The sequence below is a fragment of the Melozone crissalis genome, unplaced genomic scaffold, assembly GCF_028551555.1.
Source record: "Melozone crissalis strain CALT ecotype California unplaced genomic scaffold, PUWL_Pcris_2 ptg000093l_1, whole genome shotgun sequence".
Taxonomy (NCBI): domain Eukaryota; kingdom Metazoa; phylum Chordata; class Aves; order Passeriformes; family Passerellidae; genus Melozone; species Melozone crissalis.
This window is the reverse complement of record NW_026535870.1, coordinates 515,528-587,179: the sequence shown is the minus strand read 5'-3', so window position 1 is coordinate 587,179 and position 71,652 is coordinate 515,528.

The following is a 71,652-nucleotide window of genomic DNA, read 5'->3' as shown; positions in this document are numbered from 1 at the left end:
ACTGTCAGAGGCTGGATGAGATCAATGTCCTGAGACACCCTGGGATGAGCTGTCAATCAGTCACACAGTGGGTACAGTGCTAACCCAGCCCTGATTGCCTGTGTGATCAGAAATCCCACCTGAGGGAGGCTCACAAGGGCCCGGGGGCTTAAAAACATAGAGCACAAGGTGAGCCCCTGGTATGGACTCTGCCTTCTCCTGGGGTTTGTGTCTCACACACGCTGGAACCCTAGGAGCTGTTAGTCATATGTGTGTCTTTCTATAGAGCTTCTGTCTTTCTGTCTCTCTCTCTTTCTTCTCCTTCTAATGCTCTTTATATGGAACATTTTTGGATACCCTAACAGCTTGCATGTTTTAATGTTTCCAGGATAAATGGGCTAAGTTAATGAAGTTACTGCTATGGTAAGTGTTTTATGTGTAATTTGATGTTGCGTTAAATCCTCTTCCAAAGTTCTTGATTTTTTGCACTTTGCCAGTAGAATTTTGTGTCATTTTGACCTCTTACGAATATCTGCTTGGTGTTTTTCCTGTGCACCAAACTCGAGTAAAGGTGGCAGATGAATTGGTGAATTGGCACGCAAACTCCGAACGGAGCTCCGGGTGCGTGGAGGATCGGGGCAGTGTGAGTCACGCACAATCCCTGGAGTGCGGGGACACGGGTCCCTACCAGGGTTTGGGGTGCCCCGAGTACAGCAGCAGCACTGAGTAGAGCCAAGAGGGCCCCAGTGCCCAGGGTGGGATGGCAGTGCTGGGGATTCAGTGTGCCGCGGTTCAGGTAGAAACCGTAAACCCACTGGAGGCCCCTTGGGGTCACAGGGCAGGGAAGGGCTGTGCTTACAGGGCAGGGCAAGGCTGGACCTGCCCCTTCCTCCCCCCTACACACACAAAATGTTTAGAGCAGACGATCTCCTCCAGTCTGTCACAACAGGCAGTGTTGGAGGTGAAATCCCAATTGTGGCCATGGGCACCTGGCTGAGAAGGACAGTTCTTTTCCATGGGAAGGAAAGCACAGAGCCTCAAGGTTTGGAAGGCAAGTGAGAGCCTCAGCAGGCCAAGGCCAGCTAGACTTGTCAGTAATTGCAGAGTTTGGATTTAGGGAATTTTGGAGGTGGAAACCCAATCTCAGCCATGGGCACCTGGAGAAGCAGGACAGTTCTTTCCTTAGGAAGGAGAGCATGGAGCCTTTCCCAATGTTTTGGGGACGGATGAGAGGTGACCCTTGTGAAACCACTGCCTGCCAGACTTATCCTGGCAATATTCCTATTGGAAGAATCCCTGGATATAAGGACCTTTGGAGGTGAAATCCCAATTCTGGCCATGGGTGCCTGGAGCAGAAGGGCAGTTCTTTTCCATTGGGAAGGAAAGCACAGAGCCTCAGTGTTTCAGCAGCAGATGAGAAGTGACACTCAACATGCAAAGGTCAGTTGGACCAGTCAGGCAGTCTATGGGAGGCCAAAGCAGCCAGACCTGTTCTGTGTTTCCTTGGTTTTATGGGGCTCCATATTGTCACAATGGTTCCTTGGATCCATGGGGCCCCGCAGTGTCATAATGGTGACTTGATTCCATGGGTTCCAGCAGTGTCACAATGGCCCCTTGATTGCAAGAAGACCTGCAGTGTCACTGGCCCCCAGGTTCAATGGGGTCCCAAAATGTCACAGTGGCCCCTAGGTGTCATAAGGCCCCACAGTGTCACAATGGTCCCAAGGATTCCATGAGCCCTTGCAGTGTCACAATGGTCTCTGTGGCTCCCCAGGCCCCACAATGTCACTGGACTCCTCTGTTCCATGAGGTCTGGAATGTCACAATGGACCTTTGGACCCTGGGGTTTTGCTGTGTCACAATGGTCTCCTTTTGCTCCGCAGTGTCACTATGGACCACTGATGACAGGAGGCCACTCTGTGTCACCCTGGAGCTTTGGTTCCATGCAGCCCTGCAGTGTCACAATGGTCTCCTTTGGTTACCCAGTGTCACAATGGACCACTGATTGCAGGAGGCCCTGCAGTGTCACAATGGACCTTTGGTTCCATGCAGCCCTGCAGTGTCACAAAGGCCTCTTGGTTTCATGAGGCTCCACAATATCACAATGGTCCTCCCAGGATCACAATGGTCTCACTGATTCCATGAGGCTTCCCAGCGTCACAATGGTTTCCATGTTTTCATGAGTCCCCTGAGTGTCACAATGATCTCTGTGTTTCCATGGTGCCCCTCAGTGTCACCATGGCCCCTTGGTTCCATACCACCCCAAAGTGTCCGAATGGTCTCCATGGTTCCATGCAGCCCCACGCTGTCACAATGGCCCCTTGTTTTGATGAGGCCTCTCAGTGTCACAATGATCCCTACATTCCATGGAGCCACACAGCGTCAGTACAGTCCCCTTGGATCCATGAGGCCCAGCAATGTCACAGTGCTCTCCATGATTCCATGAGGCCCAGTGTCACAATGCTCCCTTGTTGTCACAGGGTCCCACAGTGTCACAATGGTCCCTTGGTGTCACAAGGCTCCACAGTGTCTCAATGGTCCCTTGGTTCCATGGGCCCTGTGCTGCTGCATTCCCCCCTCCCCTTCTCAGGCCGCCCTGCCAGCTGAGAAATGCTCCTTGGGCCTCGGCCTTGGCCAACAGCCCCTGGGCTCAGCTCCTCTGTAGCTCATCACAAACACTGCTCCAGCCACTGCTGCTGCCCAACCAGCTCCTGGTTCCTTTAGCAGCAGCCCTGGGAACTGTTTTTGTTCCCTCCGTGGCAAAACATCCCTGTTCTCAGCCTGCCAAAGAAAGCTGTTGATGCAAAGTACGTCCAGGATGAACCATTGCTGGGACTGAAGCCCCTCTCTTGGGGCCCTGCACACAGCGCTCCAAAAGGAGCCCTTGGAGCTCTCCTGGGCCAGCGACTCCCTCTGGGTGGGGCCTTTCCCAGCCAGGAACTCTCCTGTTTGCTGAACTTGGGGATCCTGAACAACCACAGAGCCTGGGCCGATCCCCCCACTCCTCCAGGCTTAGCACTCTGCTCACTGGGAAGATGCCAAAGCATCCTCACTGAGCATTCCGTGCCCTCATGGGAATTGCTCACAGGTGCCTTGCACTGAGTCTTTGTGTCAATGTGCCCACAGGAGTGCCTGTGCTGGGGAAATGTGGCAGAAATGCTGCTCTCTGAGGAGTTTGAGCGCCTTGGATAGCTGAGTCAGTCAGGCCTGTAGGAAAGGTTAAATCACAAGGCCTAAGTGAAGTTAATTGCTGCTAAGAGTTGTTCTTTTGCTAAGGTGTTCTTTTGCTAAGTTGCTACCTTTAGTGTAAGTTATAAACTAAGCAAAATATTGTAAAGTTTTATTCCTTTGTAAAATTGCAAAGTCAAAAGGTTTTATTTAGGTTGAATGCTGTTACGCTCTGCTCTTTTGCTAAATTGTGAAGTTGAAAGTATCAGTTAAGGTTAAGATATAAGTTAAGTCCTGTTAAGTTTGAGCTCTGTTAAGCTTTTAGGCCATATTCCTTTGATCCTTGCCCTCACTGTCCTTGTGTCACACACACACACAGAGGGACAGTTGTGGGTTAATTTCTGATTTGATTGCCTGATTTCTGTTTGGTTTTGTTGTTGCTTTGTTTCCCTGGTGTCCCTGAAGTGTCCAGTCAGGAGCAGAGTGACTCTTGCGAAGGAACTTTGTGCTGCTGTCCCTTAATATTAAATCTGGTTTTTGCTGCTCCCTTGCTGGAGATTTTTTCAGCGCTCTCAAGCCCTCGTTCGTAACAGGGTGAAGGAGCCCTGGCCCAGGCTCTGGTCCTGGGGGACACAGGGACACTGCCGGGGGGTCCCTGTCCCCCTGTGCCACCCCCAGGGCCCCGGCCCCCCGTCCCTGTGTCAGGCTCGGGGGTCGATCTCGTGGAACATCCTCTGGGGGAGGCTGCGGGGCCGGGGGCGGGGGGACCCGGGGGGACAGGGGACCCCGCTGTGCATGAGCAGGATTGGACTGCTCTGGGGGGAACTGTGAGGGGAGCCGGTGATGCCGAATTTTGCCCCAAAAAGGCGATAATAAGCTGCCCAGAGACTAGATTTGAGGTCTATAGGCAGGAGGTATTTATTGACAACGCGTTGGAGAAATCACCAAGTGGATTTCTAAATTAGGTACAGCAAAAGCAGGTTTTTATACAATTTTGAACAAGAATTACATCATTTATTACATGCATATTCATAGGCAGGTAGGAATATAGGCGGAGTCTTCCGGGAACTCTTGGTCTTCCTTGGTTAAATTTTAAGCTTCTCCTAATTTGGGCATTTTCCTGTCATCCTTGGCATGTTTTTCCATGACTTGGCAGAAATCACTGTTGCACTTGGCTTGATTCTGACGGCTTGGCAGGTCACCTTAACTTTTTGGCTTCTACTTTCGCTTCTTCAAATATTCTAATTCCAAAGTTTCTTTTGTGAGTGTATTTTAGATTATTTATTAACTTATCTAATCAAAGTTTTCCCAAACAATGTATTTTAGGTTATTTATTAACTTCTGTGTTTCCCTTGATAGAGTGTCTTTTAATTCTTTTATTCCTCAGGTCTTTTAATTCTTTTCTTTCTCAGAAACTACTGTTCATTGTAATGAATGGCTTCACCGGGGCAGAGTGACCTTCCCAGTGACCTCACACAGCTCCCGTGATGTCACACAGCCCCTGTGATGTCGCACTGACCCTGTGATGTCACACAGCCATCTGTGATGTCACACAGCCCTTGTGATGTCACACTGACCCTGTGATGTCACACTGACCCTGTGATGTCACAGAACCAACTCTATGTCCCCTTGTGATGTCATACAGCAGTGCTGTGATGCCACAGAAGTCTGATGTCACAAAGTCACCCTGTGATGTCACAATCTGTTCTGTGATGTCACAGCCTTCTCTGTGATGTTACACAGCTACCCGGTGATAGTGCATCCCAGTTTGTAACTAATTTGCTTAGCTGTTTTTGTTGTTATGTGTTCGGCGATAGGTTTATTAATGTTTTTGTTTCCCTCAAACTGTGCCTCCAGTCTTATCAGCAGTTCTTCCTCCTCTTTTGTCCAGCATCTTTTGTGGGCTCCTGGATTTGATGTTTCTTTCAGTTGGGAAGTAATGATCCTTTGGTTTCTTATCAATGGGTGTGCCAATCTTTTGTGTTGTCCCAGGCCAATTTTGGTTCTGAAGTCTCTGACGCATACTTCACATATCCACTCTCCAGCTGGAACCCTTTCAGTTTCTGGACCTCTGCATTTTGCAAAATGACAAATAACACTATGATAGTTAATATTTTCCTTTACACACTTGGCACACCGAAAGCAAACCCTCCTTTTCCAGTGCGACTCCTTTAGATGTTCAATCAGGCTTAACACAGAGTTTACCCGGGTACCACACAACAGGGACAAGGTGGATTTTTGTCAGGAACAGTCACCTTCACCATGTTATCCGGTGACTGCCCTCCGTGTTCCCCAGGCACTAGAGGCAATGCCTCTGGTGTGCCTTCACTCACCTTTTTGCCGCTTCCCTCACCAAGCACAAACAGTTCAGTGTCTCGTGGGAGGCTAGGATCTGAGTCTGAGTGCCCACCGATACCCTGCACAGGCGTACTGGCAGCCCCCAGACCACCCACCCACGCCCCCCTAAGGACAAAATCCGGATTTTGAGCCATCGAATTGGGGCCACATTTACGGCGAGAACGGAGTGGGTGGTCACTCCACTCCGGAGCTCTTTGCCCCGTCTGCAACCGGGGAGCCAGGTTTCAAGCAATAAGCCAGGCGGCCTTTACCAATAAATTTGTTTCACCGAATTTGGTAGGAGTTCATTGGTGACTTGCTTTGGAAAGACAGGAGTCTGCTAAGGAAGGCAGGAGCCTCCCCTGAAATGGAGAATGTAAACCCTCCCCACCCCTCCGAATTGCTATCAATTTTAAATTAAGGGGCTCTCAGACAAAAATATGGGAGCAGGAAATAACAGTTCTTTAAGGGGGAAAAGAAAAAAATTAAAGGATGAAATAAAACAATGCAGTACACCAGAACAATACTGACAGAGTCAGAACCCAACCTGACGCCCTGTGGGTCAGGGTGTTGGTGACAGTCCAATTGAAAATGTGGCTGCAGACTTCCTGAAGTATCATTTGTGGTTCTGTTGGAGCAAGGGGGATCTGTAGAGAAGGATGTATTCTTCCCCTGAAGACCCAGTGGTAGAAGAGACAGCTGCTGTTCCTCTGGGGAATCCCGTGGAGAAAGCCGTGCCTGTGTCTCAAAAACCTCTGGATTATATCTGGGTAGCAATGCTTGGCTCCTCCCTCTGGGCGGAACATCTCACAATGGGATGTTATCATTCTTACCAGTCATGCAGTGACATTCAATAGTCTGTTATCAGCAGATGTCCCCTCCCGAGGGAGGTGTGAATGTGGTCACTCAAAGAGAGATAAAGCAAACTGCCCACTTGACAAAGGTAATCTGCCATACAGATGGTAATGGAAAACATCTTGCATGCAATCTTCAACATTATCCACCCTTTTTTCTATTTCCATCTGCACCACAAAAAAAAAAAAAACCAAACAACAACAACAACAACAAAAATATTTCACACAGTTCTCACTTAAGACTAGGTCTCCCTGTTGTACACAATGGCTTTCTCCATCTTTCTGCATTACCCACCAAGTGTAAACAGGTCATTGAGCAAAAACAATTCCATGGATGGTTTTGTCTTTGCCTGAGATGGGATCAATCCAAACAGTCCTTCCTAAAATACCTTTCATGTGTACAACAGGGACTTTATTTCCATCCACTGTGTGCAGGGGTTCAGACTGGGCAGGACCAGCTCAATTTATGGAGCTTCTGGTGTTGACCGTCCAGCTGGCTTTTGCTGAGTTCATTTCCCAATTTCTAAAAGTCCCCCCCTGAGTGCCTTCAGGGTTGTTTTAAGTAGTCTGTTACACTGTTCAACTTTCCCGGCAGCTGGTGCATGATAAGGAATATGATATATTCAATACCATGTACCCTGGCCCAAGCATTGATAGGGCCATTCTTGAAATGGGTCTCATTTTCTGACTCAATTCACTCAGGGGTGACATGTCTCCACAGGATTTGCTTTTCCAGGCCCAGGATGGTGTTCCAGGCAGTGGCGTGAAGCACAGGGTGGGTTTCCAACCATCCAGTGGTGGCTTGCACCATGGTCAGCACGTAGCGCTTGCCCTGGCGTGTCTGGGGCAGTGTGATGGAGTCAATCTGCCAGGCCTCCCCATACTTGTACTTGGACCACCACCCACCTTACCAGAGCAGCTTCACTCGCTTGGCCTGCTTGATGGCAGCACACGTCTCAGTCATGGATAATCTGAGAAATACTGTCCATGGTTAGATCCACCCCTTGGTCTCGTGCCCACTTATAGGTGGCATCTCTACCCTGATGACCTGAGGCATCATGGGCCCATTGAGCAAAGAACAACTCCCCCTTATGTTGCCAATCTAAGTCTATCTTTGACACCTCTATCTTTGCTGCCTGATTTACCTGCTCGTTGTTTCGGTGTTCCTCATTAGCCCGACTCTTGGGAACATGAGCATTCACATGGTGGACTTTCACAGGTAGCTTCTCTAACCGAGCGGCAACGTCTCTCCACTCATCAGCAGCTCAGATGGGTTTTCCCCTAGGCTGCCAGTTGGCTTTTTTTCACCTTTCCAACCAGCCCCAAAGAGCATTGGCTACCATCCATGGATCAGTATAAAGGTAGAGCTTTGGCCATTTCTCTCTCTCAGCAATGTCCAGGGCCAGCTGAAGAGCTTTGAGTTCTGCAAGTTGACTTGATCCACCCTCTCCTTTGGTAGCTTGTGCAACCTGTCGGGTGGGGCTCCATACGGCTGCTTTCCACTTCTGGTTCATCCCTGTGATGAGACAGGAACCATCAGTGAAAAGAGCGTAGCGTGTTTCCTCTTGTGGCAGTTGGTTTTAGGGAGGAGCTTCTTCAGCACGTGTCACTGGTCCTTGTTCCTCTTCATCAGTCAGACAAAAGTTCTCACCTTTGGGCCAGTTTGTAATTATTTCCAGAATCCCAGGGCAATTCAGGTTTCCAACACAGGAGCACTCTGTGATAACAGCAATTCATTTACTCCATGTCATGTCAGTGGCATGGTGGGTGGAAGGAACCTCGCCTTTGAACATCCACCCCAGCCCCGGTAGTCAGGGTGCCAGGAGGAGTTGTGCTTCTGTACCAGTCACCTCTGAGGCAGCCTGGACTCCTTCATAGGCAGCCAAGATTTCCTTCTCTGTGGGAGTGGAGTTGGCTTCAGACCGTCTGTATCTTTGACTCCAAAATCCCAGTGGTTGGCCTCGAGTCTCCCCAGGCACCTTCTGCCAAAGGCACCAGGACAAGCCATGGTTCCCAGCTGCAGAGTAGAGCACATTCTTCACCTCTGCTCCTGTCCTGACTGGGCCAAGGGCAATCACATGAGCGATCTCCTGCTTGATCTGGGCAAAGGCTTGTTGCTGTTCAGGACCCCAGTGGAACTCGTTCCTCTTGCAGGTAAAGAAGGCTCACAATCTGACTGTATTCAGGAATGTGCATTCTCCAAAACCTATGGCACCCAGGAAAGCTTCTGTTTCCATCTTGCTAGTTGGTGGAGACATCGCGGTGATTTTGTTGATGACCTCAGTGGGAATCTGATGCAGTCCGTCTTGGCACTTTACTCCCAGGAACTGGGTCTCTCAGGCCCATCCCTTGACTTTGTCCTTCTTGATAGCAAAGCTGGCTTCTAGCAGAATCCTGATGATCCTCTCTCCTTTCTCAAATACTTCCATTGCCGTGTTCCCCCACACAATGATGTCATCGATGTACTGCAGGTGCTCTGGAGCCTCACCCTTTTCCAGTGCAGCCTGGATCAGTCCATGGCAGATGATGGGGCTGTGCTTCCACCCCTGGGGCAGTCGGTTCCAGGTATACTGCACTCCCCTCACGGTGAAAGCAAACTGAGGCCTGCATTCTGCTGCCAAAGGAATGGAGAAAAATGTGTTAGCAATGTCAATGGTGGCAAAGCACTTTGCTGCCTTGGACTCAAGCTTGTACTGGAGTTCCAGCATATCTGGCACAGCAGCGCTCAGTGGTGGAGTCACTTCATTCAAGCCACGATAGTCCACTGTCAATCTCCATTCTTTGTCAGACTTGTGCACAGGCCAAGTGGGGCTGTTGAAGGGTGAGTGGGTCTTGCTGACCACCCCTTGGCTCTCCAGCTCACGGATCATTTTGTGGATGGGGATCATGGCATCTTGATTCATCTGATACTGCCGGCGATGCACTGTCTAGGTGGCAATTGGTGGTCTTTGCTCTTCCACCTTCAGGAGTTCTACTGCAGATGGGTTTTCTGATAGTCCAGGCAAAGTGTTCAACTGCTTGGTGTTTTCTGCCTCCACAGCAGCTATGCCAAAAGCCCATCTGAGTCCCTTTGGTCTTTGTAATAGCCGTTCAGGAGGAAACCTATGCCCAGAATACACGAGGCCTCTGGGCCAGTCACAATAGGATGTTTTATCCACTCTTTCCCAGTCAGGCTCACCTCAGCTTCTAACAGGGTCAATTGCTGTGATCCCCCCGTCACCCAGGCAATGGAAATAGGTTCTGCCCCCACATGTCCCAATGGTATTAGGGTACACTGTGCACCAGTATCAACTAAAGCATTGTACTTTTGTGGTTCTGATGTGCCCGGCCATCAGATCCACACCACGCAGAAAATCCGGTTTTCCCGTGCCTCTCACTGGCTGGAGGCAGGACCCCTCTAACCCTGGGTATTCATGGTAGAGGTACCTTCCAGGGGATCTGACAGATCATACTCAGCAGCTCGGTCATGGGAGGTTGAGGCTACCTTCACTTTACTGGAGTTCCCTTGATTTGTGTTTCCCTCCTTGAGCTGACGCACCCGTGCTGCCAGGACAGAAGTGCATTTTCCATCCCACCTTCCCATGTCTTCCCCATGGTCACGCAGAAAAAACCACAGGTCAGCCCGTGGGGTGTACCCCCCCTCTCTCTAGCTGGGGAATGTTGGGCTCTGACTCTGGGGCCTGTGACTCACAGCGGTGCAATGTGGGAATTGCTCCTCCTCACCTCTTCCCTCACCACCTCCCTCATCTCCTCTTTGATATCCTTAATCACAGCAGAGACATGAGCCTGCATCAGTCCATTGATCATATTTTCATAATTCTTAAGCTTGTTAGCTACAGAACCCACTGTCTCTTGGTTGTTATCAGCATTAATTGTTGCAATAAAGGTGGTGTATTGGGATGGTCCCAGGTTTGCCAGTCTCCACAACATTTGCCCTGTGCACCTGACTTTGTCGAGGTCATTATCATGCTGTCCATCCCTCCCAAAGTGTCCCTCCAATACTGCCACTTCTCTCAGCTGTTGAATCCCTTCCTCAAGGGTCTTCCAGTACATTCTATGGTGCTGGTCCTGCATTCTCTCCCTGTGGACAAACCTCTCTCTGACACTCATTAAAAGCTGCTCCCAGAGGGAAAGAGACCATGGCTCCTTTACAACAATCTGATTGATACCTGAGTCGTGGGTCAAGGGTCCCAAATTCCTTGCCTCACCATCATCCAGCTGGACGCTTGTACTCATAAGATCTCAGATGCGAAGTAGCCAGGTTGTATAAGCCTCACGTCCCTGTCATACAATGTCTTTGCACAGATTACGGAGACTTTTGTACGTCAGGGACTCAGTGATGATCGCAACCTCTGGCTCCCCTGTGGGTTGTGAGGGCCTTCTTTTATCTGGGTGCTCTGCTTTTGTCTTAGATCTCTTTGTTTCTAGAGGGGCAACTGCTGCTGGCTGTGTCTGCCTTTGCAATTCAGCCGGAACCTGGACAGTTGTAACATCTGTGGGTTCTGCTGCCGCACTATTAGACTTTCCCTCTTCAAGGCAGAGGAAGGGCTTCTCACCAGCTGGGGAAGTGTATTCCTTCAGCATCCGGCCCATCTCACGTATCTCCTTCACCAGACCCCCCAGCCAATCTGGGTAGTTCACATCTGGGGTGGGATGTGGGGCAGGGTCAGGATCTGGGGCAGCAGCATCCCTAGACTCTGATGGCGTATTAGATTCTGGGGTTGGTGTCAGGGTGCTTATCCAGGTTAGTCACCCCTTCTCTTTAAATGTTAAATAGAGCAGGCCTATCAGCAACACCAGCCACTGTATGATATCATTAATATTTAGAGTGGATCTGAACCCTTCAAAAACTGGTGGGGCAGACCCAAAGAGATGGCTGAAGGGTTGGGAGAAGATTTCACCTGGTGTCATTTCCTTATAGCAGGTGCCATTATTAAAGAAACCTCAAAAACATACTGTTAGTGTGTGACAGCTGTGAATCTGTGTGCCTGCTTTCCAGAGGAAGTTAAAAATCCATTAATTCCTCACCTTTTTCACCCATAAAACAAACCGGATAACAGACACAGTAGCCTTGGTTATAAGACCAATGTTTAGATAAGGGCCTATAAATGGGAGAAATACAGCCATGATCACGTGCCACCCAAACCAGGGCCAGCTGGACCACATGGCGTCTCATAATGAGGTTTCTATAGCTACACACAAAAATTAGATTATTCAAGAACTGTTATTCCTTTTTTGTTTCTGTGCCCTCCAGCCGCACGTTAGGCGCCAAAATCTGTCTTGGTTTGGAAAGACAGGAGTCTGCTAAGGAAGGCAAGAGCTTCCCCTGAAATGGAGAATGTAAACCCTCCCCACTCCTCCGAATTGCTATCAATTTTAAATTAAGGGGCTCTCAGGCAAAAATATGGGAGCAGGAAATAACAGTTCTTTAATAGGAAAAAAAAAAAGATAAAATAAACAATGCAGTACACTAGAACATCACTGACAGAGTCAGAACCCAACCTGACACCCTGTGGGTCAGGGTGTTGGTGGCAGTCCAATTGGAAATGTGGCTGACGCCCTCCTGAAGCGTCAGATGTGGTTCTGCTGGAGCGGGGGGGATCTGTAGAGAAGGATGTATTCTTCCTCTGAAGACCCAGTGGTAGAAGAGACAGCTGCTGTTCCTCTGGGGAATCCCGTGGAGAAAGCCGTGCCGGTGTCTCAAAAACCTCTGGATTATATCTGGGTAGCAATGCTTGGCTCCTCCCTCTGGGCGGAACATCTCACAATGTGATGTTATCGTTCTTATCAGTCATGCAGTGACATTCAATAGTCTGTTATCAGCAGATGTCCCCTCCCAGGGAGGTGTGAATGTGGTCACTCAAAGAGAGAGATAAAGCAAACTGCCTACTTGACAAAGGTAATCTGCCATACAGATGGTAATGGAAAACATCTTGCATTGCAATCTTCAACACCAGCGCACACCAGATCTTGGAAGGGAATGTGCTGACACTGAGAAATTGTCAAATGTTAACTTTCTGTGCCAGCAAACTGCTGGAATTATGCTGTGCAGGCATCTGAAAAATTCCAGATCTGGGCACTGGTGGTGTTTGCAAACACAAGATTGGGCTGGTGTAGGCACCAGGTATTTGCCTGGTTTGGCTTTCTTTGCCAGCAAATTGCTGCACTTGGGCTGTGGTGGCACAGGGAAATGTCCAGATCTGGGCATGGGCAGTGCCATCAAATACCAGGTCTGGGTGGTGACAGACTTGGCACCAGGAAATTGCTGTGTTTTGTCTTCTTTTTCCAAAAAATTGCTGCTCCCCTATTGGTGCATCCTGTGTCACCCCACCTTATCTCCAGCCCTGGCTCCCTTCTCCATTGGATCATTTGTACCCTGACCCCTCCTGCCTTCCTCCAGTTATATACCCTGGCCCCAGTCCTGCTCCTGGCTCTTCGCCTCTGGTTCCCTTCAGCAGATGTTGTGTTCCTGCTTGCTCCTGTTTCCCTCTGCACCCTCACTTCCCCTGGACCCTTGGATTTTCCCTTAGTAAACCCAGCTGGATCTGCTCTGCGAGGAGTCCTCTCGTCCCTCTGCTGAGGCTTTGATTGCACCATCCGGGCTCAGGATCTGCTGGGCTGGGGGAGTTGTCAAGGCAGTCCCAAGTGGAGACGCTTTCAGTGCTGCAGGCACCTGACAGCACCTGCCTGGGGAAGCTGCTCTGGCCACCCGCAGCAACCAATTCCTTTTTCCAAGCAGCAGCTCCCAGCGTCCTCCTCCGAAGCCCAGAGAGAGAGGGAGCAGCTGCCCTCAGCCCTGTCCTTTACTGCATCCCAATTCTCATGGAATGTCCCCCCTCGGAGAGAAACTCCCAGACAAGAGAAGTGCGACCAGATCCCCTCCTCCCCTGAGCTTGATCACTTCTTTTGTTTCTTAATGATCCAGTCCATCAGAGCGGTGGTATTGCACTGAGAGCTGGGACACCAGCAGGGGATCACCCCACACTGCCCAGTGTGCACCAGGCTCAACAAGGTCTGCTTCCCCCCTGATTCCACCAGGCCTCTTCCCTTGGATGTGGTTTTGCTGGATAGTGGGTCAGGACAGTGAGAATCTCCTTCATCCATTCATTCACTATTTAGGGCCCTGCAGACACTTCCTCAATTTCTCTCCAAGGTGACCCCACCCACCAATGATGTCACAGCTCTTGTCCATCTGGTCAAGAATCCCCCATGAGGACACTCTGGTGTCTTCTCCAAGGGCACAAAGCAGCAAAATCCCCTAGGAAAATCTTCCCCCTTGGGCCCTGCGCCTCCTTAGGTGAGTTCCTGAGCAAACAGTCAGGGCAGTGGCCTGAAATGTTTTCCCAGCTGAGTCATAAGACTTCTCTGATGGATCCACATTGTCCCTGGGGAAAGAGATGTGCAGAACCCTTCACTAATGCCCTGGAATGTCAAACAGGAATCACAGCCATAGACAGCTCTTCAGAACCACTTCACCGTGGATTTTCCTTCCTGGAAGCCCAAGATGTCTGAATGTCCTCCTGGTGCCTCAGGCCCTGGGTAAACAGGGCTTGTCAGAGATGCTGGCAGGGCACCAACACCCCTCCTCCTCACAGGGCACCTCTGTTACCCCAATTAGCTCCGAGTGGCTGCCTGGGGACAGGCGCCCACTTCCCCATGTGCCTGGGATGGGCATATCCTGCTCGGGGTCAGTGCTGGCCTGGGCCCAGAGCCAGGGCCATGACCCAGGTGCTCTGGGAGGGCTCCATGGCTGCAGGTGTGACAGCATGAGGGGCAGGGCAGGGCCTATTCTCCTCTGGACAGTGCTCCGGGCATGGAGCTCGGTCGGGTTTGGCATCTGCGGGGAAAGGGGTATCGGGTTGTGTGGATGTGGGAATTGTCACTGCTGAGCCATTCCCCAGCCCTCAGCCTTGTCTGCAGGTGATCAGCATTGCCCAGTGCTCCCCAGTGTCTGCAGTGCCTGAGATGCCAATCAGCCATCTGATCACATGTCCCTTGTTCCCCTTGTTCTCCCACGTGTTGGGTTTGCAGCCGGGCTCAGCTCTGGGGTGTCCCCCAGGGAAAGCTCTGGGAGGGGAGGGGCAGCAGGAGATGGGGGATCTGGCACTGGGGGCTGTTGGAGGATGGATTGTGTTGGACTGGGGTTTGTCCCCACAGGGTCCCCAGGTGCCTTTGGCTCCCTGCCTGCCCCCCTTGGCCCTCCAGGTGCCTGGGCCCTTCCAGGGGCAGCTGCCCCGTGCAGGAAGCTGGAGGGATGCCAAGCAAGGGGGCTGGATCTGTGCCACAGGTGGGGTGGGATGGACTCTGTGCCAGGGCTGGGCTCGTGGCCAGGGCTGGAGGCTGTGCCAAGCCGGGCTTTGGCCTGGCGGCTGGCAGGGAGGGTGCGGGGAGGAGTCCCGGCAGGGATAAAGGTGCTCCTCACCTGCTGCAACCTCAGGCAGCGCTGCCCAGAGCGAGAGGAAGATGAAGGTGGCTGTGCTCAGCGTGGCCCTGCTCTTCTCCATCCTCCTCCATCCGCAGGCCAAGGTAAGGCACCAGCCAAACGCTGTCCCCACATCCTGCCCTTTCTGGCCTCCCATCCCACCCTTTTGGTCCCTCCTCTGTGTCCCATTCAGGGTCCCCAGCTGCCCTCCCACTGACCATTCCTGAGGCCTTTCCTTTCATGTCCCCCCTCAATCCTTTGCCTTTCTTCCTGGCCACTGCAGAGGGAATTGCAGAGGGGTCCCCCTGTACAATTCCCTGACTCACCCCCCAATCCCACACCATCTCCCCGTCTTGTTGGTTTTGTCCCCACCTGTCCTCATTCTCCTGTCCCCACCAAGCCCCTCCCTTGCACTCCCATGTCCCTACATCTCAATTCCTTTCTCCTCCCCTGTACCTCACACGCTGCTCCTTCCACACCCCCAGCCCTGTCCCCTGGACTCTCAATGTTTTTGGGTCTCCCCCCACCTCAAACAGATCTTTTTGGAGGCCCTGAATTCCCATCCCTCTGCCTGCACCCTGCTCCCTGCACCCATTTCCCACCCCAGCCCCACAAGGTCCAGTCCGGACCCAGCCTTTGTTCTCCTTTCCAGGCACTCCTGGAAGGAACCCAAGATGATCTGCGGGAGGTGAGTGGGCTGCTGGCATTGGAGGACATCCCCTCAGGGAATTGGGGGGCAGTGCTGCCCCCCCATCCCTTGCTGGCACCGGGGACATCCCAGTGACCAGCGAGGTCTACTGGTCTCTCTGCAGTTGGATTTAGAGAATGTCGCGGTCCTGGAGACACCTCTGGTGGGTACCATGAGTTCTGCCGGTGCCAGACCCTCCCCTTGCATGGCCACCACAGCCCAGGCCATCCCAGTGTGTCCCAGCACAGCCCAGTGCACCCCTCCTGACAGCCCAGACAATGCCCTGCCCCAGGGCTCCTCCCCAGGGAAGCCTTTGCCCAGGGCCCTGCTGCATTCCACCCCTGTCACCCCAGGACCCCCTGGATGAGCCAGGACGCAGCCCCTGCCCCAGCTGTGGCTCTTGGCCAGGAGCCCAGTGCTTCTGGGCAGCAGCACAGCAGCTCCTGCACCCCATTGCTGCCACAGCCCCTTCCCCAAGGCCCCCCTGCTCTCCCCTGCCTCCCAGTGCAGCCCGCTGCCCCCATTGTGTCTCTAACGCTGCCTTTTCCCCAGCCCCCTGTGGCTGAAGAGCTGCGGGCTCTCCTGCGGCAGAAGCGCCTGGCTGCCTCTCTGGATGCCTAGGTGAGCCGTGCCTGCAGGGACAGGGCTGGAGACAAAGCCCATCCATGTGCCAGTGGGCTCCAGAGGTCACGTTCTGGGGTTTGTCTTTTAGGGTGTGAAGGACCAGTGTACTTTTTCCTCTGCAGTGGCATGAGGAGATGATCATCACTGGAGAAAACCCCTGAACTCTTTGAGCCCTGGGCCATTTCCCCTGAAGAATCAATCATCAAGAATCAATAAATCCTTTGAGCAAAGCTTTGCTCTGTGTCCATGTGTGTCCATGGAACTGGATTTCCTCCTTTCCAGTGGTCCAGGGAAGTCAGGCCAGGTCTGGGCTTTGCTACCTTTACACAGTCTGTGCCTTCCCCCAGACAAATGGTGTGTTGGGAGTTGTGCAGAGTCCAGGGGGAGTGGGTTGATGGGGGGGGTGGATGTCCAAGTGGTGAGAAAGGCAGTGGTTCACTGTCAGCATGGTAGGAATGACCTGAGTTTAAAAGAAAAAGAAGTAATTTCAAAGAAACTTTCTTTTACAACTTTTTCTCCCCATGAGAAATCACCATTTACTTCTCAATATTTTGAAAGGTCTATTAAAAACTTAATCAAACTTATAACAAAAGGACTAAATAAGGAAAAAGTTACAGTGCTGGGAGCCTCCCCCACTTGGTGGCTGGTAACCACGTGGCTGGCTCATCCACACAATGGCTGCTCTCCCTTTTATATCCTTGCTGTTGCAACAGGCAGCCCTAGCTCCTTCCAAAGGCTGTCTGTTGACTCTTGGTCACTGTCCATTGGTGTAGACTGCTTTCGTGGAACTGCATTGGAGGGCAGGTGTTGCTAGGCCGTGCCTCTTAGGAACAATCTGCCCCTCCCCAAATGCCCGGACTACCAATATCAGCCCGGGATAACAATGCTGGGTGGGAGGGACACATTGCAGTAACATAACTACACATCTGTACAACTTCTCTTAACATACTTATCATGTTCACCCTTGAACTGGGAGAGCCAACCATCTCATTACTCATCTCTAACACTGTGGCATTCACATTCTCTGAAAAAATCCCTTTGCCCAGGATTTTTCTCCTGGGAAGCTGAGAAGCCTCAGAGAAAAAGGAAAACAATTCTTATCTCATTTGCTTTTCCTGTGTTGTGCTCATGTGCAGAATGTGTTTGGAGATTGTTTACCCACAGGTGATTGTTTGATTGGATTCTGGTGTGAGTTATTTTGACTCATTGGCCAATTATGGCCAAGCTGTGTCGAGACTCTGGAAAGAGTCACGAGTTTTCATTATTATCTTTTGAACATTCACTAAGAATCCTTTCTCTGTTCTTCAGTATAGTATAGTATAGTATAGTATAGTATAGTATAATATAGTATAGTATAGTATAGCATACTTTATTATAAGATAGTATTATAAAGTAATAAATTAGCCTTCTGAGAACATGGAGTTAAATGCATCATTCCTGCCTTCGTTGGGCAACCCTGCAAATAGAATATTACACCCCCAAAATTCTTGATTTACTCAAAAGAATTTAAATGCCAAAAAAATCTTCCTATGTCAAAAGTATGTTGAAATTATTTATTGGTCTTGAAATTTGGTTTCCTGGCGGGATGGGGCTGCTGGGTCTACCTGTCTATGGGGCACTGTGGGGCTCTGGGGTTTCCTGGGTGAGGGGCCCTACACGGTCACCTGTAATGCCTGGCCACGGTGGGGTAGAGCCACCGCAGTGTCCTGGAAAAGGGTGAGTGGTTCTACCTGGCTCTTGGGTCGTTCTTGGCCGCTGGGTCCATCGGCTCCAGCAGGACTTGGGTGAATTTTAGGGTGGGCCAGGTGGATCAGTTGTCCCCGGCCATCCTGAGAGCTCACCAGTCATGTTTGCTGACTCCAGTTCCAATACTGAAGGAACCACTGGTGCCAGCATCGCCCCAAGGAAGCCTCACAGCAGAACTGGCACAGGGCATTCCCCTGGAAGAGGGGCAGGGAAAATGTCTTGGCCATGAGCAGCAGAATGGCCGGAAAGCCGCTGGTGCAGGAGTTGCCCACCCCAGCAGATTGAAGGCAGGTTTGGGTTGCATTCCTGCTGTCCTGGCAGTGAAATTCTGAGCAGAGGGCACAAAGGTGTCTTCTCCTCGGGGCTCACAGGTGACACCGAGATGCTGTGGGGAAGCTGAGCCCTGCCTGAGGGCAGACTCAGCCCAGCAGGAGCCCCGGACTGACACCGTGATGGACTACACAGCTGGCTCAGGGGTGCCGTGTGCCATGAGTGGGGAACAGCTTCCCCTGAAACAGGGAGAGCTGAACCTTGGAGCCACCTGCTCCACAGCTGGAATGGTGTCAGCGTCAGGGAGCAGACTAAAGAGGAGAGGGAGGCCTTTGGTGTGAGATTCTGAGGAAACTTTACTCATCAGAGGGAACAGGCACCAAAGAGCCTCAAGCACCAGTGTGCTCAGGATTTTATAGAGCACTAGAACTGTGGGTGGGCATGATCGCTGAGCCAATAGGGAATCAGGGAGGGAGGAGCAAAAGGAGGGGAATACATCTCAGGGACCAATGGGATAAGGGGGTGGAGAGGGCAGGTCACATGGGCCAATGGGGCATCATCCATGAGGGGAATTCCCAAGGGGCGGAACCTGCAGGGGAGGGGTTTGCAGGAGACTGACAGGGAAGGGTTCAGAACAGGGGCAGAGTTTACAGGGATGGATAGGGAAGGCACTGGAATACAAGGTGGGGATTATAATGACTGAAGGGTAAAAGAGGAGGGATATAACCTGGGAATAATCCAGTTTGGGGAAAGACAACATACAGGGGGTGAACTGGAACAGACCATCCAAAAAGCTATGAAATAAAAGGGCACTGCAACAGCGCCCGATATAGAGGGATGCAGGACACGTTTTATGGTGCAAAAAGAAAGGATCGATCCTGTGCTATTTTTATACAGTCTTTTTATAGGCCTTTTCGTAGAGTTTTTTAAGAACATCCCCTGTCTATCCCCAGTTGGTCAGCAACAAGTTGTTACCCAGTATTGACTGGTCACTCAAACCCCTGGTGTGTATGTGCAGGAAAAGTTGTTTGTGAGAGATAGTTTTCATTTTTCTGTCTAAGAGGGAAAATACAGTTTATGCGGGTGGCTGGTGTTTATCACAGTCTTACAGCTCTTTTTCAGGGAAAGTAGGTTGTTTTCCACAGTCCTAGAGCTCTTTCTCAGGAAAAACAAGTTGTTTTTCACTGCTCCACATCTCGGTTCTCACAAAGAGTTGTCAGCTTTCTCATGGCTTCTTCTTCTTGCTGGGATTTATTAAAAGGCCTTCAAAGGATTCACCTTGAGCAGGACAAGAGCCCAGTTGAGGCTACACTCAAAATGGATGACTGGTCAGGAGTTTTCACACTTTTATAAGGTTTGGTCCATTTAAATATTGGGGTTAGTTTTCCAGTTACAGCCTCAGATTATGCAGTCCAATCCTCCCGGTTTGCTTTCCTCAATTTGTTGTTGTTTGCACTTTTTGTGCCTGAAGCTGCAACAGTGTCCGGTTCTGGGGCTGGAAAAGGATTGTTTTGTCTGACTACACTGTGAAGAGAACTTGCTAACACTGTGTATGAAGTCCAGAGTTACAGACTAATGCAGTAGAGAATCTGGAAATATGACAGCTAAAACTGAAGGCATCAGCCTGTTCCATGTTCCCTTGGTTCCATGGGGATCCACAGCATCACAATGGCCACTTGTTCCCACGAGATTCCCTGATGTCACCATGGTGTCCTGGGACACACCTGGTCACAACTGACCCATGGTTCCATGAGGTTCCCCAGTGTCACCATAGTCACTATCAGAGGATGGATGAGATCAATGTCCTGAGACACCCTGGGATGAGCTGTCAATCAGTCACACAGTGGGTACAGTGCTAACCCAGCCCTGATTGCCTGTGTGATCAGAAATCCCACCTCGGGGGAGGCCCACAAAGGCCTGGAGGGTTAAAAACATGGAGTGCAAGGTCAGCCCCTGGTATGGACTCTGCCTTCTCCTGGGGTTTGTGTCTCACACACGCTGGAACCCTAGGAGCTGTTAGTCATATGTGTGTCTTTCTATAGAGCTTCTGTCTGTCTCTCTCTCTTTCTTCTCCTTCTAATGCTCTTTATATGGAACATTTTTGGGTACCTCAACAGCTTACGTGTTCATTGATTTCTACGTCAAATGAACTAAGTTAATGAAGTTATTGCTATGATAAGTGTTTTCTTTGTAATTGGATGTTGCATGAAATCCTCTTCCAAAGTTTCTTGGTTTTTTGTACTTTGCCTGTAAAAATTTGTGTAATTCCTGACCTCTTGCAGATATCTGGCTGGTGTTTTCCCTGTGCACTAAACTCGAGTAAAGGTGGCAGGTGAATTTGTGAGTTAGCACGCAAACCCCAAACGGAGCTCCGGGTGCGTGGAGGATCGGGGCAGTGTGAGTCGCACACAATCCCTGGAGTGCAGGGACACGGGTCCCTACCAGGGTTTAGGGTGCCCCGAGTACAGCAGCAGCACTGAGTAGAGCCAAGAGGGCCCCAGTGCCCAGGGTGGGATGGCAGTGCTGGGGATTCAGTGTGCCGCAGGTCAGGTAGAAACCGTAAACCCACTGGAGGTCCCTGGGGGGATTGGGGTCGCAGGGCAGGGCAGGGCTGGGCTTACAGGGCAGGGCAGGGCAAGGCTGGACCTGTCCCTTCCTCCCCCACATACAAAATGTTTAGAGCCAACAATCTCCTCCAGTCTATCACAACAGGCAATGCTGGAGGTGAAATCCCAATTGTGCCCATGGGCACCTGGCTAAGAAGGATAGTTCTTTCCATAGGAAGGAAAGCACAGAGCCCCAAGATTTGGAAGGCAGGTGAGAGCCGCAGTAGGCCAAGGCCAGCTAGACTTGTCAGTAATTGCAGAGTTTGGATTTAGGGAATTTGCAGGTGGAAACCCAATCTTGACCATGGGCACCTGGAGAAGCAGGACAGTTCTTTCCCATGGGACGGAGAGCATGGAGCCTTTCCCAATGTTTTGGGGACGGATGAGAGGTGACCCTTGTGAAATTACTGCCAGCCAGACTTATCCTGGCAATATGCCTATGGGAACAATCTCTGGATATAAGGAACTTTGGAGGTGAAATCCCAATTCTGGCCATGGGTGCCTGGAGCAGAAGGATAGTTCTTTTCCATTTGGAAGGAAAGCACAGAGCCTCAGTGTTTCAGCAGCAGATGAGAAGTGACACTCAACATGCAAAGGTCACTTGGACCAGTCAGGCAGTCTATGGGAAGCCAAAGCAGCCAGACCTGTTCTGTTTTCCCTTGGTTTTATGGGGCTCCATATTGTCACAATGGTTCCTTGGATCCATGGGGCCCCGCAGTGTCATAATGGTGACTTGATTCCAGGGGTTCCAGCAGTGTCACAATGGCCCCTTGATTACAAGAAGACCTGCAGTGTCACTGGCCCCCAGGTTCAATGGGGTCCCAAAATGTCACAGTGGCCCCCAGGTGTCATAAGGCCCCACAGTGTCACAATGGTCCCAAGGATTCCATGAGCCCTTGCAGTGTCACAATGGTCTCCGTGGTTCCCCAGGCCCCACAATGTCATGTGACTCCTCTGTTCCATGAAGTCTGCAATGTCTCAATGGACCTTTGGACCCTGGGGCTTTGCTGTGTCACAATGGTCTCCTCTGGCTCCACAGTGTCACAATGGACCATTGATGACAGGAGGCCACTCTGTGTCGCCCTGGATCTTTGGTTCCATGCAGCCCTGCAGTGTCACAAAGGCGTCTTGGTTTCACACGGCCCCACAATATCACAATGCTCCTCCCAGGGTCACAATGGTCTCACTGGTTCCATGAGGCTTCACAGCCTCACAATGCTTTGCTTATTCCATGGGGCCTCATAGTGTCACAATGGTCTCCATGAGTCCCCTGAGTGTCACAATGGTCTCTGTGATTCCATGGGCCCCTCAGTGTCACAATAGCCCTTTGGTTCCATGAGGCTGTAAAGTGTCTTAATTGTCTTTTCATGGTTCCACGAGGCCTTGCAATGTCACAGTGAACCTTTGGTTCCATGGAGTCCCACAGTGTCACAATGGCTGCCTGGTTCCATGACACCACAAAGTGTCATAATGGTCTCCATGGTTCCATGAGGCCCGGTGGTGTCACAATGGACCCTTGGTCCGATGCGGCCTCTCAATGTCATGATGATCCCTACATTCCATGGAGTCACACAGCGTCAGTACAGTCCCCTTGGTTCCATGAGGCCCAGCAATGTCAAAGTGGTCTCCATGACACCATGAGGCATCACATTGCCAAAATGGTCCCTTGGTCTCACAGGGCCTCACAGTGTCACAATGGTCCCTTGGTCTCACAGGGCCCCACAGTGTCACAATGGCCCCTTGGTGTCACAAGGCTCCACAGTGTCACAATGGTCCCTTGGTCTCACAAGGCTCCACAGTGTCACAATGGTCCCTTGGTCTTACAAGGCTCCACAGTGTCACAATGCTCCCTTGGTTCCATGGCCCTGTGCTGCTGCATTCCCCCCTCCCCTTCTCAGGCCGCCCTGCCAGCTTAGAAATGCTCCTTGGGCCTCGGCCTTGGCCAACAGCCCCTGGGCTCAGCTCCTCTGCAGCTCATCACAAACACTGCTCCAGCCACTGCTGCTGCCCAACCAGCTCCTGGTTTCTGTAGGAGCAGCCCTGGGAACTGTTTTTGTTCCCTCAGTGGCACAAGATCCCTGTTCTCACACTGCCAAAGAAAGCTGCTGATGCCAAGTGCGGCCAGGATGAACCATTGCTGGGACTGAAGCCCCTCTCTTGGGGCCCTGCACACAGCACTCCAAAAGGAGCCCTTGGAGCTCTCCTGGGCCAGCGACTCCCTCTGAGTGAGGCCTCTCCCAGCCAGGAACTCTCCCGTTTGCTGCACTTGGGGATCCTGAACAACGATGGAGCCTGGGCTGATCCCCCAGCTCCTCCAGGCTCAACCCTTTGCCCACTGGGGAGATGCCAAAGGATCCACAGTGAGCATTTCCTGCCCCAGGGGAATTTCTCACAGGTGCCTTGCACTGACTCTTGGTGTCTGTGTGCACACACGAGTGCCTGTGCTAGGGAAATGTGGCAGAAATGCTGCTCTCTGAGGGGTTGTTGTGCCTTGGATAGCTGAGTCAGTCAGGCCTGTAGGGAAGGTTAAATCACAAGGCCTAAGTTAAATTAAATGCTGCTGAGAGTTTTTCTTTTGCTAAGTGGTTACCTTTAATATAGGTTTTATGTTTAGTTCAATATTGTTAAATGTTAATCCTCTGTTAAATTGCAAAGTCATAGGTTTAAGTTAGGTTACATGCTGTTACGCTCTGCTCTTTTGCTAAATTGTGAGGTTGAAACTATCAGTTAAGGTTAATGTATAAGTAATGTCCGGTTAAGTTTGAGCTCTGTTAAGCTTTCAGGCCGTGTTCCTTTTATCCTTGCCCTTGCTGTCCTTGTGTCACACACACACACACAGAGGGACAGTTCTCAGTTCTCAGTTCTCTAATTTTTGGTTTGATTGCCTGGGTTCTGTTTGGTTTTGTTGTTGCTTTGTTTCCCTGGTGTGCCTGAAGAGTCCAGTCAGGAGCAGAGCGACTCTTGCCAAGGAACTTTGTGCTGCTGTTGGTTAATATTAAATCTGATTTTTGCTGCTCCCTTGCTGGGGATTTTTTCAGCGCTCTCAAGCCCTCGTTCGTAACAGGGTGAAGGAGCCCTGGCCCAGGCTCTGGCTCTGGGGGACACAGGGACCCTGCTGGGGGGTCCCTGTCCCCCTGTGCCACCCCCAGGGCCCCGGCCCCCATCCCCGTGTCAGGCTCGGGGGTCGATCTCGTGGAACATCCTCGTGGGGAGGCTGCGGGGCCAGGGGTGGGGGGACCCGGGAGGACAGGGGACCCCGCTGTGCACGAGCAGGGTTGGAGTGCTCTGGGGGGAGCTGTGAGGGGGGCCGGGGCAGAGTGACCTTCCCAGTGACCTCACACAGCTCCCGTGATGTCACACAGCCCCCGTGATGTCACACTGCCCCTGTGATGTCACAGAGCCCCTGTTATGTCACACAGCCTTCTCTGTGATGTGACACTGCCCCTTTGATGTCACAGAGCCAACTCGATGTCACCTTGCGATGTCATACAGCAGTGCTGTGACATCACAGAAGACTGATGTCACAAAGTCACCCTCTGATGTCACAATCTGTTCTGTGATGTCACAGCCTGCTCTATGATGTTCCACAGCCACCAGGTGATGTCACAACCAACTCTCTGATGCCACAGAGCCACCCTCTATGATGGCAGACTTTGTTCTATGGCCTCAGACCCTACTCTGTGATGTCACAGCCAGCTCTGGGATGTCACAGAACCTTCAAGAACCCTCAAGAACTCAGTTCTATTGAAACACTGAAGTTTCTTGTACTTTGAAGAGATCCCTGTAAGGGACACGACAGGGAAAGTGTCCCCAGGCCCCAGGCAGAGCAGAGAACTGCAGGCACTGATGGCAGCTGCGGACAAAGAGAAGCCAAGTCTTGGTGCCCTGGGGCACAGCAGCAGGGTCTGTGTCACCAAGGGCTGGGAGGAGACACCTTGTCCTGAGGCACTGGGGCCTCCTGGCACAGCCCCAGCCAGGCTGGGCACTGTCACCCCCTTGTCCTGTCCTCAGCATCTCCCCCTAGCCCACATCCCAGTGGCCTCAAGGATCTGCTGGAAGGAGTCCCTGGGGAGCCTTGCTCAGCAATGGCCCTGGGGGCTCCTGAATGCTCCCTGCAGGGACTGCAGGTTTTTCAAAGGACTTGGAGTTTTGCTTTTGCTTTGGAGTCTCTGAGAGCTTTGTGCAGTCATGGCCTCCAATTATGTGTTGTAGTTAGTTCTTAGAGAGGCTTTGTCAGTAACACCACTCAGTGGGGCTCATTAATGCTTCAAAGTACTTCAGTTCTTTCAAGGTACTTGGTGTTTCCCTTTGGATAGACTCTGGGAGATATTTGTCCAATCATGGCCCCAATTATCTGCGTTAATTAGTCCCTGGAGAGCTTTGTACTGACACTCAGTGGGGCTCATTAATGCTTTGAGACACTCAAGGTGCTGAAGGTGCTTTGGATTTTCCTTTCCACACTGAGTGTCTGAGAGGTTTTTGTGCCATCCTGGCCACCAATTCTCTCCTGCAAGGAGTGCATGAGGAGCCTGTGTTGGAGAGGGACCTCAGTGGGAGCCATGAATGCCTGCAGAAACTTGGGGTGTTTCCTCTGCCTTTGACTCCTGGCAAGGTTTGTGCAATCTCCTGCCAGGCCCTGATGTTCAAGGGCTCAGCTCCAAATGCACAGTGAGGCTCATGAGGATCAAGCAAGTCCTGACAAACCCTGGCTCTGCCTTGATTTCCCTCTGCTCCAGTGCAGTTCATTAGGACGGTTTCCTTTGACAGTTATGGAGAAATAGTTCAAAGAGCTTCCAGGAAATATGTAGTCCTATTTTAAAGGGTGTCTTTTATTGCTGTTCCTATTACACAAGAGGTGATTGCAGCATTCAGTGACTGATATTGATCCAGGGACTCTCCTAAGGAGCCCTGGCCTGCTCAGAGAAGCTGTGCCTTGAGCTCTGAGCCAGTGTAGACAACCTTGCTCCACATTCCCCAAGCCCATTGTGTCTCTCCTCACTCACCTGGAACCTGCTTTGCTTGAAGAACTGGCTGCACACAGCCAAAGAGGGATTTTCCTTCTTTGATTTTTGAAGCAATCTAAAACTCCTGAGTTTCTCCATTGCAAACAGACATCCTCCTCAAGTGTGTGCCAAGCCCAAGCTGCCACCAGGAGCACTCCAGACCTGCCCTGGGCCAGCTGTGAGGGTGGATCATCATCCCAACATGCAGTGGTGCCATTGCAAGGGACTGTTGCCATGGACACTGCAATGACCCCACTGCTGGGTTTGGGTGCCATGGCAACCCCCATCAGTTCAGGTTTCCTTGGAAACCAGCCCAAGGAGCCATTTCTGCAGCCAGGTTCCATGGCCACTTGCCTGCAGAGCTGTTGCTGTCCTCAGCGGCCATGGCAACCCTGGGACAAAGCAGTGCCAGGGCTGTTCCAGGTACAATTGCAGTGACACTCGTTGGTGCCACCAGGTGCCATGGCAATGGCCATGGGGACCCGTTCCTTGGTTTGGTGCCATGGCAACCAATGCCCGGAGCCCTTGTGATGGTTGGTGGCCATGGAAAGCTGCCCTGGGCCCTTGCTCAGGGCTGGTGTCAGTGCCCAGAGCCAGAGGGGATCCCTTGCTGGGGGCTGTGCCATGGCCACCTGTCCTGTGCCGCACTGGCCGCTCAGGCACCAGGAACCAGCAGCCAACGGCACTGCCAGGGCCAAAGGCCAGGTCAGCCAGACAGAAAGGGGTGGGGCTGGGCACTGTTTCCATGGCAACCGGCACTGGGGGGACACCTGGGTCACCTGGCCTGGCAGTTGCCATGGAAACCCCTGGCAGGGACTGAGGGCACAGCCCCTGGCACTGAGACACTGCTGGGCCGGGTGCTGAGAACAGGGCTGAGCACGCAGAGATGGTTTTGTTCTTGCTGAGCTGCAGCACAGCCAAGGCCTGTCCTGCCCCTTGTCCAGCCACACTGGGGAGGGGCTGGGGCTGCGGAGGAGCTGGGCAGGGACACAGCCAGGACAGGGGACCCCAACTGACCCGGGGGTACCCCAGACCAGAGCACATCATGCTCAGGGTATGAAGGGGGGAACAGGGAGGAAGGGGGGAATTTTGGAGGGAGGGCTTTTGCCTTCCCAGGGAACACTTAGGCAAGAGGGGACCCTGTTTCACCAGTGGGCAGGGTCACTACCAAAGACACAGACACCAACTGAAGGAATTGTGTCATTTATATCATGCACAGCTGCAAAGATTTACAAAAGGATAAGCTCAGCAAAGCACATCATCATTAGCAATGAATTACAAAAGAAGCTCAGCAATCCATCATAACCCATCATTACATTTTGATGACCAATCCCTTGGTGAAACACCAGAGGTGTTTGTGGCAGACAAAGATTCTGGCTGACTATCAAGGTACACCTTACAGACATCAGCAGTACTTTAGTGATACCGTTCTTCATTCTTTTTTCTCAATCTCATTCCAATTAGGAACAAGAATTCTGTTGTGCATGGAGCTGGCACCTTTTTAATTCCAGAATAATGCCCCCAGGCCCTTTGCTGTTCAGCTTTACCATGCTGTCTGTGGCTAACAAGGCTTGGGGGGCCCTTTCCCCTCTGGCTGGAAGGGGCCGGGTCCCAGTCCCTGAGGGGCACCCAGGCTCCTGGATGGAATTCCTGTGCAAGTCCCTCAGCGTCACAGCAGCCTTCACATGGAGCCCCGTGGATCAGAGCATTTCCCAAAGGGGCCCTTGGGGCAAACAGGGAGATCTGGTCTGGCAGGATGTGTAAAACCATATCCTGTCAGATCTCCTTGTTCTCACACAGAATCCTTGGATGCAGGGACACATTCCCATTGTTCCTGCCCAGGTTTCAGGACTCAGAGTTGTCTTTCCCAGGAGTTGCTCCTTCAGCTGCCTTGGGAGGGCCTTTTGGCCTCGGGACCCATACTCTGGCTCCATTATTAGGACTGCTGCACCCAAACCCTTTATTTGCACAAACAGTGGTGATTGGAGGTGGATCTCCTTTTTTCACAATCATTCCTAAAAATGCAGTCTCAATAATTGTACTACCCTGTCACAGGGTTGACTAATCCAATCCTGGTCACTATTGTTTACAGAATTACTGTAATTTCTCCTTGATATTCTGCATCATTTCCTCCTGCCATGACAGGAACACTTTGCAAGGCCAAGCTCCAAGGGAGCAGTAACCAAAGCAAAGTGTCCTGGAGGAATCTGAATTCCTGTTTCAGAATTGATAGCTGTCATTGGCTTTGAATTTTTCCTAATGAATTCCAGTGCATGAAGGCCCAGCCCTGCAGCCTCTGGGCTGGCCCTGCCAGGGGCCATCACAGCCAGAACAATTTCCCAGGCAGCCCAAGTCTCACTGCCCATGGTTGGATTTGCAAATTGGGGGCAGCCGTGCACAGCCAGGGGGTTCCATTTCCCCAGTGGGCCATTGTGAAGGGCATGGAGCACATCTGGGAGATGGGTTCTCCATGGACAAAGGTTCCCATCTCCTTATTTTTCCAACTGCTCTTTTAACAACCCCTTCACCCGCGCACCCAATCCGGCAGCTTGTGCATAATCTGGTACATGAAAAACCCTGCAGGCAAAATCACAGTATTTTTCACAGGAACAAAGCACCCTGCACCACAGTATCAGCAATCCGTCAAAAATAGCCAATTTTCTCCCTTTCTCCCTTTTTCATTGTATACAATCTCAAAAAGTTGACCACTGACATTAGGGTCCTGGCCAGTCCTGTTCTGTAGGGTATTTAGTGTTACATCCCTGAGCAGCCAAAGCTACCAAATTAGTATTGTCAGCACTATTTCACGTTATTATATAATTTCATAGATAGATAGTGATATAGAAATATAGATAGATACAGACATAAATAAATTTGTATAAATAGATATATTGAGGTCTTATTATACTATAAATACATATATAATTATTATGTATATAGATATTTCACTTGCACAAATGCATATCAGTTCAAGATTAAAACCTTCTTCTCTTGCTCCATGTGGGAGCATTCCAACAATCATTGTTCCTTCTGAAGGTGCTGTTTCCTATGTACTCTCAACAAATTCATCTTTGTCTGCCCAAACCCACACGGTCTTTTCCTTTTCCATGTGCAATTTTTGCATGCATTTGAAGACATCCAGGGGTGCAGCCTCTTTTACCCAACTGCCCCACTGCTCCCACAGGGCTCCAACCTCAGCCCACTCCAGAGCCAGGGAACTCCAGGAAAGGGCTTCCCAGCTGGGAATTTCTGATGGCACTGATTCCTCACATTTACACTGAACAAGTGACATTTTGTTGGGATCTGGACAGACTCTGCCAGTTTTGTTTTACCAGTGGGCAGGGTCAGCACCAAAGCCACAGACTCCAGCTGAAGGAATCAGTGTCATTTCCTGCAGTTCAGAGCAGCAAAGAATCACAACAGGAGCAACTCAGCAATGCACCCAACCATCCCCACCAAAGATTGCAGCAGTGATTAAGAAAGATCCAGCAGCATTTACCCTCAACCTTTACCATCCCCCAGACCCACACAGCAGCTGGGGAAGCTGTCACAGCCAAGGGCTGCAGAGCCACTCCTGGGCACTGGGCATTCCTGCAGGTGCCTCCAGCCCCAGGTGAGGCTCCAACTCCGCTGGGAGAGGGCCCAGCTCTGACAGTGCTGAATGAACAAACTGACAGCACTGCTAGTGTGGCAACATCTGCTTTCATCCTCCTCTTGGGTTCCTCCCAAAGCCTGGCCAGGGCTCAAGGAGGAACCAAGGGAGCTGACTTTGACCATACAGCCCCAAACAAGGCCAGATGTCAGATTTCATGGCCTTGTCTGGCTTCTAAATACACAAGGGTCAATACATGTTTCACGAATGAGTGGCTACATCTATCTCAGTGCTAGTGACCATGCATATTTCATCAGGGAGCAGATACAAAGATAACCTTTGCTTGGAAGGTTCATCCAGAGGCCACCTTTGGCTCAGGGGATGCTGTTCAGGCCGCACTCAGGGCTGGTGTCCAGACCTTGGCACTTCAGGGACGAGGTTTAGTGCTGAGCTTGGCACTGCTGGGTGCCTGGCTGCACTGGGTGAGCTCAGAGGGCTTTTCCAACAGAAAGGATTCTGTGGTTCCATGCTAATATCCACTGCATTCAGCTGGGGCTATTTTAGCAGCATTACTTTGCTCAGAAAGTCTCCTCTTGCCCAGCTCCTGTGGCCTGAGGCTTCAGCTCCTTCAGCTCCTGGTGCTGAGCTGCTCATGCTGAATGAGACCAATCGGAGAGAAGAGCACAGTCCATGCAATTCCTTCTGGGACACGGAGAGGGGAGGCTGTGCAAACAGGAGCATTGTTTGCTGAGGCCTCCTCTCTGCCCTTCACGTCTTTCAGCGCTTTGAACCAGCCAAGAGCTTTCTCCAAGAGTGCAATGGAGCAGCTGCTCCTGCTCCCAGGCCTGGCTCTCTCCAGTCTCTGCCCTTGCCTGGTTCTGTCCCTCTTGCTGTGCCCTCTGTTTCCCCAGGGCTCGGTGGCTGCTGCCCAGGACTGTGGCACTGGCACAGATCCAGTGCTCCAGACCCTCCTTTCTGTTCCCTTGCAGCTGCCTGGGCACAGCCGCCTTTTCCATCTGGAAGCTCCCCATGGACAGGGAGTGCCCAGCTCTGTTCCCTGCACAGCCTCCAGGAGCCCAGGGCTGCCATCTCCAGTCCCTGCTGGCACTGGGGGCTCCCAGGTGCCTCAGGCTGCTGTGACACTGCTGCACACGGGAGGGAAGAGGGGCAGGGGCTGTGCTCAAAGTCAGCTCCATCTGCTGCTGCGGCTGGTGCTGCTGCTGCTGCTGCTGCTGCTGCTGCTGCTGCCGTGGGGTCATTTGTGCAGCCCTGGCCCAGAGTCAGGGATCAGATCCTGCCAGTCTCTTCCAGCCCTGGCTGCTCAGAGTTTGGGCCTTGGAGCCTCAGGCGGCCAAAGGCAGCTGCTGCTGGTCCCTCTGTGTGCCCGTGTTCAGCAGTGCTGCTCCATCAGTCTGTGCCCAGCAACGGGGAAAAGTCTCAGCTCTGCAGGGCCAGGAGCTGCCGCGCTCTGCCTGAGCAGCTCAGCCAGCAGAAAGGGAGCTGCTCCACACGGGAACCAGGAGCAAAGGACATTCCTTTTATAGGACATGTTTTCTATTGAAAGGAAAAAAAAGGAAAAAGGAAAAAATTAGGTAAATTGTAAAAGATAGGAATAAAATCCAGGTGTTAGTGAAAAAACATAATGTTAGTGAAAAAACAAAACATAAAGGCAAAGTTAAATTCTTTGCATTAAGAGGTAAATGATCTTTTTAAAAAGAGAACTCAGTTCTTTACATTGTAAATGTGCTGATGGCATGCATCCATCTTACTGACCTCAGCAGCCTCTTAAAAGATTTTGGGCTTTGTTTCCAAACATTTGAAATTTGTATTTGAAATTGTGGTTGAAGCAAGAGGAAATTGCTTTGTGCCCTTCCAGCTCCAAGCAGGACTGGGAATGGAAACTCTGTCAAACCCCAAATCCTTTAGAAGATCACCTTCCTTCTCACCCTGCAAATGAGCTGCACATTCCCTTTGAAACTGCCAGGAGTTTCTTAGACACACAAAGTCCCACTGGCAGCTTTTTGCTCTGGTTTGGAAGTGCAGAAAGGCAATTCTCCATCCACCAGCTCCAGACTGCACTGCCTCAGGAGCACGGCCTGCTCGCCAGCTTTGGCCCACTCGTGGCACTTCTAGAGGAGGAACAAAGTGCAATTGCACAATTCCAGCCAATCAAGAAGGAAGAACGGGACACACAAAACACCCTGTACAGATCCAGGCATTCAGCTGGGACTGTGGAGAGTTTGGGTCCTTGCCAGTTGCATGTGTGTCCCCAGCTGCAATCTCTGGGCCTGCAGCAGAGTCTCACTCACCTGCCAAAGCAGAAAGCTCAGGCGCTGTGCTCGCAATGGGCTGGTCTGATGCAGAGCTGTCAGAGCAATGTGAGGGCAGAGCCAGCCCAGCTGGGCCCAGGGCTGAGCCCAGCAGAGCCCTGGCAGAGCCCAGAGCAGCCTCAGCACCCGCAGAGCCCGGCTGCAAGGAGAGAAAGCAGAAACTGCCCGTCAGCTGAGGGCTCCTGTGCCCTTGTGCCAAGGCCTGCGGTGCCCAGGCCATGCTGGCTGCGCCCAGAGCTGTGCCCAGAGCTGCCCATCCCTGCTGCCAAAGGCACAGAGCAGGAGGGCAGCACATGTGCCCAGCCTGCAGCCAGCCACGGCACATCCAGCCCTCAGCAGCTGCCCGGAGCAGGATGCTCCTGTGCTCGCTGCCAGCTCCCAAAAGCTCTGATCCCACCCTGCCAAGCACACAGGAACCCACCTCACACCACCCATGGCTGGAAGAAAAGCTGCTCCCAAACCATGTCCTCAGCCTTCTCCAAGGGCACGGCCCAGCCACGCCACAGCTGCTCCCAAGCACTTCCCCATCCACACTGGATCACCTGGAACATTTCCTCTGCTAAAACAAACAACACATTATTGAAAAGAGATTAGATGCAAAAAGGGAAAACAAGAAAAACGGTAAAAACTCTCATCTCTGTCAGGGCCTGGAGGAAGGCCCAACCCCTGCATGTCTGAGGAAAACCCAGCCATGGCTGAGGGAAGCCCACACTTTCTCTCTTCCCCCCTGCACTGCCCCCCAAAATCACGATGATCCCAAAGCAAACAAGGGCAGTGGAGCAGCCCAAGCCCTTCCTTGCCTGCACAGCAAAGCAGCTCTGCACAGGTTCTGGAGTCCCACCTCTGCTCCCAACATGGGGCTTTGTTTGTGTCGGGCTGGCTGCCCCAGCCCCAGCCCCAGCCCCAGCCCCAGCCTGGGGCATGGTGGGTGCTGGGGGCTGTTGGCAGGGCCAGGAGCCCGCTCCCATTTCGTACCCACCCCAGCCCATGCCCCACCCTGCCAAAAGCAGCCGGGCAGCGACTGAAGAATTACTTGCATCTGCCCCAGAAAAGGGGGAGTCTTTGGTTCCCCACCACGCTGGGTCATGCCCAAATCTGGGAGAATTTCCCCGGCTGGGGACTCATCTGCAAATCCCCTGTGGAGTTTGGCTTTGAAAAAAGGTGCCAGAATCAAAGTCCATCACCTTCAGCCTCCAGTGGCCAGGCTGAGGAAGAGCTTGTCATCCTTGATGCCACCCTCGCTGTCTCCAGCAGCAGCAGCAGCAGCAGCAGCAGCAGCAGCATCCCCACTCGGTACAGCTTCTCCAGGGGCTCCTTCTCCTTCCCTGGGGGAAGACCAGGCTCTCAGGGCTCTGCCCAGGGCCCCAGCTGTCAGGGAACTGGGACAAGCAAAACCAGCTGGGATGGCAGCCACCAGTGCTGGACAGAGCAGCTCAGCTCCAGCACAAGGGCTGCGTGTTCCCATTCCATGACCCCGGTGCAGTGACACAGGCAGCACAAAAAGCTCTGGGTTCCTTTGCTTCTCATTGCCATGGCATGTGTGGGGCTGGAACTTACCAGGGCCCTGGATACTCCAGGGACCTGGAGAACCATTCCCAGCAATTGGGAAAATCCTAGGTGCTCCATCCACCCATAGATGAGGTCTCCAAAATTGCCTCGAAATTGTGTCCAGCTTTTAGAGGCCAAAAAGAGCAAGTCCAAGTGTCCTGATGATATTTTCAGCCCAGAAAGCCCTGCTGCTGACGGCACACTTCATAATCACCAGGGGACACAGCTAGGCTAAAGCCCAGACCTCTGCTGGGAGCCTTTCTCCTCAAATACCCTTCAAACAAACCTCCATGCAAGTCACTTGGGAAAGTTTCTTCCAATGATCCATTTCTGGCACATAACTACACAGGGTTAAGAGAAAGATTCTAAAGCAGCTGCTCTGGAGTCAAAGAGCCAGCACTAAGAGTCCCTGTCATCTATTTGTAGCTAAATTCCACTTTGGGGGAGTTGAAGGAGTTTGGAAAGAGCTAGAGAGCGGATCTCTGAGTTTTTTACATGATGCCATTGCTTTTTCTTCTCCTCTACATAGACACGAAGGGTGAGTTTGGCTCACATCTCCACCGTATGGCTCACAAGGCCACAAGACTTGTAGTTACAAGAGCTTTGAAGGATTTCTTGGCCAAGAAGACACGGCCAACAAGGATATTCGTGTTTTGGAGCCAACCCTTCAATATTTCATCTTATGGACTCATGCTACAGTGTAAGCTTCCTTAGCCAATCATGTTATGACACACAAACCTACAGCACTGCATCCTAAGCTTCTTGTTTTCCATTGTAACTACTTTTATTTTTTCTAGATCTTGGACTCCAAAACTCTAAACTTTCCTCCACTTCAACATTCCTCCCCGTGTCTCTGCTAGAAATTAGAAATCTTCATTCTCGCTTCTAGCACCTAAGTTTGGAAGCCCTTTCCAAGGTCTCCGATCAAATCCTGTGTTTAATTCTAAGCTTTGCTGACAAGACCAAAGGTCTGCGATTTCCCTGCATTTGGGTTTTCCACAGCAGCAATGCTGTTAGTTGCAGAGTGCCCAGGATCCCTCTTGCAAGTCAACTTTGTCAGGATCAAGGCGGCTGCCAGGGGGCTGCTTGTGGCCTCTGACAGCCCATTGCTCAGGGCTTGCCAGCGCCCCAGCCCCTCAGGGGCTGCCCCAGCCCGGCCAAGCTGCCCGGCAGCAGCGCCGCAGCCCCACAGCAGCTCCAGAGGCACCTGGGAGCCCTCAGCAAGGCAGCCAGCAGCACACGGGCAGGAGAACACGGCTGGCGCTTCCTGCCTGGCACAGGGCTTGTGGCCATCTCCAGGCACCGCTCTGGCAGGGATCCCCGCAGCCCCGGCCCCTGCCCAGCCGCTCTGTGGGCAGCACAAAGGCTTCAGCAGCACCAGCAAAGGCCAAGGGGCTTCTGGCCATTTCCCCTTGCCCACTGCACACCTGGGCAGCTGGCTGAGCACAAGCACCCTTTTCCCCCTTCATTGCTCCTTCTGAACAATTGTGCCTACAGGGCCTCATCACCCCTCAGCCTGCTGTGCTGCTGAGCACAAGCTTCCTTTTCACCCTTTCCTGCCTCTTGCCCTGCAGACCTTGGGCAGAAAAGAAAAGCTCCTGGCAGTCTGTGTATCATAACACATTCTAGAATTATTTATATTAATCTATAATCTATAACATTATATATAATTCTATATACTCTATAATTTATTTATTTACAATATAGATAAAAAATGGAAAAGAACAAAAGAAAAATCTTAAAGAAAAGGAAAATTACCCCTGGCTCAGGTTGCCCCAGCAAAGACAGCCTCCCAGATCAGCTCTCCTCCTCAGTCATCTGGCAGTGCAGCAGCCGAGCCCCGACAGGCGAGGACGAGTCCTCCATGCCCTGCGCAGCTGATCGTGCAGCCTCTGGATGGTGGAATATCGCTCACACTGTATTGCCAGGAGGACATGCAGTGTTTCAAGTGCCAGCTGTGACACAGCACTGCTCGTGTCCTCCGTCAGGCGTTCCAGGGCTGCAAGAGAGAGGAACAGAGGCACGGTCAGAGGTGGACCTGCGAGGACCCCAGAAGAGCCCCCTGCAAGAGCCATCCCAGCTGGCTCTTGCCATGGCCAGGAGGGAGCAGGGAGCAAGGGGATCAGCCCGAAGCTGCTGGCCACTAATGGCCCATGTGGCCCTGAAAGCTCCGTGTGCTCTGCCCATGGGAACAGAGCCCTCCGCAGCCGGGGCAGGGCTTGCAGCTCCCCCCAGCAGCCCCTGCTGTCAGCCGGCTGCCCTCACTCACTCACCAGTGCAGATCAGCTGCAGCTCTTGCTGCTGCCCCCTCAGGCGCCGCCCGGCCATGCCTGTGAACACAGAGCCTGTCACAGCCCCAGCGGCACAGCTCAGTGGCGCTGCCGGCGCTGTGGCCACACAGGCTGCTGGCCCGGCAGGGCTCAGCCTGGCCCTTGCCGCACGCTGCCACCCCAGGGCACGGCTGCCAGAGGGCGGCAGCAGCAATGCCCAGGCCAGGCGAGCTCCATGGCGCCGGGCCCGGCTGGTGCTGCCGGGGCAGAAGCTGGGGCTGGGGCCGAGGTGCGGCGGGCCGGGCCGGGGAGGGAGCCCGAACTCGGGACTCACCCATGAACCTGATGGCCGCCTCTCGCAGGGGCTCCTGTGGGCTCTCCAGGTAGCTCAGGGCCTGGCGCAGGTGCTCGGCCGCTCTGCTCCTGTCCTCTGCCAGCTGGAGAGAGTGGCAGGAGGGAAGGGTTGGCGCGGGCTCAGCCCCTGGGCCGGGCGCTGCCTGCGCCCAGCCCCGGCCTCCCGTGCCTGCTCAACCCTGAGACGCGGCCAGCAGCCGCTGGCCAAGGGCTCCCAAGGGGAGGGGGCAGAGGGCCGGCTGCTGCCCGGGGGGCCGCGGTGCCGCACCGCAGCTGCGCCGGGCCGGGGCTCCATGGGCACCCGGCTTGGGGCCATGGAAGCCTGGAGCAGAGCCCGCACGGCCTCTGGGTGCAGCAGCGGGCAGGGGCACAGCTGCCAGCCCCGCACACTGAGCACTACCCTCAGGGGCCTTCTCCAACCTGAGGCTGGGGCTTGCAGGCCCTCCTTACCAGGAACTCAGAGAACTTCCACAGCTTCTTGTTCTTCAGCAGTCTTTCAAGATCCCTCCTCTTCAGGAACTCAGCCACACAAAGCAGCGTTTCCTGAGAAGCCTGGAGAGCAGCAGAGACATGGAGATGGCCCCACAGCCCAGGGCACAGGACCCGCGTTCCTGTGCTAAGGCCTTGAGGAGGCTGCAGTCCGGCAGGCGCCAGGGCAGGAGGCAGCCGAGCCCCCTGCCAGGAGGAAAGCAGCAGCCCACGAGTCCTCACCTGTGCCACACGCTGATTCTCATCATGGCAGTGGAAGAAGAGTGGCAGCAGGCTCTGGCGCAGGGGTGTCTTCAGGTCCTTTTTTGCCATTTTCTCTGGATGAGTCACCAAGGTTTGGAAGAGCAGTATGGAGATCAGCTGCACCTGGCTATTGTCCTGTATGAAAGGAAGAAAAAAAGACCTCAGCATCAGCTGCATGGGACTCAGCCTGGCACAAGCCTGCAAATTCACAGGGCATAAAGTGTCTGGGCAGCACCCAGTGGCTGTGGCTGGGAACAGTGAGCCTTACGTGGTCAAAGAGTGGCAGCAGCGCCTCAAGCAGCTGCAGTGTGATGGGGCTGGGCAGCAGCCTGTCACTGTCCAAGATGATAGAGTTGAGTAGCATGACTGTCATCATAACTATCTCTCCATCCCACAGGAGCTCCACAAGACTTTCAGTCAGGCTCTGCATGCTTTTGGTCTGTGCAGAATACAAGTTTATGAAATGCTATCTGCTGCCGCAGGGCCTGGACGCCAAAGGCCTGTCCTAAAGCACTTGGGCAGCTGAACCGGGAGGCAGGAGAGCTGGGAGCAGCTGCTCCAGCACCCAAAGCCCTGCCAAGCCCAAGTGACCACATTCCCCAGCTCAGCTGCTGCCCCCTTCTCACCATGCAGGGATCATCAGTGAGCTTGAGAAGGGCCCTGAGAGCCAGGCGACGCCTCTCCCTGCATTCACTCTGCAGCTGCCTTGACAAGATTTGCAGGACTCTGTTAACGCCGCGTTCACTCAAGTCCAGCCACTTGAGGACCTGAAAGGCACAGGGCAGTGACAGGGACCCAGTGGGCAGGAGCCTGGAGTCGCACAGGGCTGGGCCCAGGCAGCAGCACAGGGCGCGGGCACCGTGCCAGGCAGCTGTGGCCACGAGAGGGCAGAGAGCTGGGAGGCAGCTCAGCCAGGCAGCGCTGGCCATCAGGCTCACCTCCACAAGGAACGCCAGGGCAGGCAGCTCCCAGCGTGGCTCCTGTGTGCTGAGCAGCCGGAGCAGGTAGCAAGTGATCCGGGAACACAAGGGGATGGAGACACAGCACATCCTCCTGGCAAGAGATAAAGTAACCAAGACTGTGGGACAGGGGGACCAACCTCTGCCAGGACTGACACACACAGGTCTGGTCTTTCCCCAGCATCCTGCAAGGGGCCCTGGGCTATTTGGGAGGTGGCTCCCTGTGGGTACCCCCCTCTCCCAGCCTTTTCCAATCCGCTTGGCCATCCCTCAGTGACAAGGCCGTCTGGCCCACGACCTCGGGGGACTGTGTGGAGCTCCCTGGGCACAGAGCACACATGTCAAAAGGCAGTGGGGAGAAGGGGGTCTCACCTGGCCAGCAGACCCACGGCATAGTGGTGGGTGTCAGCACACAGCAGCGTGTCCCAGCCACACCTGCGTTCCATTGCCAACACCACATCCTCGTGCTGCATTCGGCAGAGCAGGGACTTCAGGGTCTGCACTGCAAACCTGTGTGCACAGCAAAGCCCAGGTCATGCTGGGAGCACTGGCTCCTGCCCAGGGACGTGGCAGGGACAGAAGGAGTGGGATGGAGCACCTGTTGGGGCTGGTGGCAAGGCCGTGCTCTTCCTGGCATTGCTTCCAGAAGGTATCCAGCTTCTCTGGCATATCCAGAGTGCTGAAGAGCACTTGGAAGAGCAGATGCACAAAGAGGTGGGGGAAATATGGCTCTACTACAGGTAGGACAGGGGGCTCCTCGAGGATCTTCCACATCACCACGGTTGCCTGCAAAGGACAAAGCCCCCCGAGACAGCGCTCAGTGCTGAGGTGTCCGTGTAGCAGGGCCTGAGTGTGTCAGGGAGAGGCCAGGAGAGACCATGGCAGGGGGAGCACGGGGCCTGGTGGGCCTGAAGCTGCCCCTGGGGCAGGTTTCAGGCCAGCGCCTGAGGCAGGGAGATGCAGTGGGGGAAGGAGGATGGAGAGCTGCTGGAGAGACGGCCTTGGGGCCAGCAAAGGCCAGTTGCAGAAACTCACAGCCAGGGCAAAGACACCCATTCTGTCCCCATCGGAGGTGCACATGCTGCACTCTGGCCAGCTCCCCAGGACATCCAGGAGTATTAGCAGTGCCGGCTCTGCAGTCCTGGGCAAGCCCATGATGGTCTTCCACATGGTGATGGCAGCTCTGTAGGGTTAGAGCTCTGTCTCAGGGTGGGTCTCAGACACGGCACCATGGCCTGGACATCCCTAGGGGCCCGGGCTGACCGCCGGCTCTGCCTCTGCCCACTGGCCCTGGCCAGCAGCACCCAGACAGCCCAGGCCTGTGTGGACAGAGCCCTGAGGGGCGGCAAGGGAGCATGGCAGCAGGCTTGGGGGCTGACGTGCCAGGGCTGGGAAAGGCAGCAGCCAGAGGGCCGTGGAACTCTGTTGGTGAGACACCTGGGACAGGTGGTACAGGGTGATGGGCTGGGGAGGCCTGAGCCCTCTGGGCAGGTGGGCCCCATACCTGTCACAGGATGGGGCCACACGCAGGAGCGTCATGACTGCGTCATTTGGCTGTGCTTCGGTGAGATCCAGCAGGGCCTTGTCCAGCCTGTGCTCGGCAGAATCATTGGCCATGAGCCAGCGGTGAATGTACCTCACCATGGCAGGCACCTGGAGAAGGCACGGGGAGACTTGGAAAGCTGCCAGGGGGAGCAATGTCCCCAGGGTCCTCAGAGAAGTCCTTCCCTTGCCAGCGCACTGCCATGGCCTCAAAGGCTCCCAGGGACCAGCAGGCGTGGTTGGGGAAGCCACGGGACTCATGGGGAAATTGAAACCTGGCCCCAGCTGCTTACTTGTTCTGGCCTGGCAACACCCTTCTCCAACAGCAAATCCAGCAGGGCGGCACTGGTCTCATGATTGAGGAGCTCTGAGTGTGCTCTGAGCCCAGTGCCCATGGTGCTGGTCTCTTCCTGCCAAATGCTCCCGATGAAGTCGCAAACGAGCTGTAGTAGAAGGGCAAGAAGCCGGGGATGTTGCATGGAGTGCTGCACACACGGGGCTGGGCTGAGCAGGGACAGCAGGCCCAGCCCAGGTGGGGGTGGCTGCAGGTACCTGCACTGTTCTTCGGAAGCGGCCACGGCTGGACTCCTGCTCTTGTGTGCGCTCCAGGGCTGCATCTGGCAAAGAGCGAGCGCAGCGAGAGCTGAGGGGCTGCGGGAGAGGCCGGAGAACACAGCCCAGCCCTGTGCTCCCCAGGCAGGGAGAGCCCCGGGATGCTCCAGGGGGAGGGAGCACGGCCCCTGTGGGGTGTCTGCCCGGCCCCTCTTCCATCCTGTCCATGGGCATTTCCCCAGGGGATGGGATGGGATGGGATGGGATGGGATGGGATGGGATGGGATGGCATGGCATGGCACGGCATGGCATGGCACGGCATGGCATGGCATGGCATGGGGCCAAGCTGGTTGCAGCCTCCAGCCCTGCAGCCCAGCTCAGCCACTCACCCTCCTGCGGTGGTTGGAACAGCACCACCTCTTCCATGTCCTGTGCTGGGGCAGCTCCAGGGCCTTCTTCCTTCTCCTGCTCCACCCAGGCCAGCTTGGGCACTCTCGGGGCTCTCTGCTCCATGTCTGTGCCTGGAGCGCGCCCCAGCAGCGAGCCCAGCCGGTTCCGCTCCTGGAGGGCCTCCTGCGCCTTCCCTGCGGGCGGGACGCGGTGGTCAGCCCTCGGCCCGGGGCCAGCAACGGCCCCCGAGCGCCCCTCACCCGCCCCGGGCCGGCCATGCCCAGGCGTTCGCTTCCGGGAACGCGGCACAGGAGGCTGGGGGCTGGCGGCCGCGCTGCCGAGCGGCGGAGCTCGGGCCGGGGAAACCGCAGCGGAGGCGGCGGGAGCGGCCGCGCCGCGTGTGTCCTCCGCGGGCCCCGGGAGGAGCGGGGCCGGGGCCGGGGCCGGGGCCGGGGCCGGGGCCGGGGCCGGGCTCGGGCCAGGCAGAGGCAAAGGCCGGCAATGCCGCCCCGGCCCCAGGCACTGATGCCCGCCCGGTAGCGCCACCGCCAGTACGGCCAGAGCCGGGCGGAGGCGAGACCGCGGCGGGACGGCCGGGGCCGGGCACGGGGCAGCCCCGCCCGGGGCCGGGGGCGGGCCGGGGGCATGGCCCGGCCCGGCAAGGGAGAGGGAGGCGGGGAGAGGAGAGGGACGCCGGGCAAGGGACCCTGAGAGAAGGGTGCCCGACAGCGGGAAAGGAAGAGAAATAAAAAGAAAAAGAGAAAGAGGAAGAAAAACAAAAAGAAAAAGAGAAAGAGCATTCTAAATTATCTGTTTTGTCGCTGCCGCTGCCGCTGCTACCGCCGCTGCTGCTGCTGCCGCTGCCGCTGCTGCTGCCGCCGCTGCCGCTGCTGCAACTGAAGCACCGGGGCCGTTCGTCCCCGTGTCCGTTCCCCGCTCGCCCCACGAGCCCCACGTTCGAGCTCCGCGTGCCCCGGGGACAGCCCCTCCGTCTGCCCGAACACGGGAACTTTGCAGCCTTGAGCCCAGATGCAGAGCCCTGACTCCTGCGCACTGGCACAGCGATCCCCTCGCCTGCTGCTGTGCATTGTCCTTGCTGAGGGTCAAACACTGTCGGGCCACCTTCCCTTGGGGTAGGATTCCTACCTGACCCCAGCACTGCACTTACATATCCAGTGTTGCTTTCCAGTAAAAACAGGGGAAGGAAAACTGTGTGTGGCTCATGGTATTTTAGAGTGTCTAAAAATCACTAAGTCATCGATCCTAGAGGTGAGGTGCATCTGGAATTACTGGGATGCCACATGGAAAAGGAGAGCATAGAAACAAATAGAGGGAAATATCTTGGATTGTTTCTTTCATTTTCATTTCACTTCTGGAAAGCTGTTTCAGTTTTCCAGGAATCTTCTCCTGTCTGCTCTTCCCAAGAATCTCTCATGGAGAACGAGGTCAAGCTTCTGTCACAAGATTTGCCACCAGGAAATTATACCACTGGTGCAATTTTCATGATGACTGTTAGTGCTGGCTTAGGGCAAATTTTGGGAGGAAACCTCCAAAAGGGGTTCATCTAGAAAGCAAGTTCAAGCAGCCCCTACACCTACTAGTTCAGGAAAAGACTTCCCTGGAGAAAAGTGAAAAAAACCTCAGTTTATTAAACAAGTAAAGTATTCACAAGCATGGAAAATGAATAATATTAAATAAAACCTTGGACAGTGCTGAAGAGATGGCAAATTCAGAAAGTCCTTTTTGTGGGTTGTAGTTGGCTCACTCGATCTCTTCTAAGTCCCTCTGGAGCTGGAATGCAGCGTCCCAGAACTCGGTGGGCCACCGGTGTGAGCTGCTGGTGTTTTTCTGGGTTTTCAGTCCAGAGCAGGTTTAAACAGTTCCAAGAAAAAGGAAAGTCACAGACTTCTCTGCCTAAGCTAGCTAAAACCAAATTGCTAGACCTGGGCTGTGAAGGCATCGGGAAATTTCCAAATCTGGGCACTGGCGGTCCCAGCAAACACAAGATCTGGATAGTGCTGGTGCCAGAACCTGCAGATTTCCAAACTTTGGCTTTCTGTGCCGGCAAATCACTGGACTTGGACTGTGCCAGCACCGGGAAGTTTTCAGATCTGGGCACTGGCACTGCCAGCAAACACCAGATCTGGGTGGTGTCATTGCCAGCAACAGAAATCTGCCAGATTTGGGCTCTGCTGGCAACGGGAAATTTCCAAATCTGGGTTCTGGTTACATGAAACACAAGATGTGGTTGGTGCCAGACCCAGTAGCAGGAAGCTGCCACAGGTTTTGGATTTCTGTGCCAGCAAATTGCTGCACTTCGGTTGTGCCAGAATTGGGAACTTTCCAGATCTGGGCACTGGCAGTGCCAGCAAACAGCCCATTTCAGGCTCCAGGCTCCAGGAAGGACTGGATCTGGATGCCTTCCTCTTTTCTTTCCTTCTTTCCTTCCTTCTTTCCTGGGGTCCTGCTGCCAGCAAACTCCAGATTGGGTGGTGCTGGCAAGGGGAAATTGCCAGGTTTTAGCTTTCTTTGCCAGCAAATTGCTGGACATGGGTGGTGCCAGAAGAGGGAAATTGCCAGATGTGGGCACTGACAGTGCCAGCGCACACCAGATCTGGGTGGGGAATGTGCTGGCACTGAGAAATTCCCTGATGCTAATTTTCTGTGCCAGCAAATTGCTGGAATTATGCTGTGCAGGCATCTGAAAAATTCCGGATCTGGGTACTGGCAGTGTCAGCAAACACGAGATCGGGTTGCTGTAGGTACCAGGTATTTGCTTGGTTTTGGCCTTCTTTGCCAGAAAATTGCTGCACTTGGGCTGTGCCAGAATATGGAAATACCAAGATGTGGGAACTGGCAGTGCCAGCAAACACCACATTTCAGGAAGGATTGGATCTGGACCCATTCCCTCCCTGCCTCCCTCCCTCAACAAGGTGCCAGAGGGTCTGGACAGCAGCCAGGCAGAAAGGGACCTGCAGGGACTGATGGACAGCAGGCTGGACATGAGCCAGCAGTGTGCCCAGCTGGCCAAGGAGGCCAATGGCTCCTGGCCTGGATCAGGAATGGTGTGGCCAGCAGGAGCAGGGCAGGGATTCTTCTCCTGTGCTCAGCACTGCTTGCGCAGCACCTCGAGTGCTGCTTGCAGTTCTGGGCCCCCCAATTTAGGAAGGACATGGAGGGGCTGGAGCGTGTCCAGAGAAGGGCGACAAGGCTGGGGAGGGGTCTGGAGCACAAGTCCTGTGAGGAGTGGCTGAGGGAGCTGGGGTTGTTTATCCTGGAGAAGAGGAGGCTCAGGGGAGACCAGGCAGTGTCAGGGCACAGGTTGGACTTGATGATATCCATGGCCTGTTCCACCCTTGCCGATTCTGGGATTCTCTGGAACCACCCTTGGAGCAGTTGCAGGAGGAGCCCTGGGCCTCCCGTTCAGAAGCTCCAGCAGCCCAGGTCCCTCAGCTTCTCCTGCCAGCCCCAAAGCCCATCCTGTCAGTCCTGCAGAGCCTCTGCAGCTCCTCCTCACTGCCCAGAACAGGGAGCCCCAGAGGCAGACACAGCAGCCCAGATGTGCCCCCCTGGCCTGGGGTGCCTCTGGCAAGGGAGCAGCACCAGGCACTGCAGGAGCCTGCAGACAATTGATCTGAAGGCCAAACCTCCTTAGCTCCTTCTGAAAGAGCAGGAACAGTTCCTCATTCCAATGTGGTGGAATGCTGGGCACCACAGCTCCAGGTGAGGACTGGACACAAGTTTGCTCCCACTGAGTGCTGTGACGGGTTCTGCAGGAGCTCTGGGCTCCTGTGCTTGCTAGGCACAATGAGGAGAGAAGGAGCCAAGTGCACTGATGTGGGAAATGGATTTGGAGAAAGCTTTTAGGGCCTAGTAGAAGGCCCACAGAGTATGCATCTGTATATAAACCTTGAGACAAGAAATGCTAACTTAAAAATGCCATGGAATAGGACAGATATTGTTGAGAGAGAAATGAAGCTGGAAAAAATTTCCAAAAGATGGCCTTGCAAATAAGATTTTGGAAAAACAGAGCTATGAAAGATGCATTGTAGTGGGACCCACGAGGGGTAGTTTTAAATAATTGGCTTTAGGGCATCTACAACGTGGCATGGCAAAAGGCTGATAGACCAAGAAACGCTTATAATGTATTATAATTAGGAAATAGTTGGCTTCTGATTGTGATGGCGTGAATTATAAGATCTGTATTGTCTCACCCTTCTCATGAGAGTGAAAATGGAATAAAAGTTATTAAAACACCTCTCAGTTTCCCCATCTCTAGGTCAAGAAAAGAGTATTATCCAACACACTGACACACCTTTGCCTCGAGCATAACCCAGCCTGGACCAAACACACTGAAAGGTTTCCCCTTTGGCCCATGTATCGAAATATCAGGTCTGCTGTTTGACAACTCAGGTTGGGTTGGTGTCAAGGAGTTTCCCTCAGAAATACTGGGTTTGTCTTCCTCTGTGCCTTCCCCTCAGCAGCCTTGGGGATGCTCCTATGTGAAGCCATCTGTCTCACACAGTTTGAGACAACTTCAAACAGGATATTGTGCAATAAATCGTCTCCTCTAAAGTGTTCCAACAACACCTTTCCAGCAATAGGAAATTATTACTGATAGATGAAAGTGGAAAACCCCCAACAGTTTATTAACAAGCAGAATCCCCCCATGACACGCGTTACAAGAAGGCGCCGGGGTCTCTCTCGGAAGAACAGGAGCTGTCACGGAGCAGTTCCAGCAGCTGATGGAAGCTCGGGGGCTCGTCCGGCGTCGGCTTTCTCCCGTGGCAGAGCTGCATGGAGCGGGCAGGGCAGTGAAGCAGCTGGGCTGGAGCCCCTCGCTGCCTTTTCTCCCCGGCGTGGCTCAGCTCACAGACTCTCGGGCTGGGAGCGGGGCCGCTCCACTCCTGCTGGCACCGTGTCCCTGGGCTTGGACAAACAGTTTCCTGCCAGGAGAGCCCTGCACACTGCTCCACAGATCTTTCATAAAGGCCCGAACCAACTGCAAACACTCTGTCTGCAGCAGCTTTTCACAAAGGGCTGCAGAAATCCAGGACAGCTGCAAGTGAGTGTCGGAAGGCTCTTGTCTTGTTCCTGACAGCAGAATTCTTGATGATCTTGTGCAATTTTATTCAGATGTAACATGAGAGCCGAGGGTTTTTTTTTAAAATACTTTATGATTAATAACAAGCCTTGGGAGCATGAGGTACAGGACTGACATGCAAAAGCATGAGCATATCCTCCAAAGTGGCCAGTTTAATTGTCCATTTCATTACTCTCGTATTTACTCCACACTAATAAGGAAAACCAAGCTTTGCTTGGAGGCAAAACAGGCATGGGATACACTACGGTCCCTCGCAGGCTCAGCAGGGCTGGCAGTGACAGAGCAGGCAGTCTGCTTCATTGTGAACCACTACAGAGCTACATCCCAATCTGGTTTAAGTAGTGTGGTATTATTAAGAGCTCCTTTTCTGCATGAGACACAAAAAGGAGATCCCAAATGATCTTCATGCAAGCATGCAGTAAAGAACTGCTCCTGCTATCCTAATGAAGCGTTTGCTTTGGCAATTACATTCTTCCCATTCATCTTTTGATGCAGACACTTCAGGTTTTCCCCCACACCCCTGCAAGGCTGGCAGTTGCTGTTTCCCATTTCCTGTTCTTCCCCAGAGATGGTGCAGTGGCTGCTTTGAAACAAAAAGCCCTGGGATCTGGACAGCTTGAAGGAGCATGAAATGCTAAATAAGTGCTCATATTGGTAACACCCAGGTGTGCACTGCCCAGTCTTCCGCAGCAGCAGCAGGACCATGCATCATTCCTGTTGGTGGATGTTCATGTTTCTGGTGTGCAAGATCAATGACTTTGAGGAGGGACAAAAATGCCCCTCTTCAAACACTGGCTGTGCAAGGAGATGTGAAGTTTCACAGCCTTTTCTAGGATATTTTAGAAAGATCTAAGAGAATATTGTGGCATGGAGTAGGTCCCTAATTTTGTCTCCAGAGGAATCTCCAAAGGGCACATTCACTCTGCTGCTGATGGCAACCCCATAAGCTCATGGACCAGTTTTCCCTGCAATGTGCCACCCTGCCTGGGCTTTACTAGGCTGGGACTAGACCCAGAGCTAAGCAAACACATGCAGCCAGGTGACATTCTGTAACATCAGAGGCTGCAACCATGAGGACTTTGCTGTCAGAAGGTTACAGTTTGCACTGGGCCCAGAAGTGTTTTTCCCTAAGGCAAAGCAAATTGAAATGTGAAGTTTAAAAGCTTCAAATGACTATGAAAGGAAACTGCAGAATAATTTCTGGAAGTGCAGCATTGTCAATGATCATGCAGCCCACCAACAGCTGGAGCTGAATCCCGAATTGCTTCTTCCAGCTGTGCAGGAATTCATTCCACTGGCAAGAAGTGGTCCATGGGAACAAATCATCCCCTAGCTCTGGGCTGAATGGCACCCAGGCTGCAGTGCAGATTTGAGGAACCCTTGTCACTTGTTATTGGCCTCCCATTGCACTCATCCTTCTGCAAACAAGGTGCAAACAACACAGATGCACTGCTGTCCTGGGTAAATATACATACAGGTGACTTTCCCAAAGCTGTGCATCTTTTCCCAGTGAAATACATTACCTCTTCTTACCTATGGAATTGCGATTGAGGACACCTGTGAGCCAGATCTGTGGGAGATTTCAAAGGAGCAAAGCTTTGGGATTTGGGCACACTTCTCTTGGTTTCTTTGCTCAGGCCTTTGGTGAGCACAGAACACACCTAGGTAGAAAACCTTTGACTAGACAGGATCTTTTGGATCCATTGTCCCCCAAAGAGGTCAATGTGTGGCCCCGTTGTTATTCCAAGTAACAAAGAGCAGCACAAATGATACAAAGAAAACATGGCCAAAGAGGAAGAGGAGAGGCCCAATGAGGAAACGATGTGGTGAGACACTGGCACATTGAGTGAGCTGCACTCCCATAATCTCTAGGCTAGCAGGTCCTGGTCTCACATTCTCCTCTTGGTTTATTTAATTTTTTTTTTAAATTTACTTTTTTTTTCATCATCAAAATACAATATGTAGAATTAAAACTATGTCATCAAAACTTAAAGACAGAATCAAAATACATTAATTCAAAACTACATCTAAGGATCAGAACATATGTACATCTGTAACTATCAAGCCTAATGCATCAATCCTGTTCTTCAAACACTCTCCATACAGGCGGCAGCTTCTTCCTGAGCTTGGAGGAAAGAGAGCTCTTCTGGATGGGAGGTGAGGACTTTGTGGGTGAGGGAACATTGGAAGTGTCCAGAGAAAACTTCTTGGTAAGACTGTAACCAGCCAGAACTGCAAAATGGAGACACCAAGTTTAACAGAGGCCACAATGCAAACCTAAAGCATCTGAAGCTCCATATTTCCTGGGACACATTTCCTGGAAATGTCTAAATAGCTGCACAGGGAAACATGCTCCTGCTGGCAGACACTTGAGGCAGGCCAGGGCAAAACCTTGAACCACTTGCCCAGAGCTGGCACAGGCACAGCCTGGCCTCTGGGCTGCCCTGGGACAGCAGGGAGCCCAGAGCCCTGTGCTCCCCAGGAACGGCTCAGCTGCACATGCACCCTCCTGCTCCTCTGCCTGCCCCACAGCTCAGCAGCCCTACAGCTCCAGGGGCACTGGCAGCAGCACAGCTCATTGCAGGGGCACATGCAGGCACAGCTGTTCCCTGGCAATGTGCACAGCCTCTCTGGGCTGCCACAAGACCCTTCCTCCCAGCAGGGATTGGCCCAGCTCCCCCCTCACCTCTGTGTGAGGCTGAGCCATGATTGCCTTCACCCTGTCCTCCATCTGGAGCTGCTTCAGGCCCCCCATGCCATGACTAGGAAGGGCAATGGAGAGAGCAGGGGCAGATGCACACCCTTCCTTAGGATTTCGTAATTTTTGGCACAGCTCAAAAGGCAAATCCAGAGGTGTCTAACTCAGCGCTTCCTCAGCCTTCTGGAGAACATCTCGCCTTCACCAGCCCAGCATTTTGAAGAGGTTTTCCCGCACATGTGGAGGCTTGCTGGCAGCACATTTCTTCAGCTGGGTGCCCATCACCTTGCAGAGGGCAGAGGCGAGCTTGGTGGCCACGGTGCGGACGTTGGCGCTCCGCACAGGCAGCGCCTTGTTCTCCAGGCAGGACCAGAGCACGGGCAGGGTGTCGCGCTGGACGACTTCAGGGCTCCTGGCATGAACCCCCTGCACAAGCACTGCCGGGACAGAGACACAGCTCCTTACCCACCAGCCTCCATGCAAACAAGGATCTACCTCTGCTTCTGCTTCTTGCCAGCCTCTCTGGCCAAGAGCAGCAAAATAGCACCAGAGCCCCTTGATCCAGAAACGGGCAAAGCAGCTGAGCATCCTGGAAACAGAACCACCAACCCCTCAGCACTAATTGCTCCAACCAGAGCCTTGGCCCTGTGGCAGACTTCCTACCTTTACTAAATTATTTCACAATCTCTTTCTGCATGAACAATGAATGAAATGTCCAATTGCCTTTGATTTCCATTAACAAATTGTCTAAACCCACACTGAAGATTTGGAAATGCACCATAGAGAGGAAATGGAGAGATTTCTAATAAAAGGGATGATTCCATTTTTGTAACTTTGATGTCAAGTGCCAAACGTCTATTCTGGCTCTTCCCTGTGCTCAGTGGCACACAGCAAAGGGCAGGGTTAGAACACACCTCAAAACTCCAGCCCACCAGAGATGGCTGCTGCCTGACAGCTGGATGAGAAACATCAGTGACCAGCTGGTGTCTTTGGCAGAATGCTTTTGGGGCTTCCAACAAAGAGCTGTTTCAAACCTTAGGTAATTACTCAGACCCTGTTGCTGTGGCATTTGGGCATCTCCACATTTTAATGCCACTTCCCTTCCCAACGTTAATGGCATTTTTTCTTGTAATGTCCACTCAAATAGGGGCATAGAGAAAGAAAAAGGCTACACAGGGGACTGAAATGTAACCAAAACACCAGTGTTTTCTCATATTGTCTCTGAAACCTCTGCCCATTTTCTGAACTGAACTATATCAATCACAGACAAAAAGTTACTACCAACAGGCTTCTTGCATGGCAGATTTGTCTGAGAGATCAAAACCTGAAATGCTCTGGAGACCATTCTTATTTTCTGATCAGACAAAATGTTATTTAGCAGCATTTAATATTCTGTGGCGGAAGAGACTACATTTTCTCTATGCTGTTAATCCACCAGCAGTCATCAGCATTGAAAGAGCTCCTGCAAGTACCCAAAACCAATTCTGCTAAGCAGGAAAGGATTATGGTACCCATTTTAAAATGGGAATTCATTTGAGTTTAAATGCAATTAAAGACATCGGTGACTACTGAACGTAAGGAGCACCTGTCTGTTCCTACTGAATTGCAGAGCGAGCATCTGCTCTTTCTAAAGTAGTCCTAATTTATGGTTAAATCGTTTTCATGAAAAAGAGGTCAAAAGAACTGCTAAACTAAATGCCCTATTGCTGGAGATATACTTTATTCAAATGCTCTTTAAAGGACCTTTGACATTCCCAATCAGTGAACATGCCCTTTTGAGATTCCTAATGAAGACACAAAGTGTATTAAACCTTGCATTCAAAGATGTTGGCATAATTAGCAGTGGATTTAGCCCCAGTTAAAGCAAGGCTATCAATCATCTTCTCTGCTATATATTGAGATTATCCTTTTTCCATTCCTTGGCTATTGCTGACATAGCAAGCTCCTCTGAGGAATCAATTATCAGCTGCATTTGTAGCATTTTGGACAGCACTGACACAGGCAGACACTGTTTGCACACCCTGAAAGGCTCAGTCCAAGGCCACTCTGACAGCACAGGCAGGGAGCCTCAGCACTCTGCTTCTGTCCCTGTGCCCCAGAGGCTGCCTTGCACTAAACCTGTGCCTCTGATACCTCTGTTGAGTTCTGACCTAAGCTGTGACCCCCAGGCTCTGCACGGTTCAGCCTCAAAACTTTCCAAGAGAAAAACAAGAATTCTGTGAGGACAAAACAAACTGATGCCCTGAAACAGCATTTGCCACCATTTCCCCTCAAAGATCACAGATGTCCCTGAGCTTCCCAGAGAGAAGCCAGCTGGGGCATTTTTAGCCCTCCCTTTTCTGGAGGTGGTTCTGAGATGCCCCAGTGAGAGCTCAGCCCCAGGCCGAGCGCTGCCCCCATCTCAGGTGCTGCCCAGCTCTGCAGCAGCCAGGGAAAACCTGCCAAACCCACCTGCCTTGGCTATGGGGCAGCAGGGACACGCTCAGCACCGCCTGGTTTGGAGGAGCTGCTCTGCTGTCTGCTCACAGGCATTCCCTGTAAATGCTCCCTGGGAAGAGCTCTTGCCTCAGAAGGGGAGGCCATACCTGTGATACGCTCGGTGACATCCAGCAGGGCTTGGCCACTCAGGTGATTCCATTGGTAGCTGAGCTCTTTCAGCAGTGACACTTTATCTACAAGGGAAACACACATTTCTGCTCACTTTTCTCAGGTCATAGGAGAAAGGGCAGGGCCAACCTCATTTCATAAAATAAAGTACATTTCTGCGGATTTTTGAATCCTTTTCTTCTTTCCTTCCAGCCTGCTTGGCAGGGTTTTAAATTCCAAAAGAAAAGCTCTCCTTTCACATTTGTAAATCCAAACTTGTCTGCTGTAGCAGGAGCTGTGTTAAAACATTTCACATCAAGGACCTCAAGAGTTCAGTCACATGGAAGCAGTGAAAGGTTTTGCATTCCAGAGCAAAAAGGAAGAGCCCCATACTTGGGTCACAGAAAGGCACTGAGTCAGACAGTTCCTGAGCTCACAGAGCAGCTGGGGAGGAGAAAGTGGAAACTCCCCTTGAAGACCTGCCTCTTCAACACTCCTTTTTTCAGGCATATTCCCCCAGTACGGAATTTTCAGAGCTGACATAAATGTGTGTGGCAAAGGAATTTACAGCAGCCCTTGCCTATGTAGGTAATTGCTGTGGCCATCTTGCCCCATGCAAAACAACATGTGGAACAAGGCATCACTGACAGTTGGGTTTATACCTGTTTGTTCTAAACAAATGAACTTGGTGAATCATCAGTTCCCCTTTGAACAGAGAAGACAAAGAAGAAAAGTGGAAAATAGGCAGCTAATGCCTCTGATGTAGAGCCTTCCAGGTGGCTGCTCTGCAGAAGTTCTGATGGGTCAGTGTCCCTTCATGCCAACAGCAAAGCTGTTCATTTGGGAAGTCAGACGGGCCCCAAGCAAACTCCAAACCCCCTTTGCCTCTGAACTGTAGCAGAGCTGTAGCCCAGGACTTGCTCTTCAGACAAGCGCACAGAGCCAAGGGCTCCTGGGACTGTTGGGAAATGCTGATCCCATTCCAGCCTGTTGGGGATGGTGCATAAGGACTGCACCTGCACAGCCTCTGGTGGGTGTCAGCTGGAGTGTTCCACAGACAAGAGCAGCTGTCAAGGCACTCAGCGCTCTCTTGTGCAGGAGAGACAGAGACGAAGCTGAGGAGAGTCCCTGCCAGGGCTCAGCCTTACCCAAATGAGCAATGGATTCTTCCAGTGCTTTCACAGCTGCTCCACGAACCCTGGGATCCTTTGAGTTCAGGCTCTTTGTTATTCCTTCCACCAAACCAATGATCACTGGGTTCAAGGCAACTTTCAGGGCTCCTGTGATTTCAGCCAGCACATCCAGCGCCCTCTGCTTCACTTTCTTGTGGCTGTCAGATATTCTCAGGACAAAATAATCAAAAATCTGTGAAGAGAACAAGCCACATGAAAGCTGGATTCAAATGTCCTTGTTTGAAGAGTGGATGTAGCAGTCAGAAATGTCACAGATGAAAGTGATCCTTTCTGTCAGGTCAGCACTCGCTTGCACTATTTCACTGTTTTCCTGTGGGCCATTCACTGGAATGGTGGCACAACCTCATGCTGGTTGAAAGCTTTTCTTCTGTTTTTAAGAGGTTTGGCTGGGGACAGAAGAGTTCCTATGGTATTTCTCTCCATCTATAAATCATTAAATCAATTCCATTTATTAATGCTAAAGACTACCTTTGCTTTGAATGCAAGCAGATGTTTACAATGCCCAGTTTTCTATACAGTTGCCTCAAGTACTGAGGGCAATTATGATTTTGCCAAAAGTATGGCTGGAGGAGATCTAAGTTTTCTTTTGTTTGTCTCAGAACCAGTGTCTGGAGAATTGCAGGGCTCTGATCAACTCTTCCAGGATCCAGACCATTTCTCTAAGTAACAGGCGGACTTATGAAATGTAAGGTGCTGTACAGCTCTCATTAGAGCAGGTTCAGTCCCTTGACAGCCTCATTATCAGGCACCTTTTCCTGGAAAAAGGGAAAAAGCAGCTACTGGGAGGAGAAGGCAGAGATGAGTCCTTAGCTGTTTTCCTCCTTTTCCAAAGAGAAAAAAAGACCTCCAAGAAGGGTGAGCACTGTCTTTACCAAGAGGAAAAGGAACAAGGATGGAAACGAGTAGCCAGAGCTGTGCCTGTGTAAGACAAGATGGAGTATATAGAAGTATTCTTTAAAAAAACATCTGGGTTTAAACCAACCCAGCCTGATACTTCTCTTCCCTATGCAAACCTATTTTTGGTCTAGAGAACAATTGCTGTGCTTTCAGGGGCTGGATTCCCTTCACTTAACCCAACTGGAAGTAGGAGAGAGCAGCAGTTACACCAGCAGAAAATTCTGCCATCCTCTGATGAACAGCATCAATATGCACCCGCCAGACAAATACAGCTGGACTGAAATAACTTGTCCTGAAGCCTGAAACTGAATTACATTTGTCTGGGTAAGAGGGACCAGCGGGTCCCAAACGGACAGGATGGAGTGCCAAGACACACTGAATTAACTTTGCTGCTACAGGCTTAGGAAAGGAGCTAAAGGAAAGGAGCAGTGAAGATACCCTACATACTTGGGCAATGTTAGTGGAGATGAGCTGGGGGCTGGTTTTGCACAGGTCTCGGAGGAGTTCCACTCCTTCCATCCTTGTCTGAAACCCCTTGGCTTCCAGGAGATGGTAAAGCTTCTGGAGCAGCTCTGTTTCTTCCACAGCTGGAGGTGACGTGACCTGGGCTTTTGCACGGGGTAGGAGGTGTCCATCAGAGAGAGATTTCGCCCTGGAAAATAAAACCAAATGAGGACCTGGTGGTGATAATTATCGTAGCATGGCATCCCCATAGTGGAAATAATTAGCATTGACTCCATGATTCCAGAAGGCTGATCAATCACTTTACTATACTATACTATACTATACTATACTATACTATACTATACTATACTATACCATACTATACTATACTATGCTATGCTATGCTATACTTAACTGTACTATACAGAAACTCATCGCCCTTACAGACACTCTGATACAGACAGACCAGATTGGCCAATTGAATCCAAAACACCATCACCAGTGGCCAATTAGGAAATCACCCTTTGGTAAACAAATCTCCAGAACACATTCCACGTGTTCACAACAACAGGTGCAGCAAGTAAAGATAAGAATTGTTTCTCATTCTTTTCTCTGATCTTCTCACAGCCTTCCCCAGGACAATGCCTGGCAAAGTTGTGCCTGCTGCTCTCCATGGAGAGAGCTGCAGCCACAGACAATACCTTCACTTAATTGTGAGCAAAACATCTTGAGCAGCTTTCCCAATTTTGTGATTTCAAGCTGGAAAATCATGAGGCTCTGAAAAACAATGTGGACCTCATGACAATCATTATGGGAGACAATCTGCCAGTGACATTCTCACCACTGCTCACTCAGGAAAACCAAGGATGAGATGCATCTGATCTATCTTCAGATGGCTGCCAGGGCACACAGGTCACATTACTTTGTGCAGAAAGAGAGACACTACTTCCAAGTTTAAATGCCTCCTCATAAGGGACGTGTGTGTCTTAGAATAAGGAAACTCATCACTCTGGAGAAATGTCTCTACAACCAGGCATGACAATCTGGAAAAGTGGCTCAGATGCATCTGAAGAGATGAACAGGGCCATATTTGAAGGATTCAGAAAATCAGTAAGGGAGATAAAAACAGAAGCCAGACATCCCAGAACTACACTCACCTTTCATTTGCTTCCCTAGAGACCAGATGCACAGCTTAACAACCCCACTGGGAACAATTCTCCTGGATCAACCTGTCTCTTCCATGAGCACAGGAAGATGCCAGCTGTGCTACTGAGGCATGTGGTCACTTTCCTGCCACTGCTGAGCAGGACAGAGCTAAATAAATCCCCTCTGCTATCAGAGGAGAACAGGTAAAAGCAGCTCTGCAACTGCCATGAAGAGACAGCAAGGAGCAAATTCCTGTCTTAAATGCTGATTGCAGCACAGGGGGAAATAAACCAAACATGCTGTCCATCAAGCAAATTACATGAAGGACAGGAATATCAAGACAAAAAGTCCACATTCAGACACCTGTTGACTGAAGTTTTTCAGGAATTGCCTTGCTCCTTACTACTCAAACTTGGTGCTGTTTGAAGATAAGAAAACCATGATTCAGCCAGGCCAAACCACATGGATGAGAACTGCATCTTTGTAGAATGGCATCTTGCTTCCAGACTGAGATTTCTCATGAAAACACCCATCTGAAAAAGACTCCACTCAGATGAAAAAAAATCCTGTTTGAATTTACTTGTCCCAAATCAGGCAGCAGAAACTTGGCCCTCTCCCAGCCTCCACAACACTGCCCTTGCCACTGCACTGGATCGTCTGAGCTGCAACCAATGGGTGTCTGTTTGTCTCTCCATTTTTGTGGAAATCCCTCCAGAGAAGTTGTGTTCAGCACAATGCACAAGTAGACATTTTTTATCCTAGAGCATTTGTAGGGAAAGGAAATAATCTGTGGCATTGGTCATCTCTGCCAGAAAGTTTTTCCTGAGGAAGAGGCATGTAAAGCTTGTCATGTGCTTTGTCACATCTGACAAAAGTGCTCAGTATCGTTTGCTAGCAGACAATGTGGCCTGGGGCTCTTCTGAGCCATCGTTCCTCTCCTTCACCGGCTCCTTGACAGATGGGCCTTCAGCCTTCTGGTTTTCCATCCCCTACAAAGACACAGAGAAACCCCATCAATCTTTGGAATATAAAACAGGAAATTCCCTGTTGAAAACACAAGTTAGAACCAAGATCACTGCTACCAAGGCTTAGGGAAACATTTCCTAACTTAGAGATGAAACAGACCAGAGATTCAGTGATGCCAACTCTTTGTTTTCAATAGCCCAATACAGGTTATGGGTGCTACCAGACTGACAGCAGTCTAAAATCCCAAATTCCCTAGTCTTGAGCAGAAATGGGAAAAATGCAAACTGGCAGGCAACGAGTGTTCGTGAAGGAAGCAGCAGAACAAACTGGACTCTTTGGAGGTTGGCCCAGTGTGTTGGAAGTTGATTTGGTTCAACACTCACTCTCCCTGTGCCTGCATAAAGGCAGGCTTCTGTGGAAAAATGGCTACATGACAGAGGTCACGTAGACATTCGCATGTTAGCCGATCAGGAGCTGGGAAAGTACCAAACACAGCTAGTTTGAGTTTTTGCACCTGCAAGATAGCGTGTCCTTGGGCCTAGCTGGGTATGATAACAAGTAGACAGAGAGATGTGGGAAATAGGGAATGTAGGCCCAAACGAATGAGGAAGAGTTGATGGTATAGTTTAACCAATAGATTGCTTGGCTTACAGAATATTCATAAGCTTAGTACTTGCTGTATAAGTGTCTGATGCTCTCTTCAATAAACGGAACTTGCTTATCACTCATATTGAGTGTCCGAGTCTCCCCTCACTGACAAATGGCTCATCCCCGACAAAGGCCTCATTCTGCAATAGGTAAGCAACAGAAAAAATTAAGAGCATATAGGAGTGAGTGTAGTCACAAGGACCTGGAGAAGAAAGAGCCCCAAAAGGCCAGACATGATGTAATATCACCCATAATAAGGGTAAAATATATGTTGCTATTCATCATGTATCCAAAGAATTATGGAATGGTTTGGGTTGGAAGGGACCTTTAAAGGTCATCTGGAATGACAGAGTACTGACAGCAAGAGAAAAGTATCTTAAGTGCCAGGGAAAACTGTGTTGAAAGCAACCTAAGATTAGAGCCAAAACAGCAACACCTTATCTTTGAACTAAAGATTTATCAATCACTAATGCTGTCTGCCACTAAACCAGGGGCACACTAAACCAGAATCCTCCACTCCAGCTTTGCCATGCTGTGCTATCAGAGCTCTCCATGCTCCCCAGCTCCTGCAGAAACGACTTTGTGATGTGACCCCAGCATGGCAGCAGCCCAGGTGAAGCATCACCACTCCTACAGAATAAAGCAGTTTTTACCTGACTATCAAGCAACATCAAACTTCTCTGGGAAGCACTGGGTGCAGGAAAATCAGGGACAGAAAAGGGATGTGCCTGTGGAGCAGAGGGCTGGTAAAAATTCTCATTAGGTTGTTAACAGCTGGTTTCATTAGTCTGCCTACAGACAATCATAATTACTTAGTGGCTACTGCAGGGTGAAAAGCCATTGCAGTTTATTAATGTTCTCAGAGCTGCAAACCTGGCAGTGAAATTATTTTTAAAGTGGCTTGTAAAGTTTGTCTCTTCTCAAAGAACGTGTCAGGCTGATAGACCAGGCTGTGAAATTTATGCCCCAATAAAAGAGAGTTTGAATGCAGTTTAATGGCACCTTGAAATGTTCTGCTCTGAGAAACTGTCCCCAAAGTCCAGGTGGACCTTTCTCCATTGGAACTCTTAGAAATTTGTAGAAGCTATAACTTAGGCATTAATTTTACAGGAGCATTTATAGCCCAAGGGTCAAGAGCAAAGCCATAAAATGCTGCTCAAGCCCTGAGCTTTCTCGAACCAGAGGTAAACTTGTATCCAAAGGTCTGTCTGTAGACCAGATTTGCTCTAGTAGAATTCTGTTATAGAGCTTAGCCTGCAACAAAGGTAGACTTTTATCTCAGCTTAGTTAAGCTGAGTTTAGCTTAGTTAAGCTTAGTTAAACCACCATAAATTATAATTTCCCCACTATAATACATGTTTTGTCCACTCCTAATTACTCTTTCTTCTTGCCTTAAGCACAATCCTTACTCATACAATACGTTTTATGACTCTCATTAAATTTATTATTCTACAGACATATGTTAAAGTTTACCTGAATGAGAGCTTTATCCAGTTCCTGCCAGAGCTAATGGAGAAGATATTTCAGTTTATTCAAAGCAGCTGTTATCTCAGAAAGAGGATGATGCTTAAATTATAATAAAAGTTCTGCCAGAAACAGTATTCCTTTGTTTCCCCCAACCATTCACTAAAAGCCCTCAGTCACTTAGGAACTTTTTAAATAATTTCTAGTATTCACTACATGGCCAATTACTAAAGGAGCTCTGACCCTGCAGTGCAGTTAATGACCATGTCTGACATATTTCTTACATGTATTTTTTTCCCCACCATTTTCTTCAACAGCAGCTAACCAGGTGCCTTGCCCTTTTTATCTCCTGTTTAATCCATTTACTCTCATCCTCCATGGCACAGCACACGATGTTTCCACAGAACCAGCCTGCACCAGACACTATTTCACAACTCACCCATAAAATCCCAATCTTTCACACTTCCACCTCTTCATCTTCCCATCCAGGGAGGGCAGTCAAGGTCAGCCAGATGCAAATGAGGTGTTTGAAACTGAGGTGTGATGAGGCACTGATTGCTTGATGAGTACAGGAGGAGGAAAGGTCTTGGCTGTGCCTTGGTCCTTAAATCATCCTCAGTTGTGCAGGAAAATTAAGGACAGAGCAGTGATGCTCCTCTTACCAGCTTCCCCATGGCATTGTTCCTGTCATGAAGTCAAAGACAGGCAGGTCACACGTATTCTCTTTCTCTGACTCCTGCTGGGATGACAACATTGAAAAATAAAAAAAAAATATAATGATCAGGGCTTTTCATAGTGTGAACTCAGGATTTCCCACACTCTTGCAAAGGGGGAATGTTCATCAGGCAAAGGATATGAGAAGGAGCCTCAAATTGTCCAAAATCCCAGTAAAAATATTTTTTCCTATGGAAAGCTTCACCAAAGCTGGTCACACTTCAGGCCCTTTGTGCACCCATTTCCTGCTGTGCATCTCCCAGTGGGGTGTTCCCACTGCTCCAAGGACCCCACACAAACCTTACAGCCTCCCACAAACACACCCCCAGGAGCTGCACCCTTGCCTCCAAACCTGGGTACCTGCATCAGCCACCTCTGTGCTGAGCTGAGCCTGGTTCTCACCAAAAAGAAGGTGCTCAGTTGATCCTTGAAAAGATTGACAACAGCATTCTTGTCTTCTTCAAAAGAGCCATTATTTCACAGCTGTAATCTCCACACTGAGACTTTATTCCCTTAAAGTGTCCAAGTACACAGGCAGCATCAAGGAAGGCACTGAAGTGAGTCAAGTTTAACCCCAAAGAGCTCTCAGCTCCCTGTGAAAGCTGAGAGAAGCAGTAGAGAAAGAATGAATGCTCCTATAATGGCATCTAACAGCCACAGGGCAAGGGAGAAGTTGGGTTTAGAGAATGAAGAAAAAGCACTAAGTAATAAAAGGTGAGAAAAATCCATCACTCGAACAGGTAAATGAAGGTAAACCACTTGAAGAGACAGATTTAAGATGGAGAGAAAAAACCCACAATTGATAGTGTTCATGACACCCAGAGGCAAAACAAGCCCAGGGGATCAGGAAAGAGGTAAGCCTGTGCTCCAAGGAACAGCAGAAATGAAGTGAGAGCTCTGGAGGGACCAAAAGAAAGAGGCACTCTGAAGAAAGGAAAAAATGCTTCCACACAAGGTGCTTTGGTTTTTTTAAATCAAGAGTCTCTTTTATGATTTTTTAGAAATACAGAAAAATAAAGGTCAGGAGAAGCATAGTTGATTGGGAACATTCCTGCATAGCAGACAAGAGATATCCTTGTGCAAATTATTCCATGCAGCACTCACATATTTAATTACTTCTTTTCCTCTTCCTGGGGAAGCAGAGTTGCTTTATTGACTCCAAGCAATATTTTCTCCCTGCTCCCTGGCTAAGAACAAGCTCCCACCTTGGCAAGGGCTCACTGGTTTACTTAATGCTCATCACAGCCATGCTAAGGAGAGTGGAGCAGGTTAATTTATCACTTGTTACAATGATTAACTTGTCCAGCTGCCGGGTCCAAGAGCCCCAGAGTGCCTCAGGTTATACAGGGTCACAGAAGGAAAAGCTCCATTGCATTAAGCTGCTGCCACACTGGCCCTCTCTGCCTGTCAAACACACTCAGCTGCTCTTGCACTGCCCTCTGAAAATCCCCCATAAAATACAAGTGAAAATCCCTCATCACCTGTGAGAAAGCACAGCTGGGTTCTGCTCAGAGCATTTCAGACTATGGCGTATTTGTGAGCTCCCCTTGCAAGGGCAGCATCTCAGGAAAACCAAAAGTTTCTTTCCATGGACTCACCATACTCAGGACACTTCCCCTAGACCAGGTTGCTCCAAGCCCCATCCAACATGGCCTTGAACACTTCCAAGGGTGACACAACCACAGCTTCTCTGGAACCTGTTCTGCTCCACCCAGATCTAAAATCATACCCAATTTAGCAGCCTCAGACACAGATTTCTATTAAATATCTACATTTTTCTAGGAAAGAAATATGGCAAACCTTGTTTGCATCCAACTTTGCAAAATCAACACAAGCTCTTCAGAAAGGGCTGCCGCCCACTTTTCTTATTTTTCCCATTTGGTGGAACATTTTCATTCTCCTGTTGTTTGGAGCAATATTTTAATATATCTGGCTGAGCTGCTTAAAATAGTACAGCAAAACACTTGTGTGAGGGGTGGAAAACTGAGCTCTTGCACATCTAGTGTCTCTGTTGTTGGAAGTCTTCAATCCCACTTCTCTGGTGGGATGAAATAGGTGCTACTAATCCAATTTCTAAAGTATCATGCATCAAGCTGACACTGTTTTAAGACTTTAAAAACCCCAGTCAATTTAAACAAACCTCTGCTCCTTTCCATTTTCTCTGTTCCACAGTTTATGACAGAAGACAGGAGAGAAAGATTGTTTTGCGAACAATGTTTTCAGCACTCTAAAAATAATATAAAAACTGCTGTGCCACACTCTCAGCTGTTACAGCCCCAAAAAGCACAGGCTGTCTTTGCTCACAGACTCACAATTGTGGTGGGATTTCTACCACACCAGAGGACAATCAATTTTTTGTTTTCTCCTGGAAATAACTACAGCACTTCTGGGTAGCAAGGCAAACATGAGCCTCTTTCAATGGCCCTTGAAACTGGCTATCTGAAATGAGGGACACAAAGCCAAAGGCCAGCTGAACCTGTGATCTCTGAATGTCTTCACAATCTTCCCAGGAAGATGAATGGCAATCACTGTTCTGCCAGGGAAACTGCATCTGCTGGGAATGGGGTGTAGAAAATGTGCTTTCTGCTCCTCTCAGAGCCAAAATTCCTACACATTTCTTGTAAGTCCCTCTTAGAAAAGGACCATGTTCAGCTGAGTGACAGTGAAGCAGAATGGCAATCCAGGAATAAATGTTCCTGTGCACAACATCCTCCATTCACATGGATGCTTCCTCACTGGCACACAGGAACAAGGAAGGAACAAAAATGCATCATTGTACATAAAGTCAGATGTGTTGAGGGATGAACAGATCTCACAGGCAAATGGAAACCTCCCCTGAAAACCCAGTCCAGGGAGAGCCTGAGCTGTTTTGTGGTTCTAGGCATGAAGATGCTCAGGATCTTCCACAGATGCTCAGGATTGTGCCTGGATCTTGCTCTGGAAATGCCAGTGGCTCAGCTGAGAGCTGTGGGGATGATTTACACTGCACTGAGAGGGGCCACAGTCCTGCAAGGGTCTTTTATCAGGAGCAAACAGCAGCCTGGAGGGTGGGGAATGCTGGGTCTGAACCACTGCTCATCCTTCACCTTAATGTGGAGCTGCCCCCAAAGTTGCCATGTATCACTTTTTATTTTTCTCCTGTTGGGTATATTTTGGAGCAGCTGTTTTATGTGGCTTTTTATGGTGATCCTGTGGGAAGCAGCCATTTGCCTGATGTGATATCCTCACAACTAACACTAACTCCTCATTCCCTTTGGTTTTATTTGGGGTTTTTTATTTGTTTGATTGGTTTGCATGGGTTTGTTTATTTGGGTTTTTGTCTGTTTTGGTTTGAGCTTTTTATTTGCTTTTTTATAAATGACTGGTTAAGTTGGCATAGCCAAACTCAAGAAAATGTAAACCAGGCTTGACTTTCCAGAAATTACTTTTGGCTGGGTTTAGCTGCATCCCTAGACTCAGGATCACCAGTATATTTGCAGGTTTTGCTCTGCATCATCAGCCTGCCCAGACTCTGCTTGGTGTTTCACAAATGGAGAAGACAGTGGACATTATGCCAAGCTTCCTTTCAAACAGAAAAACCATCAGCATGACAGAAAAGAAGAAAAAAATAAAATTCACCAGTTAGACCAAGTGTCCCACCATCTTTCCCTCCACTGTTATTAATTTTGTACATTTAGAGGCAAATCTGGGTCTAAAACTTCCATCTCTCAGTTCCTGATGCTATTTGCTACCCTTCCTTGATGTCCCCTGATCTGACTGACTGCTGTCCAAGTGGGACTGGGGATGCTCAGCCTGAAAAGAGGAGACACTGGGAGGCCCCACTGTGGCTGTGCAGGACTGGGAGGGTCCCACAGGAAAGAAGGGGACAGAGAGTTCAACAGGGCCTGTGGTGACGGGACAAGGGGGATGGCTTTCAACTGCCGATTGATTGAAGCTGGATCTAAGGAAGCTGCTGTTTTACACTGAGGACAGTGAGGCACTGGCCCAGGCTGGGCACAGAGGCTGTGCATGCCCCATCCTTGGGAACAGGGCTCCCCCAAGGTCTGGGAGGAGATTGCTCAGCTTGGAACAAGATGATCTTCAGGGTCCGTTTCAAGCCCAACCATTCAGGGATCCCCAGTGACCACTTCTGTTGACCCTGGAATCTTGGGATCTGTGTGATGTCACTTCCCACGTTCCAACTGGAACTACCACCCCCCAGCAAAGAGAACAACTCAACCACTGGCCCTTGTGTCAGCCCACCGTTCGGTCCGCTCCTGCTCACCCTCGTCACCGTTCTTGCCGCCCTTCTTGTCACCTGCCCGCTGCTACTCCCATCAGTGCTGAGAGCTCCCTAGTGCCTGGATTTTGTCATCCATCACTTCAGGATGCTCACGTTTATCCTTTGTCTCATTTGTCAACTGAGGGAGGTACGGTGCCATTCCATGGAGGTGGACACCTCCAGCTGCCCGAGTGGGCTGCAGCTCTGTGGGGATGGTGTGGGACAGGGACCCCACTCTGAGGTTTTGCCACCTCTGCAGGCTGTCATGGACAGAGAGGAAGAGATGGAGGTGGACATCCAGACTCCTACAGTGGAGGACGTGGAAATGGAGGAAGAAGAGACTGAAGAGGAAGGGATGGAGGTGGATATGGATATGGAAGAAGAGATGGAGGTGGATGTGGAAGAGGAAATGGAAGTGGATGTTTATGAGGAAGAGGAGGAGATGGAAGTGGAAATGGAAGAATACATTGAGGACATGAACATTGATATAAAAGATGAGGAAGAGGATATGATTTTGGGATGAAGACCAATGCCAGCAGCAGGACAGGCACGTGATCCCCACAGGCAGAGTGGGTCCCCTGCTGCCCGACTGGAGCTAGGCTGGTCCCTGTGCAGAGACAGGGCACCTCGCGAACTGGAGTCTGGTGGCCACACACTGCCTGTCCTGTGCTCACTTTGGGCCACTCAAGCTCCATCCCACAGCCAGCCAGGCTCAGCTCTGGTAGCAGAGTCCTGCTTTGCCCACATGTGCCTACCTGGGGACACATGGAAGAGCCCTCTGTGCCTGACTGCAGTGACCATGGCACCTGCTTTTCTTCCAGCACTGATGAACATTCCGGACAGAGATGCCACCCTTTTGTACATATGTTCTACAGTTTTTTGTCTTTAGGAATAGGATTTAGGACTTAAGACTTTTAGAATTTTTTTATCTTCTACAAATGAATTTCATATATTTTAGCTAGGATTGTTGTTGTTACAAGTGTTCTTACATTGTTCAAGTGTTCTGTATTGTTGTTGATGTTCTTCTGTAATAAACAATTTTTTTTTCACACCCCCGTTCTCTTACCATTTGCATTGGGCACAGGCAGCATTTGCAAAGTTGTGGTTTCCACTTGCTCCAGGTTCTCAGGGCTGGAGGTCCCTGGGGGAGCTGGCACAGCCACCCCAGGAGTGGGGGCACCTGTGCACAGAGGGGTCCCACTGACAGAGGTCACCCCCTCCCTGCAGTTTCTCTGGACACACCTGGTAGCTGCAGGGGCAAATCCCAGCGTGCCCTGTCCCATGGGATCCCATGCTGGAGCAGGGCTGAGCCTGCCTGCTCCTGCAGAGCCTCAGCCATGGCTCTGCCCTTGGGAGCCCCAGGGCTAAGGAGGGTGCACTGGGCTGTGGGGAACCCCTGTTCCTGAGCACCCTGAGGGGCTGGACCAGCCTGGAGGGAGCCCCAGCCCTACATGGACCAAGATTTCCCTTGGAAACCCCGTCTGTGCCCAGACTCTGGTACAAGCACAACAGGAATTGATCCTCCTAGTTAAAGGTGTTAATTGGCACAAATTTATCCCTTGGACTTTCTAGTACAGTAAATGTCAGCACTTGTAATCCCTTTTCTGCACTCCCTGGTCAGGCACCAAAACATCTGAACCTGACAGAACATCTTTAATTAGCACCAACCTGCAGAGAGCTATGGGGGAGAACCTACCCTCAACACCCAGAGAAACACTTGACATTGATAGTCCGGGGCAGAGCTGAAACTAAAGCATTTTAATGCCAAGAGAGAGGATTTTTTTATTGAACAATAATGAAAGCTTTTGGTCTCCTCACCTGCCACAGATGTGTATTGCCAAGGTTTGCTTCTGGGTTATGACTGGTTTTTATTAATCTGTTCAGAACTCTGCTTCTGTTCCTGGCTAAGGTGCAGAGATGATATTTCAGAGCCAGATAAGCTCAGCACAGCTTGTGCAACACACAATTTCCACACCAGACATTCAGGCCATGCAAACTGATACTTTTTCATCTCTGTGCAAAGATGAGTGTTAGGACATCACTGAAGTACCACACACTTCTCAGAGCTGTCCCTTTCATCCAGCTCTCCCCAGTCACTTCACAGACTTCACTCCAAGCAGTTTATCTCTGATAGAGTTCAGTGGCACATGGGATTTAATCCTGGTTTTTCTTCATCTTCTCCTGAGCTGTCTCCAGACACAGTGTGTGGGCACTGTCTGACAGCAGCAGCATTAACGTGTCACCTCCCTGACACTGAGGTTCATGTCACAACTTTTCACCAAAAACAGCAAATAAAGGATTCCCACTGTGTCCCACAGAGCTCCATGGGGAGTTTGTGTGGCTGCAGTTCCAGCACCAGCCCTGCTGCACAGGAATTTCAGGAGGAGATACAGAAGGAATCAGCCATTCACAGAGAAAAACAGCAGTTTGCATGGCCCAGATCCCCACAACACTGCAGACTCTGGTGACCCAGACTCTGCGTTTACACTTTGACCTCTGTGCCTTCCTTTTCTTCTCACTAAACTCCTCCCAGTTTCCCTCATGCTCAGGTTCCCAAGATAATTAAAAGCAGCATTAGGAGCAGAGATAGATGACAGGAACTGTCCCAAGGCTTGATAAAATTTATCTTTTCAGAGAATTCCAGCCAAGGAGAAAGGAAAAGCCTGCGTGAAAGAGGTGTGAAATCAAAGCAGTAATCAAATTTAAGTATAATGAGAGAAGCTGAAGAGGTTTTCAATGTTCAGAACAAGATTAGCAGCTCCAGGCACAGGAGGGATGGGACAATTTCCCTGCTGTAACAACTCTGTGATGCAAATTGCATCTCAAACCATTCTCCCCAACTCTGGGACCTCTTCAGCCACAAACGTGGTGCTGAATTTTTTAAAGCAAAGTGGAAGCTGGTCAGGGAGGTGGTTTGCAAATAAATAAAAACCACAGAGGACAGCTGGGAAGCACCAGCTGGAGCAGAGAGAAGCAGAGCCTGGCCCTGAGGTGCAGCACAGCCTGAAACTCTAACAAATTAAAAACTTACCACTTGGGGTTTTTTCCCCCAGGAGCTACAGAAGCTGCTTTATGGAATCCCTGCCTCCTTCACACCGCATCAGCCTGCAGGAGAGCCCAAGGATGAAGATTACAGCCCCTTCAGCTGCTGCTTCCATCTCCTGACTCAAATCTCACCAAAATCTGTCACCACTGGGCCTTCCCAAAGCCTCATATTCACTCGGTCTGTGCAGGATTTCAGTTCTGAGGAGCACGAAGGGATATAAAGGCACTTGCAGACACCAGAGAAGCAATTGCTGCCTGAGGTGCATTTCACTGCCCAGGTTAGTGCCTCTAAAACCATCAAAATCAGCCCCTTTGACAGCACCAAGCCAACAGCAGGACATCAGGGCCTGCACATGGCTGGAAATGCCATTTTTTATTATTCTTCTCTCCGTCTCTCATTTCATGGTGCCATTGCAGGAGTTAATCCCATCACTTGGCAATCAGCTTCAGATGGATTTTTAGTGCTGAGCAAATAAGAGGCAATTTTACTTTGTCTCCAATGAATGAAATTTCACCTAAATCAGATAAACTCTGTGTTCTGAGGCTGGCCAGGCACTAACCACTGCTAGGTCCCCAACCTGGATGTCAAACTGCTTTAATACTGAAAAGTTAAATTTATTTGGCTTTGTGTACAAGATTATTCTCTCTCAAAAGAATTGGAATCCATATAATTGCATTTCCAAGCACTAAACTCAAACCAGCCACAAAGAGCACAAGAGACAAGAAAAGAAATAGAGATTTCTAAGGAGATGGAAATTGAATGCTGAGTTTTTTCCCATTATAGAAAGTTTCATAAATTATCACCTGCCAGCTCCTTGCCTTCACTTGTGTGGCCACCACTGAATACACTCACAGATAATGTGAAAATGTTTGTCCTACTGAAAAGTGGGACTAGAAGTAGAAAAATGCTCAGATATCTGAGTTAAGACAACATATGAAAAGAGCTGCCTTATAATAGCAAGATATGATGGACAGCAGGAATGGCTGAAGCCAGCAGAGATAAGTCCATGAACTATTCATGCTACAAAGATTTCTGACAAAACCCCCAATAACCCAAATACAACGTTTTGTCTGGCAGAGCTGATAGGAACCCTGTGCATTTAATTCAGTCATTGGCAGCAAACAGAGATCAGCTTGAAGCTCCTTTGGTCCACTACTACTTATTTTTGCACCCAAAAAATGTAATTACATCTACTCTTTGGGAAGAAATTACTGCTTTGAGTGGTTCAATGCAAAGAGATTCTTCCCATACCCACTCATAATCAGTCACCAAGAGAAATATTTTCTAAAAGGATCTCTTCAAAATTTTGGAGTGACTTTCAACATAAATAACTGGGTTATTTTGCTCAAAATGATAAGGGAATTGAATCGGGCTCCCTCATCTTAAAAAGAAGTGTTTCTTCCTGGTTCTTCACAAAGAGGAACAAAACACTGTTGCAGCAGACTGAAGGGAGGAAGAGGTTTTTTTCTCCCTGAGCTGCACAATAGGAGACAATTTTGTTGCCAAGAGGCAACAAAACCCAGCCGATTTCCAGTTCTTTTAGTGTAAGGGAAAAGCTCTGAGGATCTCAGCTGTGGGAGACACAGAGTGGCAGGAGCAGGGGATCTGCGGGGGGGTTTTGGGGCGGGGGACATTTTAAAGAAATACTCAAGCGAAACCTGTGAGAGTTCAAGACTCCATCCCTCAGAGGAGAAACTCGATTTGACCCAAATGCCATTCAAATCCAACCAACACTGAGGCATTTCCCCAAGCTCTGCTGAGCCATCAGGTACAACCCAAATCACTCTGTGGGACCAGGGCAGCAGATCCCAGGCATGGGACAGGGATGCTCCCCTGGGAAGTCACCTCCATTGCCCATGGGACTCTCAAAATCTGCTTCTAAAGACCCCAACATCCAAAAAACTCCACATTAAAAGTCTTTAATTTGGGGTTTCCCTTCTCCATCTGTCTGCTGTCACTAGGCAGCTGCTCCACTTCAACACCCTTCTGATGAGTATAAATTTTCTCCTGATTCCCAGCCTAAAGAGGAAGTTATTTCCATTTATTCTTCTGCAAGTACTGGGAGCTTGTACCTGCTTTGCTCTTTCACTCCTGGTGTGCACATAAAATGCCAAAGCCAAGAGCATTTCCTTGTTTAAATCATGTCATTTGTCCTTATTATTTCTTTCCCATAAAATTGCATGGATTCGGTGCTGGCTCAACACTCAGAATATTGACAGCACAAAGTCCAGTTCTTACACTGACCTCTCCAAGTTTTGGACCAAGCCTGAAAGGAAGGAAATACAGCAAAGAAATTCCAAATAGGGGCCCTAATAAAGGTAATAAAATGCCACCTGTGTTTGCTGCATGGAAGCATAGTGCTGCTTATTAAATCATTACAAACAATTAAAGCAGCAGAGGGGAGGAAGACAGCGCTATCCTTTCCAGCTCCCCAGCCCTCTGCCACTGGCAGGAATTTCATAAAGCACAAATCTCCCAGCAGAAATCCCTCAGCAATTGATTTGCTGCTTGTGGAACACAGCAGGCACACACCCTGGTTTTCCTGACCAGAAAAGGAGAATTTGCCTCGATATTTTTCCCTCGATGTTTTGTGATGTCAAATCCCCCTCCCTGCCCTGAAGTGACATGTTTCTGTAGGGTGGCAGCCCTCTGGAGAGGCACAGAGAGCTTTGTGTCAGTGTAAGGGATCCCCACAAGGGCAGATCCCTAATTCAGGCTCCATCTCTGCTTACATGCAGTTCCTAGCAGAAAATTCATTGCATTTCCCCAGAACAGGTAATTTCAAGCACAGAGCTGTTCTGCCTTCCACAAAAGCAGCGTTCCAGGGATTGCTTTGGAGACCAGCATCAGGAAACACAGCAACACCTAACAGCCAGGACCATCCAAACCCACTTATCAGCTCGCCCCCACATCTCCTGGACTCACTTGAATGCCCAGGAGAGTCTGAAGAGCCAACTGTTTTCTAAGAAATGGTTGTCCAATCAAAAGGTAAATGACAGGGACAACCAGCCCCACACAGGTGCCCCAGGCAGGAGAAAGAGCAGGAGGGATCCATCCCTTACTGACAGAGGTGCAGCTCAAGTGACGCTCTCTCACTGTTTGGGTTGTCTTTGTTACTTTTACATTAAAAACACATCCTCTCAGGAGACAGTCTCATTTAAATCTTCTACCTCTTTAGCTTTGTACACTCAGCCCATTACATTGAAAGATTTTATCTTAATTTCTTCTCCAGGAAAGAAGTAATTGATCTTTTATTTGTGGCACTTTAAATTGGCATGTTGACTACAAAAATCCACTGCTCATCACATCAAAAGTTGATCCAATAGTGCCAATTACTCCAGTAATGGGGATCTTTAGAGGGATGGGTGGAAAGGAACAGGATCAAAATGGATGGGTCTTCTCAGAGGAAGAAGCAGCATCTGGGAAGGCAGCACAGCTTTAAATTAGGATATCTGCTGTGCATGGCAAGACAAAACACAGCCCATTCCTCATCCTGGCTCTGGATGTGGTTCAACCCAGTCATCCCCAGCTCTGGAGGTGTGGTGGAGTCTGATGCTCACTCCCCTGGCAAATGACAGAGCTGAGCTGATCTCAGCCTGGAATCCCTTAGGGTTGACAGCAAGGACTCCTACCAGATGTAACTTGTGTTTGCAACAAGCACAGCATCCACTGGCAGGGAATGATTTGCTCTTCATCCTTCCCACTCTCCAGGTATTTCTCTAGGAAAATCCACTCTCTAATGGGGACAAAGCAGTAGATATGGAAGGCTCTGTGTGCCCCAAAAAGCCACCAGCCTGTTCACCCCACAGCTTTGCCACTCACAGCCGCCAGCTCTGCACAGAGCAGGCAGCAAACTGGTCACTACTGGCACTGCCTGTGGTCTGAACTGGGAATGGTGGATCACCATCAAGCTGCAAGTGTTTTCTAGTGGGAAGTATTTTACCCAGTTCCATACAGATTCTGGTTCTGGGTCAGCCCCACAGCAGCTTTGGGGAGTGTTTAGGTCAACAGGATCTCCCCAGGCTGCAGCTGGAGCTTGGGGCCTCCTTCCAAACTACAGCACAGTAAAAAGGATATACGAAGGTCACAATGAAAAATCCTCTGCTTAGCCTTCTTTAGTGTCTCTCAACTCCTAATTCTGATTGTAAAATGCTATTTAGGAAGATCAGACTGATCAAAATCAGGACACCTTTGCGGATTTTTGTAAAAATGTGTTTTGAAGCTTTAAGATGACGGATTTTCACTGAAGTCGTTATTCCTCTTACAAGTTTTTCAGCATCCTGTTGTTTTGACTTTCCACTCTTATCTCCTGCCAACTTTTACCTGCCCAGAGCCAATTGTTTTGCTGAGAGCTGCCATGCCCATGTGCCATTTTCTGAGCATCACCTGCATGAAGCCTCAGGGGCTCACTAAGGAAAACTCACTCCTTCATATTCTTTGCAGAACCAGGGAAAATCTTGCTTGGAAGATCTCTTGCCCAATAGAAAAAAAGAGTTTTTTATTCAAACCTACTCTATGTGCCATCACTGATGTATTTTTGACTCAAAGAAATTTGTTTATTTTCTGTTCTTAAATCAGGAGTGAGCAGCTCCATGAGCAGCACCACAGCAGAGGAAACACAAAGAGGCTGTTACTCAAACGCCATCTCTGAAGAGGTTGTGCTCTGCTTTTCAGATGAGATTAAGAGCTCAATTACAGTAGAGAAAAAGGCTTTCATTAAATCACACATAGAACATATTAAGGACAAATTTCAAAGCTCTTCAGAAGCAAATCTGTGTCAGACTGCTGGGTAAGGAGGCCCTTTAGAGGAGGCCTTCAGAGGTCTCTCCTGCCCTTCTGAAGAAATGAGTCCTGCACACCTCATCTCACCATGATTTTGAGGAAAGCTCACAACCAGATTCCTATGGGGCATCCAGTGTGCAAATCCCATGGACAGAAATATCCACTGGCCTCTGGATTTGCAGATGTGAACCTGGAGGTGAGGGACTGGATGCTTTTCCCTCCCCAGAAACCCAAGGCACTGCATGGCAGAGCTCAAAGTGGCCAGCAAAGGGTTACCCAGAATCCTGCACCTGAGAAAGGGGAAGCCCAGGTTCAGTCACAGAGTCATCACCACTTGATTTTGTTCCCTTGTTATTTTGCTCTCCTGGAATGTATTATGGTTAATTAAAGGCAATTAGCTAATTGGATGGTAAGCAGGTGCTGGTTAAAAAAACCCAAACCACTGTTCCCCTTTGAAATGTCAGATAGGAGATTAATTGAAATTCCCTTTGAAAAGATATCCCCAAACCTCCTAATCTGTTGATGAAAACAGTCAAGGAAAAGTCAAGGAGAAAAGAAAGAACAATGTTTTTCAGGAGGTTTCACAACTCAGGCAACTGCAACCCCCATCAAGCATTAGGATTGAGGATTGTCATTGCCACACCAGGAAACCTTTCAAAGTCTCAAAATCTTCCACTGAACAGCAGTGCCAGAATGCCCCAAAGATGAATAACAATCCCATGAAGGCATAATATTTCCACCAAGACCAGGATGAGATGAGTAGGAGAGGATGACTGGGGCTCTTCAAAAGCCAGACCTCAGAGCTGAGACAGGATTTAATCCTGATATCCCTCTGGTTATCCAGAAAAGGATCAAGACATGTGAGGGAGCTCAGAAAGCCAGAGTGCTCAAAAAAGCAGCATGTACACAGAAGGAAGAAGAGAAATGATACAGCTGGATGCTTCCTAATGCTCTTCTTTGGACCGACCTGGTGCACTGAGTCACAGAAAACTTGCTCTAAACATGAGTGACAGAACTGAAAATGCTCACTGATAAGTGTGGAGAAATGGCTACATGACAGAGGTCATGTAGACATTCGCTTGTTAGCTGACCAGGGGCTGGGAAAGTACCAAACACAGCTAGTTTGAGTTTTTGCACCTGCAAGATAGCGTGTCCTTGGGCCTAGCTGGGTATGATAACAAGCAGACAGAGAGACATGGGAAATAGGGAATGTAGGCCCAAACGAATGAGGAAGAGTTGATGGTATAGTTTAACCAATAGATCGCTTGGCTTACAGAATATTCATAAGCTTATTACTTGCTGTATAAGTGTCTGATGCTCTCTTCAATAAACGGAACTTGCTTATCACTCATATTGAGTGTCCGAGTCTCCCCTCACCAACAAATGGCCCATCCCCGACAAAGGCCTCATTCTGCAACAAATGGTGCCTGAACAGTGACCCTATGGACCCTACAGACTCTACAGACCCTACAGACCCTACGGACTTTACAGAAGATTTGGGCCTGCGAGCCACGGTCGGTACAGTATTTGGGTGTCAGTCCCGACGCAGCCCGGGAGGCACAAAAAGCGGGCCCTGCCTTAGGCGACCATACAGAGGAGTCCTGGAAAAAGGCAAAAGGGTGGGCTTCAGTGCCCTGGTAACCTCACAGGAGAGTCCAGCTGACTGAATGCCTGGCGACCTCACAGGAAAGTCCAGCTGATTGAATGCCGTCAACGTTTTGCAAAGGGTTGCAGCAG